Source organism: Rhamphochromis longiceps, linkage group LG8 (assembly GCF_057381845.1).
Source record: "Rhamphochromis longiceps isolate RC_006_pf linkage group LG8, R_longiceps_female_GT1.1, whole genome shotgun sequence".
Lineage (NCBI taxonomy): Eukaryota > Metazoa > Chordata > Actinopteri > Cichliformes > Cichlidae > Rhamphochromis > Rhamphochromis longiceps.
Window position 1 is genome coordinate 24473097 of NC_140564.1, and position 72089 is coordinate 24545185.

At 38.3% G+C, this 72089-nt stretch overlaps 2 protein-coding genes across 3 annotated transcripts; one reads left to right on the forward strand and one right to left on the reverse strand.

The window, feature by feature from the left end:
* Nucleotides 1–4182: 4182 nt before the first annotated feature.
* pax2b (paired box 2b) lies at nucleotides 4183–34340 on the reverse strand. Of its 2 annotated transcripts, none has more exons than XM_085416649.1 (10): nucleotides 33751–34340; nucleotides 32016–32181; nucleotides 31340–31537; nucleotides 28147–28226; nucleotides 27936–28055; nucleotides 19285–19460; nucleotides 16425–16539; nucleotides 9354–9455; nucleotides 7348–7434; nucleotides 4183–6042 (listed from the first exon to the last, which is right to left on the reverse strand). In XM_085416649.1, exons 1-10 carry the CDS (start codon nucleotides 33791–33793, stop codon nucleotides 5921–5923), a joined length of 1209 nt encoding a protein of 402 aa, XP_085272775.1. In that variant the 5' UTR covers nucleotides 33794–34340; the 3' UTR covers nucleotides 4183–5920. The 2 variants fall into 2 exon arrangements, with proteins under 2 accessions (XP_085272775.1, XP_085272776.1); XM_085416650.1 differs by having other exon boundaries at nucleotides 4183–6061.
* A 263-nt stretch (nucleotides 34341–34603) lies between these two features.
* LOC146663748 (uncharacterized) lies at nucleotides 34604–39508 on the forward strand. Its single transcript, XM_085415305.1, has 5 exons — nucleotides 34604–35323; nucleotides 35740–35814; nucleotides 36184–36265; nucleotides 36689–36986; nucleotides 38727–39508. The coding sequence occupies exons 1-5, from the start codon at nucleotides 35299–35301 to the stop codon at nucleotides 38760–38762; spliced, it is 516 nt and encodes a 171-aa protein (XP_085271431.1). The 5' UTR covers nucleotides 34604–35298; the 3' UTR covers nucleotides 38763–39508.
* Nucleotides 39509–72089: the final 32581 nt, after the last annotated feature.

Here is a 72089-nt window from a genome sequence, read left to right on the forward strand (position 1 = left end):
AAATATAAATTGGTATTTTGAGTTGGAGGCAAAAACAACTAATAATTTAAGCTTGAGATCTAAAACATTGAAATATATGCCACGTTCAAAACTCTCTCAAATTGTTAGATTCAGAAGAAATACAGAAGATAACCCTTTATAGACTGTTGACAGACAGACAGTATAATATTTTAATTCTTACCTAAATTAATGTGACTTATCAGCACAGTATGGCAGCTAAGCTATTAGCTGTAGTGTTTTGTTTGTCTAGTCTTTATAAGGTCAAAGGATTCATTCAATTTCCAAACATTCCCTAAGACGCTAACAGGTTTTTTTTATATAGCAATGTAAAGCTTTCTTGTATAGATATGTGTAATGTCAGATATTTATATAAGTCTTTTTATTTCTGTCCTCACAAACCACTCTTTAATTGTTTATCTGCCAGGTCATTAGGCTAGAATTTCTTGAAAAATATGTAATAAATACATAAAATGTCCTTACACATTAGATCTCATGTAAGTAAAGATCGGGACATCTAATAAAAAAGAATCAGTCACAAGAAAATATGCTATCCAGGCAAATTATCCAATATATAACAATGGTATTCTGAATTTCATGCCATCAGCCTGTTTAGAAAATTTGGGAAAGTGTTACCAAAGTGTTACATCCTCAATAATTAAAGATTGTTGATGTTGATTGAATCTTTATGTTGAACATGTTGAAAAAGTACAACAAAATAGAATTAAAAGAGACAAATGAACAAAGCAAAAATATCTTTATTATCCCCAAGGGACACCATTAAGAAAAATGAAATAAATAGACAATAAATATGCACAAGTAAACACAAAATGTAGTTTGTAAATTAATGTATTTGTTGCTAAGTGGAAAAGGGGGAAAAGGGTCCTATATAAAAACGAGATTGCCCCCTAAACTGAAAAACTTGTTGGGCCACCCTTAGCAACAAAAACTGCTAAGGGTGGCATTTGCAGTTACTGGCAATGAGTCTTTTGCAGTGTTGTGGAAGAATTTCAACCTACTCATCTTTGCAGAATTGTTGTAATTCAGTCACATTTGAGGGTTTCGAGCATGAACTGCCTTTTTAAAGTCATGTCACAGCATCTCAATCGGATTCAGGTTAGGACATTGATTAGGCCACTCTGAAGTCTTCATTTTGTTTTTCTTAAGCCAGTCAGAAGTGGACTTGCTGGTGTGTTTTGGATCATTGTCCTGTTGCAGAACCTAAGTGCAATTCAGTTTTATGGCCAGACTTTCTCCTTTAGGATGTTTTAGTAGACACCAGAATTCATGGTTTCACAAGTCTTCCAGGTCCCAAGGCAGCAAAATAGCCCCAGACCATTACACTACTGCCACCATATTTTATTATTTGTATGATGTTTCTTTTCTGAAATGCTGTGTTAGTTTTATTCCTGATTCCTCAAACCTTCTAAAAAGTTCAAGTTTTTGTCTTGTGAGTCTATAGAATATTTTTCCAGATGTCTTGGGGATCATCAGGCAAATGTGAGATGAACCTTTATGTTCATTTTGGTGGTTTTCTCCTTGTGCCCTCCCACGGATGCCATTTTTGCCCAGCCTCTTTCTTATTGTTGAATCGTGAACTCTGACCTTAAATGAGACATGTGATGCCTGCAGTTCTTTACTGTTTTCTGGGTTCTTCTGTGACCTCCTGGATGTGTCATTAATGTGCTCTTAAAGCACCTTTTGTAGGCTGGTCACTCCTGGAAAGGTTCACCACTGTTCCATGTTTTCCCCCTTTGTGTATGATGGCTCTGACTGTGGTTAACTGGAGTCCCAAGCCTTAAAATGTTTTTTTTTAACCCTTTCCCAACAGATAGATGTCAGTGACTTTATTTCTCAGGTGTTTCTTTAAATCATGGCATGATGTGTTGCTTTTTGAGATCTTTTAGCCCGCTTCTTTTGTCAGGCAGCTTCTATGTAAGTGATTTCTTGATTCAACAGGTCTGCCAGTAATCAGGCTTGAGTGTGTTTAGTGAAACTGAACTCAGCTTTCCAAAAAATGTGGTTAATCACAGTCAATTCATGATTTAACAAGAGGGACAATTACTTTTCACATAGGACCAGGTAAGTTTAGATAACTCCCCGAATCAATAAAATCATCATTTAAAAATGTCATTTTGTGTTTACTCGGGTTATCTTTGTCTAATATTGCATTTTTATGACGATCTGAAACATGTATGTGGGACAAATATGCAAAACAGGAAGGGGCAAAAACTTTTTCACAACACCGTTTAAAGCATATATGTGGCATAGAGTATCTGCAGGCAAATGGATGTAATTTAAACTCCTTTAATGAGTGTGGCTAGGATCAGCCAGAAAGGGCGGCACCTTCTTCAAAGTTCTCACTTGATACAGGTGAGTACAATCATTCAGGGTCACACAGATGGCCGCCCCTCCCTGACTTAAGAATATGGTGGTTTGTGTAATGGCTTTGGCATTATACAGCAAAATAATGCACCCCTGTGACCTTCCAGATAAAAACAATCCATCAGACTACATCAGAAGACATCAAGCCAGGATCAGTGTTGTGAATCCTCTCAAACCTTCCTGCTAAAATGTGAAGTTGGATACAAAAATGAATAAAAACAAGCTGCGCAAAAGTTTTTGCATCCTCTAAATGTGGGAAAAACATATTTGGTAATGTGCCTACTGTATTATCATAACTCCTCTGTTTAGCCACTGAGGGGACCAGTTGCTGCAGTTTTGAAAGCCAAATGTTTCCTCATTTTGCATCTCAAGGTTCTAGATGTCCGTGCTCTATATTTTGTCTCATAATGTGACAAATGTTTTTAATGGATGACTCGTTCAGATAGCAGGAAGACCAGTCATCCACCTTTCTGCCGAGCAGTCATGCTGTTGCACATGCAACATGCTTGGAATTGTTATCCTGAATTGAGAAAGGCTTTCTCTGACGAAAGTCCTTGTGTGTATAGAGCAGCACATGTTGGTCCTAAACCTGCATATATCATTCAGTATTATTGTGGATTTCTCATATATTCTGCACATTGTTTGTGTTCCTTTCCTTTCCTGTTAATCAAACATTCATGATTTAGATTTTTAAATATTTATTTGCCATATCATTCTGCCTGCATCCTAAATGATCTCATGCTCCTATATGTTTACTTCTTTGTGTGGTCAACTACAGACTTAAAATGAATTATTTTTTCGTAAGTAATAAAATTTCTCAATTTCAACTTTTGATATATTGTGATTTTGAATTTAATAAAGGGGTAAAATTAGCTGCAAATAAACACACTTTGACAGTGAGTCTGACAATACATAATGTTTAAACACTCATAAATATATTCAGTTTTCTTTTTCTTATTTCATGGCTTTTTTCAGTATTTCTATAAAAAACGTTGGAGTTTACCAACTTTGAATTCAACTTTACTTACTTAATATGTTTTGGGACACCTGTATATAATGGTAGATTAAATTTATCTATACATTCAGTCTCATAGACCTTTTTAATAATTCATCATATACATATATATTTACATATATATGTTATAATTTTAACAAAGAACTGCAATAGTATATAGAGCTTTAAGGATTCTTGTACAACTTATATTTTTGTAGATAGATAGTAATTAGGTATAGTCTATTTGATACTTCATATTTATTTTCACATCTGTATGCCTTATTCTTATAGCTTTCTATTTTATTTTATTTTATTTGTTATACTTTATTGTAGTTGCACACCAGGGGTCAGGGGTAATTTTGATTGTCATTTTGATCCTGTTTATGTACATGCAGAATTGACAATAAAGCTGACTTTGACTTTGACTTAGACGTTGACCATAATTTCACAAAATTTTTATGAATGGACTGAAATGCAGCCCTAAAATAATTAAGTAAAGAGAAGCTATACTTAATTGCTTACTTTTGAAATGTATCAAATAAATTTAAAATGATCTTGTCATTTTTCATTAAATTTAGCTTGTACAAATGAGGATTTTAATCACTTTGTTTTGTTCTAGTAAATGCACAAATATAAAAACAAACAGTGAAAAACTTTCAAACATGATTTTCTTTTTTGCGTGAAGTGATAAAAAATAGAAAAATATGAAATCCTCCCATTTAAGAAGATCTAACCAGTCAATTTTTTGTCTTTTGTCTTTATGTGTAAATGCAATGATTATACGAGACAACCCGCAGGTCCTTTTGCGTAAAAGATTTCAGACACTTTTATTATTGTACAAGTGATATCAGCATAATGAAAGTGATAATACCCATGAACATGAAAGACATTTTTTCTTACTGTATTTACAGAGAAGTGTCTTCACATCACACACAAAGAATGCTTCTACAAAATGAACAATTTGTAAATAACATAACATTAAATAAACTCCACCTACCTTTAGGTTTACAGCTGAATATGCATATGATGACCATCTCTGCACTGCATAGAATTTATACATATACTTTTCCTCATGAACAATGCGGGTTTTTTTCCTAATAATAATAACAATAATAACAATAATACTGCTCTCGTGATGCATATAGGCGGCCTGTAAATAAACATTAATGAGAACTAAGTCTTTGGCAAATGCAAATACATTCACTTGACAGATGAAGAAACCATCATTCCAGCTTGATTCAAACAAATGACTTGGCCTGAAACATGTTGGAGGGGGAGGAGGGGGCTAAAGTTAGGAAGGAGCATGTTTAAGGCATTTAGCTGAAAACGTCGCCCTGCTTTTTGATTTTATTGGAGTCATCAGAATCATCTTATCAGCGTGAATCTGAACGCTTCCGTTATCAGACTAGACAAATGATGATAGTGTTTTTACTTGGGATGGCTGTTATATCCTTTTTTTGTGGTTGAATGCCAAAGACTTAATCAACTTAAATAGAAATGTAAGCTGTGAGAACATAGTATAGTGCACGCCAAGGCAGTGACATGATGGGCCTTGAAATACAAGATTAACTGTAAGTGCCTTTTGGACTTACAGCCGGTTTTGTGAAATAAAGCAAAGATGCATGTCAGTTTTCTGCATAATAACGCTCCAGTGTTGCAAACCTCCAAAATAGTGCAAAATTAACAACAAAAAAAAAACCACAACAAAAGTTTTGCCTGATGACCTCTTGAATCCTGACAAATAAGACATAGTGAAACACTAGCCAAGCAGTCTGCAGTTGAGTCATTACGAATTATAAAAATGAAATAAAAAAATCATTTTAAGAATATATTTACTAGTTTCTCGAAGTCTTGCAAATAGCGGGCCATGGTGCTATATAGTCATGGCTCCATCTATTTTCAAACGGATGTTTCTTTATTTATTTCATTTTCATTTTTACATCTTGATTGTGTATCACAGAGAACATGTCCTAATCTTCTCATGGCATCAAAAGCGATCGATTTACTCATGCTGGATGTTCAGTCGGTGACTGTTCAAATGGATAAAATCAACATTAGGCTGCCACAGCCTGCACGTGTTGCTGCTAATCTCCTCTGATCTCTCTGCACTGCCGTTTGAATCGAGAGGGAGACAAATTGGAAAAGTGGGGAAAAAAGGCTGCTGCTACATTTTAAGCTCTGGACAGTGTCCCTGCTGAGAGCCATCAAGAAAAAGGAATGTACAGTATTGATCCATGATGGGATGAAACTGTGGTACTGCTAAAGGGGGAAAGAATTCTTGACTTTTCTTTTCTTTTTTAGAGTCTTTTTCCTTTTATTTTATTTGTTAAATCACTGCATTTAGCCACAAGTTTTATCATGTGTGTAGCAACTTTCCCTGTCCGTGATGATGTCTTGGAGATTAAGTTTGGCTTTGATGGTCCAACAAAGCTGTGATGAGAGAGGACTGAAGTTGTCACAAATCCCAAAAACCGTTTAGTTTCTTTTTGTGTGAGCCAGGAATATTTTATGCGCAGTTGCTCAGTGTCCAGTGGACCATGCCGCTCACACCGGGGCAATATGGAGGCTGAGGCCATGGTCCTGCAGGTTGATTTGGTTTCCATGGTAACTAGTGACGGTCATAGGCAGTGGCAGCAGTGGGAGGGGCGGAGCCTCTCGATGCGGCACTATAATAATAAGGGGAACCTGAAAGTTAACAGAAGAACGAACCATTTGAAACAACAAATACAGTTTTCACTGCCATTTACCAAATATGTTAATATTCATATTATAATGTGTAATAATAGGTTTCATCATTCAAGTCACATCACACTAACCATTTACTAAGACCTGTCCCCCACATTTATTGTTTTTACCACCTGCCAATGTTTCCATACTGAAACTTTTGCATCAATCCTTGATGTTAGACCAGCAAAATTAGGATTTTCCTTTAAAGTTTACTTAAATGTTGTTTACTTAACTAGCTATAAACAACTAAGAAAGGTTGCATCTTATGCATTTCACATTTTTTATGCTTTCTAAATTTTTAATTTGATTTAAATTTGAATCTGCAAATGCTGTAATCAAAAAAGAGACCCACTAAAGCTACATGTCACAGACAAAAGGTCACCTATTGGATGTAGAAGACATGACAGGAAGAATTTTTTTTGTTTTTAGTATAGCAATATCAGCAAAATGATTACTCAACTGTTGTCCTAACATAATTTTTCAAATATAACACTTTAACATTTAGGATCGTAGAAGGATGTTCAAGGGGACCTATTGTGCTCATTTCTAGCTCTTTAATTTCTATTATTGTACTCTACTAGAGTAGTTTTGCATGATTCTCTGTTCAAATTAGTCTTTATTTCTCTGCTACTGGGCCTTAATTCATCTACAGTCTGAAACAAGATTTTTAACTCCTGTCCCTTTAAGACCACCATCCCGATAAGACAGCTGTCTCCTGATTGGCTGCAACTTGCAAACAGAAGGTTTGAAGAGCAGGTGGGTGGGGCTCGTGTGTTGACAACCAGGGACAGGATCATCATATTAGGAATATCCTGGTTGTACATATCCAAAACTGCCTTAAACTCAGGATTTAGAGCAGTGTAGTCTGAGCTATTAAACATACTCTAACCTTGTTATTGGAAACATATAAGAATCCGTCATTGGAATAATGTAGAAATGACAGAAAATAGTAGGTCAGTTTTAAGGATTAGCTCAAGCTTTACTTGGGCAAGATAATACAAAATAACACTTGCAATACATATCTATTTTATTACAGGTGGTGCTTAAATAAAACACAAATCACCACCTCAAATGCACTAAAGCACTAAAAAGAAAGTATTGCTCTTGTTAGCGCTCCAGCTGTAATGCTTTGGGATGTATAAATATCCTAAGACTTCCATGTCTGCAAGGCTACAACTGGACTATCGCTGATCTAGTAAATGGTCAATTAATCATTCTCATCAAGTTTCTCACTCTCTACTCACTTAGTAATGCTGGGTTGCTGAATCGCCAGGCTTCATTGTAGGTTGTGTACTGTGGATGACTGTAGGGGTTCCCCGAAAACTCACTCCCTGCAAAACAAAAACAACAAATCAATTAGCATTTCAATGCATCAAACCATTACCCCCTTCACATGCAGTTATTTCTCGTCATTCAAAACAGGATGCAATTTGTGGGTGGAAATGATAGTCATCGATGTGAGACCAGTCAAGCAAGTAATTTATTTCTTTTTCATTTCACTTAAGTTATGCAACACTGAACAATACAGGATGTGACACTGAAGGCGGCTTTTCCCTGTCCCATTTATGGATATCAACCCATTCTTCTTCCTCCAGTATATTCCAAAGCAGTCTAATAAATACAGAGTGGTAATAAACAGTTTCATGCATACGTTTTTGATATGCTGCAATAAATCCTGCAGCCTTTCTTGGAGGAGTTTTAACATCTCCAGTCTCAAAGCCCTCTGGTCTAAACTCTGATGTTTCTTGCAACAGAAGTACCTTGGAGCATGTCAGTGAGCACTGCTGCTGGTTCAACACGTTTCTTTCTTTTACGAGATAATAAAGGCCAGATTTTATATGGAGCTGGTGAGAAATGGCTTTGCTTTAACAGTGTTTTGTGCCTGTCACTAAATCTTAGTGGTTGTGTATAGGATGAATCAGTTGTAACACAAAACCACAAGCCATGGGATTAAGGTCCTCATCTTTTGCTTGGTGCCACATAGGAACAAATGGAAAGTAAAAGTATGTTTGACTTGTCTCTTTTCCACCCACATGATTTAACAGTTTTATTAGCTGAAATCAAAAAAGTAAATCTGGGCTGCGCTATCGCCCAGGGCTCCCACATCACCCTTTGTTTTTACTGCTGCTTTGGCTATTATGGCATCAAGCTTTTGAAGAAGAATATGGAAAAATGTATACAATATATGTATTTTTATTGTCTCTATATTTTCAATATTTTCAAAAATAAACTACTATTTTAAAAATAATGTGCTAAATAATATAATAAATAATTTATAAATAAATAATAAATAATCTAGCAACATAGCATTACATGTAAGCCATTCAGTTCTAAGAATACCACAAACATTAAAGCAGGGCTAGATATGGATGATGCGATGTAATTTGGGTGTACCTACCCTTTAAGAAATACCCTTACCCTTTACAAAAGCATTTGTTTAGTGCTTTGAGGACTAAGTTACCACTAGGTTTTATGAAATGCTCCTTTTTAGTCTACCTTCAAATCACAAAACAACAACAAATGGAAAATAAATGCAACCTCCTTGGCTGAGAATATACTAAAAAATGTCATTTTATAATGGAAGAAAAAGGAACAGCCAGAGTCTGTGATGGGGTGCCTGATTGGTAAATGATATGCTAACACAATGCACACTTGACTGATTTCCTTGTCCATGTGGTTTAATCACGTCAAAGCAAAATGCTGGCTGTGCTTTGCTGAAAACGTGTGCCTCGATGCTGGAGCTGGAGAAGCGTATAAAGCCCTGCACCAAAACTGCATCTTTGCCCTGTTCCTGGCAGTGAAACACAAACCTGACCTCCTCAGAGAGACAATGATTTGAATATTTACCGGGCTCTCATGCCTCTGCCTTTTGACCCTTAACTGTTTGCTGTGAACCTGAACTGCAGGTTAAGTAGAGGAGAGTAAAGGATATGCTCTGGAGCTCAGAGGCTGGGGAGGGCTGCTGGTGCTGTTTATCGAGGCCGCTGAGAACGGCCACCAGAGGAGATGATGAGCCAACAGAACCGGGAAGATGAGAAGAAAGAGAGTTTGACCATGCTCTACCCTTTCTTTGATCACCTACTCAGCTTGTCTGATCCAATCATATGCACACATAATATAAGAATATGTGAATCCCTTATTCTACAGGTCAATATTCATTTAAATATTATACATCTTCTACAAATGTTTTGAGGGCAACGCCAACTGTTAAATAACCCCTAATGAAAATATAAAACACTTCATCTCTTACCAGGAACCATTCCAGCGAGTGTGGAGGTTGGGTAGCTGCCCTGGCCTGTAGGGGGAACGTGAGGGGGATACCCAGGTAAGGTTGTGTTGGCCATATCCCGACCTGCAGAGAGAAAACAAAACAAACAGAAAGAAAACTCAGGTGTGATCTAGAAAATCTTCTGTTTAAGATTGGTGACGCTGTAACTTACAAATGAATCCTTAACACTTGAGTGAAAAGAAACATTTCTATCTTTAAAGCAAGAAGCAAAGTATTCTTTTTTTAGGCTTGGAGAATTTAAAATCTGAACTTTTTTATATTCTGCTTGAGTTTCTGCTTTCAGAGTCTGATATTATCAAACAAAATATGTAGAATCTGAATCTGCTGAGCAAATAAGTAGCTGTTCCTGCAAAATAAAGGTTGGTAAAAGCAAACTCAAGTGCGGTTAGCCACTTTCACCTCTGCTTTCAGCCTCCCATCCTCAAAAATGCAAGTGTGCAATTACACAAAACAACCACTACCCCCTGTTTCTGTGGACGTCATGACTCACCACCATCACCACAAGTCAGTCAGTACAAAACTCCAAATTTCAGTTACCAGAAAGCATCAGCCTGCCTCTAATAGGTGAACTAAAAACAAACTAACAGCTGCTGCTTCCAATCAACCGAATCCTAGTCACGTATATATGTCTCCTCATTAAACAATTCAAACTTGTCTAAATATGGCAGCCTTTAGTAAACCCCAGAAGTCTCCTCTCTTTTCTGTAGTGGCTGTAAAGGCAGAGCACACAGGCCCCTCCGCAGAGCGTCACCCGTCTGGCTGCAGATATTCAGCTCTGTAATTGAGAGTGACGGTTGGGCTGTCCTCGTTGGCCACAGGGACATTCGGACTACGGCACGTAACTCCATTTACCACAGTGGCTGGGGTAAGAGAGGCCCCTGCTATATTGTCAACTGTGAGGGTCACTTAGACTCAAAGGGAAAAATCATTTCCCACTGGAGCTTTAATGAGGAAGTACAGGATAAAATGCACCGTAACACCAGAGGACAACAGTTGTTCGTGTTGTTGGTGTTACAAAAAAAAAAGAAAAGAAAATTATAGTCTGGCACCAGATTCAAATCCAAGTTTACTTTTTCATCTTATGAGGCAAAAAGTGTTTACTGGTAAATGCTGTTTTCCCTCAAACAATGTTTTTGACTCTGCAGCGCCGCTATGCATGATTTGTCTCACTTTTAATGTCTGTGACTCTGTACCTCTAACAAAATAAGAGGATATGCAAAGCAATAACTATATAATAGAATAAAACAACAACAACAACAACAACAAAGTACTGCCAGTAAGCATAAGACACAGAAAACATATATATACTGGATTAAAAGAATAATGGAACAAACACATTATTTGTTTATTTTGAGGATGTGGGAATGATACTTTTGGCTAATGATGTACCACTACTACAAGCTGGCAGCAATACTGGCTATGCCGAGGGATGTGGGGGCCAGGGACTGAAAAGGTTGGTGGTAAAACTGGCAGAAACATGGTGGCAGGCCCACAAGGCCAAGATCTGCCAGAGAGGACCAGGAGGACGAGGGTTAGGAGTAAAAGAAGCCATGGAAGCTTTGAATGGCTTCTATTTAACGCAAAGAGTGCATGGAGAGTTGAGGCTCTCTTTGTTTGTTTTTTGGTAAAATAGGAACCAATACAAAGGATTAACAGCAGCTGACACTGCTTTCATTGTTTTCTCACTCAACTACAGTGCTGCACTTGAATATGATGTATACAACAGTATTTATTCAGTGATTAAAATCATCTCCAGGCTGACCTGCTGGCCTGCTTTACTTAAAATATACTGTAACTCATATAATCCATGCTAACTCCCGAAAAAGACTCTTATGTATAATATTAATGTTATGATACATTTTTGTGTTGTTATTGTGAACACCAGTGGAAATTCTAACTGCAAAAAACAAACAAACAACAAAACCCCCAAAACAAAACAAAAATACCAATCTTAATCAAGGTTTTCAGCTCCATCATCAATTGAACCCTTAAAATGCGAATATTAATTTAAAAAAACCATTTTTTTTTGTCTGAAATTGTCACTCGATGACACAAATTTGCCACTCTGTTGTTCAGCAGAAAAAAGATTTATTCACAGGTTTGTTCAAAGGTACAATGTAAACCACAACGCTGTAAAATAGTACATGAAAGGCAAATAGCAACTTACTTGTGAAGCGAATTTGCTCTAAAAACACTTTCCCCCCCAAAAAAGAACTTTTTCATTTGTGATCACAAATTGTCTGATAAAGAAACGATTAAATCTTATGTCCAACAACTGTTCCCTATTGTTTGCAAATCTCCACACTGATCGTTGTATTGTACGAGGGTCTGCTGAGATTTATCTTCTGCTTAAAGCGCTGAAACTCAAGGGCTGCAGAGTTAAAGAGCTTTATAGAAAAGAGTGAGGTCATGCTGGACCTTTCATTTATAATAAGAATTAGTTAGCCACAAGCCAGTGCACATAAGTCAAAGGGAGCCGTGGGAGTACTGTAGGTGGGGGGTCCAGCAGGGTTGAGGCCATTGTGTATGTGTGTGTGTGCATGTGTGTGTGTAGACACTGGTAACTATTGTCTAGCTGTCTCCCTAAACAATGACACTATCTTTTCTTCATTATTATTGCAGCAGCTACAGCTTCCTCATATGTTTAATAAAAGTAAATACTCTAATCTCTCCATTAGCTTCTGAAAAATATAATCACCACAAGATCTGTTTTTGCTTGCAGTTTTAATTTATTTTCTTCAGAAATAATAGCATACTGCAGTTCAATTCGGCTTCTTTTATGCTGGATGAAGTCACGGCTGTACTGTAGTCATCGACGGGCACTTTATATTTTAAATAACCAAGCAAGACTAGATAACTCAGTTTTATGAAAGCTGATTTTACTAAAAGTTTGGATGAAGGAGTCATTATATTTTTCCTCGTGTGACGCTGCTTCCAATCTGGGATGTTATTGGTATATTTCTGAATTAAAAAAATGTGTCCAACTGAAACTGGAAATGAACATTATTGGGGTAGTAAATTTGCATGAAGTAAGTGTAACTACATCGAAAAAAATAAACAAAACAAAATCACTAAACAAATAAAAAAAAAAGGATTTGATTTTGTTTAGTCAATTCACCAATATTGGACCTAAAACTGATCAGGTCAATCAGATCAGTGAAACAATACTTTCAGCATAACCCTCATGGAAACTTCAGCCTTCATTTCCTCTCCAAAAAGTGTCAATTTTGCTAAGCGATTAGAATAAATGAATAAAAGAAGGACTTTAACATGCAAAACAGGAAAGGTTTACCCATTAAAAAACAGTTAATAAAGGTGTTTTAAAGGTATGTTTGCCAAGCTTCTGCGCTGATAACCGCCTGTGCCGAATCCTGCTTTTGTATATTCCAGGATGCAGTTGGCAGTGACTGCCAGAAGCTCTGTTACTGTTGCTTTATGTCCCCTTTAAAACCCTCTTTCAGTGAGGCACCGATTTGGAGAACTCTCTGTACAGCAATGATAACCTCATTAGCTGCTTCCTAGCCTTTGTTGTTTTTGCAACAGAGATGTGTGTCCAGATTCTCATTAAAAGATGGCTTTCTTTATATTGTCTGTTTCCTCTGACAGTCCCCTTAGATTGAACGCCAGCAAATCGAGCTATTTATTTTCCCCTGTCCTCTTTTTTTCCCCCTTTCTTTCGCTGCAAAAATCAATTCAAAGATTTTTTGGTTCGCTGTTACAAAAGCCTGTTGATTTCTGTCTTCATTTGAGAAGCAGCTCGAGCTGGGAATACTGTGTTATATTTCATAAACATAGCGGATTTCTTGTGAACATATTTGAACCCCCCAAAAAAGCAAACTTTGAAGTACACAGAGTGACTGAAAACATATATTATTATAGCAATAAAACCCGTGGGTTTTATCTGAACCCACAACCAGACACATTATGCACTAACAACTACTCAATTTCTTAAAACACAAAGGGAAAACCGGGGTGACCTTCTTGTTATTTGGCACAAGAACAAAGTCATTTGTGAATTACTCTTTTGCTTGCAAGAGTATTAAATTTACCATGACAGGGACACCTTCATGTTTGCTACAACAACAACCAAAAATCTTTGACCTCCATTTTCTAGGCTATATACAGAATGGGGCAATTTATCACGAGCCAAAAAATCTCAGCACCCTAATTAATTACAACTAAGTAAAGAATGTTTGGAGAGCCAAATTGCTTTAATTCCCCGAACACCGGCTGAAAGTCATTCATTATCAAATGTGTGCTCAAAGGTTAGTTTGCTTTTCTGAAGATGAAATAAGCATTAATTTCGGAGCCCGCATTTTCCCCTGTGGGAAGACACGGGAGCGATTTGTCACGAGGCCACACATCACTGATGGCAGGTTCACTGTCTGATCATTGCTCGCTGCTCACTGGACAACGGCAGGTCTTGACGCTTTCTGTGTAGTTCACCCTGAGAGCACTCGCTCAGCTAAAGTGTGGCTAACCTCTGGATGAGGTTTTGTTTAATAGCAGGAAGGTATAAAAGGGGTGTACAGAAGCAGCTGCTTGAGTAGGAGAGGTGTCATTGACACAGGGGGTTTAAGCCATTGGAGGCCTCCATTAACAGGCCCAGCAGGGAATATGTTTAAAGAGTCTTCAGTATGCGGCCAATGAGCAGAGATGTGTAAAACTCCCACTGAACGCTCATGGGAATTTTAAGAGGGCTCTTAAGTCTGAAGCAGCATCAAGAAAACAGGTGGGCTCTGGCTAATTTCAGGAAATACAGAAACGCTCTATAGAAATAGTGGACAATTGGCCGTATCAAGACCATCTCTCCATTTATTTCTCAAAATACACACAAAAAAAGTTCCGAACTCCTCCCTCCGCTATTCACAAATTCACCCACGGCTCACACTATTTGAATTTTAAGCAGTTCGACTGAAAAAGAATAAGAAGCACTTGAGATGAAATCCATCTCTCGAAGGGAATTCATCAAAGAAATTACTTCCCATATCAACAATAGAAATTACCTCACAATATGCAATTGTCCTATCCACATATTCATGGAACCCTTTGGTGTTTTTATGGGGTAAGAGGGACTATTTAGCAGGTAATACAGCATTAATGTGGAGGAAAGGGAGAAAAAAAAAGTGTTTTAATGGAAGTGGCTTCTTGCCTCTGAATTTCGATGATGTGCACAATGCCCTTAAATCCCTTTCTTATTTGAGCCTGCTTTGCAGGTACTTTTGAGCCTTAATAGGATAAGCAGAGGACACAAAAGATTTCTATCTCTGAAGTCTTTCAGTTCACTGAGAATCCTGATCTCTGGCAATGAGCACTTCATGAATCATTCATTTTTAATAGATTATGCAAATTCCAGGACATAAAATCAACAAGATCAATAACTGCAGGCATTTTAATTGGTGTTCAAAAACACATTTTTAAGCACGAACATAATCTGCAGTTCTTTCCCGCGTAAAGACACAATTAATTTGAAATTGGATCTCAGCCTAAATACTGCAGATAATTTGCCACTTTTTGCAAGGCTTAAAATTCCTCTGGTGAGCTTATCGCTGGCAAGTAAACTGTAATACTCAGCCATTAGAGAGACCACACACCTGAATATCACCTATTATCACACAGGCAGGCACTGGGGGGAAAACCAAGCAGAAGAGCCACTAACCAAATAGTAATTACCAAGTGGAAGTCAGAGCCATGTTTGTTCCATTAGTTTGACCTCTGTACGCTTTATTCCTGAGATCTTCCAACATGGAAGGGCGCAGAAAAAACTTATTTACTAATACAAAATCAAGTCGAGTCAGGTGCTTTCCACACACACACACACACACACACACACACACACACACACACACACACACACACACACACACACACACACACACACACACACACACACACACTGGAACACACAGCCATCCATACAATCCCATCTTTCTTCCTCTTAATGTCTCTTTGCACCTGTAAAGCAGTAAGGAGACCCTCTCTGCAGAGACCATCTAAAATATCCCAGGTGCCGCCTGTAGAGACAAGCCTGTTTCTATGGGGCCATCAGTGCACAAAGGACAAACACACACCTTTCTTCTCAGGAGGCCTGCCTTACAGGGGGAAATCTACCTCCCACATATTAATGAGAGAAGGGCCCTTTCTTTTCTCATAAGACTGCTTGGCTATCATTTGAGAAGGAGGGCTGCAGCAATTTTCAATCACCCTGTCTCCCCCCCCCCCGCGCAGAACTCGTTGCCTTTGATGGCTGCTGCATAATTATATGAATTTTAATAAAAGCTCTGTATATTAATCTCAGGCCCCCGACAGTCATCGTAAACTTTCAGTAAACTTAACCTTCTTCTTGGTAATAACACTGCAACAACAAAACAATATTTCAATTAACCAGACAGTCATTAACTGTGACAAGGAGAGGAGACAACTAGGAGGGAGAAGCAGAGAGAGAGAAAGAGAGAGAGGAGGGTGAAATAAATGATCGTAGTGTTAGAGTTAGGCGGCAGAAATGCCAGAGCGTATTTACCGAGGCACATTACTCGTGCTTTGAGACACACAAACTATCTCCTGGAGAACAAATTGCAGGAGCAACACAGCAGCAGCCAACAAGCAGTCAGTCCTGCATGGTGGCCTTTTTTTTCCCTCCCAGAGACCTTGCTCTGATACACAGTCATAGTTCTGATGTGCTGGCACCCAAAGGTCCTTGTCCAGTAGTGACTGAACAGCTCCCCTCCCCTCCCAGTCTCTCTTATCGCCCTGCTTGCTCAGCAAAAAAAAAAAAAAGGAAAAAAAAAAAACCAAGACGGAAGACTGCTGCTAAGCTTTTTATCGCATTTTCAGCTCAGAGTGAAACGGTAAAAAAGTCTTCACACTTAACTTTTTGCTTTGCCTTTATTGTCACATATTTCATTTTGCTCTTTGTCAGTTGCACAGGCATGTTTAGCTCTGACTTTCTTGTCCTTTTACATTGTTCAAAACCCCTCAGCTGAAGCTGTGGCTCAGCAGCATAAAGGCGTACTGTATGGCACTTGATCTTACCTACAGGGTAGCTTTGCGACACGCTGGGGCCCAGGTCTGGGTTGGCGCTAGAGGATAAACTGGGTTTGCCTTCGTCCAGGCTGGAATTCAGGGCAGGAAGCGAGTACTCATTAGCCTGGGAAAAGGACAGTTGAATCATTACACAACCAAACAATACCTATGGAAATCCTCCTTTCTCCTCCTCCATTAAGCGTTCCACACAGGCCTGTGTGAGTATAAATTTGTATGAGAGCATTGTGTGTGTGTGTGTGTGTGTTCATGCTGCAGGGTGGCAGTTCAAGCATATCATGAATGTATTTTGGTATTGTCTGAGAGGAAGTGGGATTTTGAGATGAGTGAAAAGCCAAGGTGTCAGCTGGCCCTTTGTGCTTGACTGCAGTGCTACTCCTGATCAGCCAAGGGAGAAAGCAGTTCTGCTTTGTTACAGACACACCATGTGGCCTCGTTTAAGGAACACTATTCAGGTTTTTTTTTTTTGAGTTTTTGTTGTTTTAATTTGGAGTCTAAACCACCTTTAAATTTCATTACCTCTTATCTCTGAATACAATCACTTGTACAGCTTGTGTGTTTTGCTATCGTAAAACTGTTGAGGCTTTTCTTTTTGTTTGGGCTCAGATGTTGGCTTAAAGGGCCAGTTCACCCAAATCACGCACGATACAAACCCTTAATCCTTCTGATATTTTGAAATGTAAACACATCTGGAGCCACCCTTTTAATAGAGACTGATGGAGATGTAACTTTTTTTTAAAGGAAAAATTTGTTAAAACACTGCGGTTTGCCATTAAAGATTTTCATTATTATTGCTAATCTATCAAATATTAAAAAAAAAATAGATTTCCTCATTTCTTTTTTCTTTTAAAAAATAATATTTTTTCAAAATAAACTTTCCTTTTAATTTTGAAAAAATTAAAATTAAAAAGACAAACAAAAAACCCCCACATGAAATAAAGTTTAAAATTGATAAAAAATAGATTATTTAAATAAAAAAGTAAAGTAAAAGTAAAATATCATTATAAATAAGTGAGGATTTTTGATGTAGAAAATATTTATTAATCATGACTTTTGATCAAAAACTCATGGCAACACGTCTTTTCTTTACTGTGTATTATTATAGCACTGAATTATCTGCAGAACTCACATATTTTATAGAAGCATTTTTATTGTCAGCGACTGACACCAAAGCCTGTACAGGCACTGTGCTACACAAAAGCCTCCCATTCACCTTCATTGCACTGGGATGGAATCAAAAAACAAACGAACAAAAAAAATGAACTCTAACTTGTAATTTGGGTGACCTGACTTTTTAATTAAATAAAAAACTTTCTCAATGTAAAAAAATACTCTTCCAGGTTCCCCATGGCAGATGTTAGCAGATTTTTTTTAATGAGATGAGACTTCCGGAGTCTGAGTGTTGACAATGTTTGTCCAAAGCGCAGTGTGCGAGGCTCAGTGGGCCGCGCTCCCACAGGAGGACGCCTGTGACCCCGCTCTTGTCTGCCACTATCACAGATAAACTCTAATTGTCTGCTACAACTGTTCACTGGCACAATGTCGGATGTTTTCCTCTATTCTCGCAGGCTTCAGACGCCAAACAGACGTTTTATCATGCAGATAAAGGGCAGGAGGGGGAAAACTGAAAAGATAGGTCTGAAAAGGATGACCAAATGGCTAGCAGAAGTGTGGGAGGGGTGAATCCATTGAGTTTTGCATCTCCAGAATGGCTTTTTAATGCCTCGCTACAGAACCCAGACACTGGCTAATAGGGACACATTTTCCAGAGGAAAAAAGAAAAAAAACCATGAGGCACCCATGAAAGGGAAAATACTCTGATTAATATTGCATTAAATTAAAGGTGATTTTTCTGGACTGTTCCTGGCCTCCTTTCTTTTTTCTTACTTACTCACCCCCTTTTCCTAGTCTAACCCTTTTCCCTCTGCCTTTTAATACTCTCCCTGACGCTCTTTGTGATTGCAAGTCATTTCCAATTCATTTTGGTATTGATCTTCCAGTAGAAATCAGTTTTGTAATTAGCTGCAAATTAGGCCCTCTTCTGGAGGTGAGGCCTGTCCCACTGATTTATCACCTGCGTAATTCGCCCCGATTGGAGAGAAATTAAAATGAACTCAATTAGGTGACTGCTTTTGCTTTATGGGTCCGACTTGTAGTTCGGTGGGAGAAATTAATAGTCTCTTGTTGTTTAATAGTATAATGAAAGTAAATAAAGGTTATCCATTGTAATAAGCCCAGAGCTTTTAATAAGCGGTGGGTTCTGGCTGTCATTTTGGCGTGGGGGGTGGCTGTTTCCCAAATGCCTCTTAATTTTTCGAAATGAGGATGGATGGCCAGAGTGGCTTTAATATCAGGACCAGGAAAAAGGTGGAGGCTAGTGTTTCATACAACTATTTCATGGGCATGTGTTACAATAAAGGCAGCTTTTTGAGGCCGCGTCAGTCGTTGCACATTAAGATATGTCATAGAATTGGAAAATAAACAACAAAGGCAAGAAACAACAGTTGAATAGTGTGGCAAAAATGAAGAAAAAAAATCTAGGTATTGATTAATTTCTGTTGCTTTACTGTTATTCTCAATTACAGGGAGTACACAGAATGTGTTTTTCATCACCAAATCAATAGTATGTGGGAGTTTTCCTACTGATACCTCCAGCATTATACATGCTGGGGCTGTAATCCCAGGCTTTGCCATCTCAGACATTTATTTAATTAGCTTTTATTTCCAGGAAAGGGTTTGGGAATATATGTGACAGAGGTGCTTTTTCTGTGTTTGACTCAGTACTAGCATGCTCGGTTTTCAGTGCTGCAAGAAAGGAAAAGCAAAGATGGAGAGTTTCGGTGCCACTAACCTGTTCTAGTTTGACATGTTCCGTCGTAGAGAAGACGTCAGGGTACGAGGGGCGTTCAAAGACCCGGTCCAACGCTTCCAGCTGCTGCTGTGTGAAGGCATCTGCCCTCAGGTGTTTCCGTAAACTCTCCACACTACCCTGAGAATCACTGTTTGGGCCAGAACCATCTGAACCATCTACAAGAAGAAAGAGCAACATTCGAGACACTGACCCCGGGAAGCTGGCCTTTACTTCAAGCTATGCACTTTATATTCTTCTCATGTTTTTTTCCTGTACCTTCTCTGTGGGGGATCTGAGAAATGGAGTGCAGGTTTTTCTGTACCTTAATGGCTGTGGTGAGCCACTGGCTACATTACACAGGCTTTTCCCTGCACCCCTCCACAGTATTAACACCATCATGATCTGAAAGCCCTCTGGTAATTGATGGATTACCGTCACTTGCAAATATATACATGTTGTGGCAAGCATGTGTACTAATGAAAGCAGCAGCAAGCCCATTATAGTGCCTTTTCATTTCAGCCAGTGCATTTTTCTTCCTTCTTTCCTACCCCCCCACCCAAAACCCTACCGATGTTACTGAAATCAAGAGCAGCCTTTTTTTTTAAAGCACAATTTCCCTTTCACAATTCAATACTACTTCCATTCTCAGTGAGCGGGTGGTTCCATTTGAAAGCAGCAGCAGAGGACAAGGGGCTGAATAAAATTGTACATTCTTGTTCAATCATCCTGCTCTCCAAACACGGGAATTTTCTCCCGACTCCTGACCTGATTACTCGTCTGTTGGGAGAAGGATGCCTCTCCCGTTGTTACTTGTGTGCAACGCTTTCAAACCTTCACAGACCATCCTTCCATAGCGCCCTCTCTTTTTCTCTTCTCCAGCCCTTCTTAACCACCCCCCGCACACCCCCTCAGCCACCTCTCCAGGCTGCAGTGACAGTGTCTGTAGGTCTTCTTCCCCGGATCCCAGAAAGCTTCAGCTCCCTTACAAATCTGTCATTCTAAATTTGCGGCAGATTATGTTCTCCCCTCAGTGGGAGAGTGGTGATATATGATATGCAAGGCCGCTATTGATTGCCTGTTCTGGTGGCAAGAGGGAGCTGAAATGAACTTGAAATGAACATCATGCCTCAACTCATTGTGCGTATAATACTCTACTTAATCCCACATTTTTCTCTGCCATGGAATTCAATTGATCAATCATGTCTGTGTGATAGTACCATTTGGGAGGGTTATTGCCGTTCTATTCTGCTGCTTGACCTTTTTTCACCGGCTGAGGCCAGAGGATGAACCCGACTCTCCAAAGAGGAGCTGATGGAGCTATAAACAAGACCATAGGTAGGTGTGCATAAGCCAAAATTGTGCTGGCTGCAAAAATGTAAAGAAATAAAGCGTTTTGCTAACAATATCTTATTAGCAAAACTTTCAGTCTCCAAAATAAATGCATTAAGGTTTATTTAAAAGTGCTGCAGAGATCTGACAGGCTGTATTGTTTTGTGACGGAAATATTGCCATGAGTTTCTTAGTCAGTGTCACGTTTGCATAAAAAGGCTTTTATAGAGCTGCATTGTGAGGAACTCTTATATTTTTGCTATGCGGAAGATCTGATTTGGGAGATAAACGGTTTCACTGATGCATCATTTACCTTTCAAAGAGGTAATATGAGGTAATGTGTAGAGGGTGTCTGCAAAGGAAGGACAGCAGCATCATTCATTTCAGCAACTGCCCTAAAATGAATTTATTTGTGTAATTAATTAAGTGACAAAGCAGCCCAGTAATTATAATGGTGCTGTGACAAAGGAGGAAACTGGGTAATGTATTACATAGTGTGCAAAGGAAGAAGTTTGAGGTGATTGAATTTGCTCTTTGTTTCCAGGTTTGAAACTGTGAATGTTGACATGACCACTCGATTTACATCAAGTTAGATGAGATAATCCATTTCAGCCCTAATTTGAGGTTTTATCTTACAGGACATAGGTTAGCAGTAGAAAGGCTGTATATAAAAGATGGATGCAGCTCTGAAAAGTGAAGTCTAATACAGCTGAAAAAAGATTAAGTGCATTTAAAAAAATGACCCTTTGGCTCCCTTGAGCAATGACCTCATTAAATACTTTCCTAATGAGTTTGTACTTTCAATTATTAGTGCAAAGTCCTATTTAATACAACGTGACATTCATTTTGTAAAGTATGGTCCCATAAAACAGGATGTATGAGCTTACAGTGTCCTTTGTTTCTTAGTCAGATCCACTCCTTGGTACCCATGTTTCATTTTAAAAATAAAAGATGCGATGGCCAAACCAGGAGTCAACAAACAAATATGTGATGTCATGCTCAGCACAATAGCATATGAAAATCCCCCCTTATTGCCCCTCATAGTGTCACTCTATACCAGCGGTCCCCAACCCCTGGGCCACGGACTGGTACCGGTCCGTGAGTCGTTTGGTACCGGGCTGCGAGAGTTGAGGCTTGGGTGTGAAATGTATGGTTTTCAGGGTTTTTATCGGTTTTTAGTGTTATTTTGTTCTTGTTTTTATCGTTAACTCGGTTTTCCTGGGTCTTTTCACGTGTGTTATGAATATATCTTCGTTTTTTTCGGTACCAGTACAAGTTTTATTTTGTTGTATTTATCTGCGACACCTTAAAGGCCGGTCCGTGAAAATATTGTGGGGCATAAACCGGTCCGTGGTGCAAAAAAGGTTGGGGACCGCTACTCTATACCCCCCTAGAGGGGCCTATCCCCACTGGTTTAACATGTGCAATACCCAGCAAATACAACGATACAGCTCTACTACTTGGTAAAAAGTTAAATTTATTACTTTAAGAGCATAACGCAATTCATACACAACAAAAACAAGGAAACACCTCCCCCCAAAAAACTGCTTTCTTGCCCCTGTAGTGGCACTTTGGTACATTCAGGTGGATAATCTCACCTGCTACAGCTGCACCAAGTCACTTTATCAAACCCAGTTGTCCTCTTTGCTACCAAAGCAAATAGAGTCATTAATTACTTTCCATCAGCGAGCCTGATCCACAACACCCTGATCAATACCCCCAACCATATTTGTCATTCACCAGTGTGGAATACACTTCCCACACACAAGACAAACCATCCTGGGTCAAGCTACACACTTTTCCTCCCACTCAGTCCAATCTGCCCTCCCTGCTACTGATTCTCTTCTGACAAATCAGCAGAGGTGGTGTTTTGGTGAAGAAGACGACTCTCTTAAGACCATTCAGGAAGCTATGTAATTATGATTCTTCAAGCATAGGTTTAAGTAGTTTGGAGAATGTTTCCCCCAAAAAAACACCAAAGCCCCAAAAGAACATATTGTTCTTAAGTGAATTATGACTCCTGTGCATTAGGATAAAAAAAAGAGTACAATTATGTCATTATAAGTGCCAACAAAACATCTTTAACACCAGACATTCCCGTTGCTGGTGAAAACTGGTTTTTTAAACCATGACTATGATTGTTCTCTCACCTTATTACCCCTGTTGCTATCATTAAAACCCATGACAAAGTTGCTTAACCACAGCAAGGTAGTTATTTTAAGTCAAACCTAGAAAGGCCTAACTGGAAAAGCTCTGGAGTGTGAGGTTTTTTATTTAGATTTACTTTTTTTCCATACTCAAGATTGAAAAAAAAAAAATAGTATCTAAATTAGTAATTTGATAATAATTTACATTTGACTGATTTCTGCCTCATTAGTTTAACCTCTTAATGCCCAGTTTATCACATTTAATATGTGATTTTTTGTGTTTTTGAGACTTCCACATGATCAGTGTGATCCCACCCTCAACATAAAAAATTTAATAAATTGCACAATACAGTTTTAAGCAATAAAGAAATAATAAACTGTCACAAACTAAACTCACAAATGCATATATATATTTTTTTTTTTTTAAAAAAGAAGAATTTTCTGCTACTTATTTCATGGTTCGAGGTTTAAAGAGTTAATGTGTTAGCGAGCTGAAGCCGCTGTCAATTAAATTTGACCAAGCCTGATCTACACTATATATCTACTATATTTAAATTTAGAAATGTTAACTTTAACATTTTGCTTATATAGCCATACATATTGTTAAATAAAAATGCATCAGCTTGCATAAGTGCTTCAAAATCTCTTCCGAAAGTCCGAACCATCATCTGGACATTTCTAAATCTGCCCATTACGCTGCAGTGATAATAATCTCTGACCACAGTGGCTTTGTTGTTGCTTGTCTCGCTCTGTGGTCACTTATTGATCACCGCTGGCACTGAAGATATTCATCTTGACATCGGTCTGTATTAACACTCTGGTAACAAGGGAGTAGCCTCCATCAGATCAGATAACCAGCTTTATGAAGCAGCCTCCTCTCTGCAGGATTGGCACCCAGAGGTCATGACCCCTAGCAGGAGACTTAAGCCAATGCAACTCCGAGTCTGAAGTCGGTCTGAGTGACTGGCTTCTCCGTCACAGTTGTTATTTTTGATAACAATTATCGCAAATGAAGTGTAGACTGAGTATGAATAGCAGCTTTTCTTAGAAGAAGAGAGGGGCTTCAGAATAGAAGTTTAAGGTCTTTCGTTTAATGAAAATTGAGTTTTGAAGTTTGTGTTTGAGGCACCTTGAGGTCAGGAAAGACTCCCTTAGACGAATGAGCTTTGCCCCCTCCCAACTGTACTCCCACCCGGTCTGCTTCGTGTTTAAATAACATGTCAACATGCATACGAGTTTGTTCCCTCAACACATTCACGTATTTCACAATAATATACCTGTATAATTTCCCGCCTGATTCAATTCTTGGCTAAATGAAATCAAATTAAAACTCGTTTGCATCAAATTGGATGAACTCAGCTTCATTTTGGCTTGCTAATTGATTATTCTGATTATGTAAACATAGATGAAATACTGTCTTCTGGATGTAATATGTTTTTTCTGTGTTACTGTAGGAACAACAAATTGTGTAGATCAGCAGAAATTAAATTTTGGTAATAAGAATTTGAGAACTTTAAACCCATTTTTTTTTTTTGCATTATTTCACATTTTATTAGCCAAACATAGCCTGATTGATTACTTGCAAAAAAATGTGATTACTCCTGAGAATTTGGGTACGTCGAATATCACCTAGTGGTGGCCATTAATTTGTTGTGATGTTGCCAAGCTTTTAAAGGCTTTATTAATCTAATTCGGAGGTTACACTTCGGTGCTGACATTTTGCTGCACTCCCAGTTCCTGTGTTGATTCTTCCTCTCTCCCAAAACAGATGCTGATACACAGAGCAGGGTGTGACGGCGGCCCGCTCCATCACTCATCTCCATCCACACGCCTCAGTTCAGTCCTCATGACGCTCAGAGATGAGAAATAATTAATTCAACAGCTACTGAAGCACAGAATCACATCCATTCTGACTGCCACTGGCTATTGTTGTTGGGTTTTGAAATATATGATGATCATCTTATCATGAAATTTCTCTCTTGGTATTTCTTTCATAAATCAAAAAAGAAAGCCAGACAAAAAGCAAGAAAAGCACACACAATGGCTGAAATTAAGAATCATCTACCGGTCTGATTGTGCAATTGGCGAGTTGCTTTGAAAGGACATATGATATCACTTTAAAGGACCGGACACACTTCATGGACACGGCCTGTTATCAACACACCTCCGAGTTGTCTGCTTAAGTCAATTCAGCTCTTACACACATTCACTAATAACATGAAAAAAAAATGAACAAACTCAAAAACAACACCGAAAGCAAATTTGTGCTCAAATATTTCGACTGTTTTTACTTCACTCGGGGAGAAGCAGCTTCTCCTTTGTCTTTTCTGAAGCCCACAGTGTCAGAAGCAGTGGGGGGTTTTCGAGCAGGGATGCAGGGGTGAGGCGGGTGGTGGGGTACTTGGATGTTAATCTGTGAGGTAATAGCTTTTCTCTGCAGAATTGCGAATTCTAATATATGTCAATTTGTAAAACGTGCAGACAGCCGTGGTCACCAAAGACACCATCTCCTGGGGTCTCGCTCGTGCTCCCTCCCTCTCTCTCCCACACCCTGTCCGTCTGCAACAATGGCTGCCAAGTGTAACATGCTACTTTTAATTTGTAATAACACGTGACAATAGCAGATTAATGGCTCTTATGACACCTGTGTCCCTGAAGCTCCTCTTGCCGAGACCCAGTGTACATAACGTGTGTCACACTACATTATCTCTACATCCCGCCTGTAATGGGGGAACCTTTTTTAAGGGCACTGCTGACTTGGAAACTTAGGAGCTGTCTGCCGGCTTGGCAGAGAGCCACGGCTACTGCCTAAAACAAATACTCTGGGCTACACGGCCAATCCATTTCACTGGGGCTTGTGTTGCACACCGCCTCCCCTCCCTAACCCTTCCCCTCCTTTCCTTCTCTCTCATTTTTGTTCATGTTTTCAACCCTTGATAATGACTGCTTGTGCCATAATAATCATGAGGCTTACCAAGTTAAATAGGGCTCAGGCAAGCTACTGTGCTGTGAGGAAATTTAATCCCAGCATTAACCCAGTATACACTACTGCCTACTGAGTGAAGGAAGATATGTCTGAACAGCAAACAAGGCATTGCTGAAACACAGAGAGAAAATCTGCTTTGAACCCAAAACAACAATGAAGCGCTCCGATAACAGCAATATCTTTCTAACATCTCCGAACATCTTTGCTTTCATTGGTATATAATATGAATATGCAAATGCTACAACCACCGCTTAAATGTGATGTCAGCGGAGTCCACATCATGCATAAATGCTTTACTTTCAAAAATACACCCCTAAAATATTGCTACATGGCAATATCGGTCTCCTAAACCACAAGAGAGGACGGATTGGAGTTGCAGCTCAAATGTCAGAACATTATTCACACAGTGAATCACATTTACTCAGCGGCTCAAATTTATTACTAAAGCAAAAATCTTTGCATTCCTCATCATGCAGAGAACATGGCATAACTGTAGCGAGAGCCCTCGTGCAATGGACAGTTTAACCTACCTGCAGCAAAATCTTTTTGTTTGGTAAAGTGCACTTTAAGGGAAGACAGCAACAGGACAATTGTGTCTACAGGGTAGCATCGTATGTAATATACTATTCTTACAAACTGTGGCTTGAGGCAAGACATTGCTTTTGCAGCTGTGTGTGGCCAAAGGCCCAAGGTTTTATGTTTTGGAGAGATGAAGTATCCATGACCCTGTAGTTTCAGGTAGGCACCAGCTGGCTTTTGCGAGAGTATATAAGAACCAAAGCTCCACCATCTCTGTCAGTACGAGCCCTACTCTGACTTAAACACGCACGCACACAGGCACACGCATCCACGCACACACATGCAGCTTTCGTCTCTTTCTATGTAATGCTGGACGAGCACCTAAATCACAGAAATGGCAGCACATCAGGGGAATCATTTGAGACTGAATAGCCATAGAAACATGGTGCTGTCACCTGGAAGACCTCCACAAAACAGGCCAGTTCTCCTTCTCTCTCTCTCTCTCTCTCTCTCTCTCTCTCTCTCTCTCTCTCAGACACACACACACACACACACACACACACACACACACACACACACACACACACACACACACACACACACACACACACCTTATTCCTCTCCATGCCCTTTAATACCTCTTTGCCCTTCAGTAGCAATCTGCATAGAAATGTGTGCATTCTATCATTCAGTGACTAGACATTACACCCTGGCTAATATGAGAGGTCCTCGAACGACTGAAAATGAACCCTTGAAAATACCAGACGTTTGCATTATGCCACTGCGATTGCATCTCTTACAGGGAAAGACTTGATTATGTCATTTGCCATGTCCACGTCATGCTGGTTTTTATATCTTTGCCAGGAAATCTACCTCTGACAGGTCATTAGTCATCCCTCCCTCCCTGCACGCACATAAAACATCAATTCCACTCAATATCCCGCAAACCCCTGTGCTTCTCAACAAACGCCAGAACAAAGAAGACGCTATGTAAACTGCTGCCGCGCTCTGATTAGCTCTCATTCCAGAGCACTGCAGAAATAAGGCACTCATTCCCCACCCTGTTTGAGATAACTGCCCCTTTTCAGCAGCGACATCATCCCTCCATACCCATACACGCCTTGTAACACGAGTGCATCTGTTTAGCTATTCTCATCAGCTTCTTATGTAGTGACATTAAGGAAGCCTATTGCTTACAGAACCAATAATCTTTATCGCCTCAGGCCCCCTTACATCCACTAACCTACGACTTCAGCTGCAAAACTAGAGCCACTTTTGCTCTAAAAAAACAAAACAAAAACCACAAGCCCTCCACAGAGCTATAGCCGCTTTCTTGACTGACCTGGGTGGTTGGCTACATCATCTTGACATGTAATTATCTAAAGCCCTTTAATCACTTCCATAAAGATTAATTGCAGGAGACAACAGCGGAGGTCGTGTCTTCAAATCAAAAGACTCCTTGGCAGGTTGACACAGCAGTGTAACAGAGTTCAGACTTAGGTGTTTTATAAGGGTCATCTACTGGAACTGAAGCAGGTTTGAATGCTGTAATTGCATGTTCAGCACAGAGGGTTTTATAGTACAAAGCTGTAACCTCGTTTTTAAAAAGACTTTTTTTTCCTCCTGATCTTATGTGTTCATTTTTTCTTAAAAGTAAAAATCTCACTTACCTTCATCTCTTTTCCTCTTTTCACCATTGGATCGTGGAATACCCAGAATTCCATTGATGGAATAGGATCCCGCAGGGTCGTTGGAGGCGCTAGTTACAGGTGGAGAGGCTGTGCTTGGTACTGAGAAAAAGACAGGAAAAAAAATCAGCAACTCCTATTTGATATACATGTATATATATATTTATAGCACACATGGGAGCTGTAATATTACCAATTGTGTGGCCTGGTGTCGACAGAGATGTCCCATCAGGAGATGGATGGAAAGGCTGCTGGACTTTTGTTCGGATGATCCTGAGCAACACCAGAAAAGCACATGTCACCTCACATATATGACACTTATCTATGCATAGAAATCAGTCATAGCAGTTACTGTGAATAAGCTATCAAATGTAACTCATACACAAGAGGGGATCTGGTCAGTGGTTCTACCTTAAAAGTGAGACTGAAGAAAAGTCTTCATTGCACTTTTGGTCTGAGTGATCTTGCAAACAAAGCATGAAATCACATCAATTCACCTCAATGATCAGCTTCACTGACTCTACCTGGCCCACACTAATCAGCACGCTCTCTCTCTCTGTCTCTCTCTCTCTCTCCCCCACTGTGAAGGGGGTTTCACTGGGCCGATCACAGCCCTATAGCAGCCCGCTTTGCCTCCCAGATCAAACATCTCCGCAGAACCACCAGCCCCCATGTGCCAGTGCGGATGAGGTTGTATTGATCGGGGCTTGGGGAGAAAAAGTTGGGGATTAGTCACACGGGCAAACAGATGCAAATAGAAAGCTATAAATTATATGTGACAGGAAAGCAATAGTTCCTTATTGCCTTGCACAAGCTTACGCCAGCATTAGATTCCTTTAATCTGAATGGCAACTGGGGAGAGAGGGAGCTGTCACAATAATTTGTAAACTTTAAAACTATTCATCACGTATGCCACGAGAGCCATTTAAAAGTACTAAAAAAAAAGAAGGCGGTGTGAGGACCGTAGAGCCTTTTGGATGGTGTTCTTATCGCTCATTTGTGACTATGTAGATTGGAACTCTGAATCAAAAATAGTATGGTTTTTATTTTGGTCATCCGATATCAATGTTATGTAGGTGCCAGAAGCCTTCAGAAAAATTAATCCCACACTGTCACGAATTAAAAACAAAAACAAAAACCAAGAAAACTCCCCTCGAAGGCAAAGCTACCTAACAACAAGCCTTTGCAGAAAGCGCATATTGATGTTTTAATTTTTTTCACTTCTCCCCATAACAGTTATTCGACCCCTTGACTTGTGTGTGCTACATAAATTCAAAGACTTTATTTGGTATCCATGTTCTTGATATTGAATAAGCAATTTGGGAGAATGAATTAATGACCTGGCTGTTGCTGAAAATCCCCTGAAGAGATATTAAAATTGCTTTACTCCTGAATCAATAATATTGAACGCCATTGAAGACCCTTTTTTTTATGTCTAGCACCCAAGGTAGCGTTACTGGTTGGTTGTGGTGGCCCTGACGAACAGTACAACACTATCTCTGTAGCATTTAATAATGCATGCACAGGGGAGAGGTGTTTAAATCAAGCATCCCCTTTGTCACAAGTCCTGAGGTCAAACTGTCTGCCACAGAAACCCACAACTGGCCCCACTCACTCACAACCATCCAGCTGGAAAAGACTCTGGCTATGGCCTTGTTTTTTCTTTTTTCTACATAACTACTTAACTGGGAAAACCCCTTTTTCAAGTGCAAACATTTCTTGAAATGGATTAAGCTATTATTATAGTGACTTTTAAGAACTGCTGCATCTAAGTTTGCAACTGACCGAATCACTGAGAATGTTTTCATTGTTAAAATTTCATTGTTATGTTAAAATATTTAGCCGTAGCTAAATCAAAGCAAATGCTCATAGAGTTTCATTTATATGTGTTTTTGGAGCAAGACACTGAACTCTTACATGAGTTCTATTGAAAAATATATTCAGCATTAAGCCATAATAGAAATTCAAAGTAGCTCTCATATTTGGCTGATAGAATTACACCGCTTTGTGTTCGCATTTTAATTTCCCACATAAACAAAGACACATAAGTCTCCCCCCTCTCACACACACAGCTTCCTTCCAAAATAGAAAGCTTTAATTGGAATTGAAAAACTTTATAGGGCTCTTTTAATGATATTAATGTACATTTTGAATTTATCACATACATGTGTCTGAGCCTCCTTAAATGGGGCTTTTTAAGCAGCCACGAAGCATGAAATGAATTTTCTTCAGCCTTTTCTCTATTTAAAAGATGTCTTGTGTGGAGCTGTCCATGCTCTCCCATCAGCTCATTAAAATGTAATGCTGATGCTGGCTCTATGGAACAGTGCCTCTTAACCAAAGTTCATCACCAGGGATCTCTGGTGGTGGTGGTGGTGGTGGGAGGGGGACAGGGTAAGGAAGGGTGAGGTGATAGTGGGGATGTCCTGGGTCTTGCTGTGACTGCCGTTTTCAAAATACAGGCTATAACTATATGCTGTTAAAAAATACTTTGAAGAGATGAAAGCAATTATAGGGACAATTGTGAATGAACTGAAAATGTGATAAGAAATGTGATAAAAAAAGATGTATATATATATATATATATATATATATATATATATATATATATATATCCCCATGGGGATCAATAAAGTATCCATTATATATATATATATATATATATATATATATATATATATATATATATATATATATATATATATATATATGTATACATATATATATATATATATATATATATATATATATATATATATATATATATATATATATATATATATATATATATATATATATATATATATATATATATATATATATATATATCTCCCCATGGGGATCAATAAAGTATCCATTATTATATATATATATATATATATATATATATATATATATATATATATATATATATATATATATATATATATATATTATCTTGCTGAAAAACCCGCGTTGCTTTCTCTGTGCAGTAGCTCCAGCACATTAGATGTGCTAAAGAAAATTGGCCTTCTTTATAGCGCCACGGGATCTGGTCACCGAATATTGATCGGTTTTCATCTCGACAGATTCACTCAGTCCTGGATGTACTGCTGATTGTTGAGGGAGTTTGGCCTGAAAGATTGAATTGCACCTCTGAGACCGCAGGCATCCTCGGCGTGCCGGGCAGCAAGAAGTTGGTCAAACAATATTCTGCAGTGGGTGGCGCGTTTAGCCCAGACATACAGTGATAAATGATTTTCAATTTGCGCCCTGCCGGCCCTCTTCATTAAAGTGTTTACATCCGGCAGCCCGTCGTTTACCTAAACTACATTCACAAAGGAAAAAAAAAAATCCAAATTGTGTATTTATTTTGAAGTCACTCTATAATTTCCATTTCCCCCTACCTGTTAATGGATGAGACGCTGGGAACAGTGTCATTGTCGCAGATGCCCTCTGCCAGAAGTCTGTCTCTGATCTCCCAGGCAAACATGGTTGGGTTTTGTCTCTTGTAGTCTGCTATTTTTTCCACAACCTTTGGCGTGGCTACTTTGGGTTTAGACCCACCAATTACCCCTGGTTTGATGCTACCAGTCTCGTAGTATCTGCAAAACAAAAACCTGCAATAATTAAATCAATACGAGCAATAAACGGACTGTTAACCTTAAGAGTGGGCAAATCCAGTTATGTTTTGTTTAACACGAAAGTGTGAAACATTTAACTTCTTTAAAAAAGAAAAAAGAAAAAACCCCAATCAGTTTTAATCGTTACCTTTAAATAAAATTAAAATAATAATTACTAGCAGGAAACCGCACGCTGTGCAAACATATAGTTCTGTTGTCAAATCCTTTTAGTGGACACTAAACTAACAAGTCATCTGACCCCTCCCAAACTAACAGACTGCTAATTATAACGGTTACTCAAAGGCAGTTTTCATTTATATTTCAAGATTATTAAAAGCAGAGCTGAGTTTAGTAGGCTATGTTCAATTCTCTCTTCCCACATTATTTTACATCTGCGTTACTTACTCTCCTGCTAGGAAAACCTGCCTGGCTGAATGCAGGGCTGAGAGTTTTCACCTACCTGCCCAGGATCTTGCTGACGCAGCCGTGGCTGACCCGCAGCTGCCTGGAGATGTCGCAGGGCCGGACGCCCTGGTGGGCCAGCTCCACTATCCGCTGTCTCACCACGTCCGGGAGGGGTCTGCCGTTCACAAACACCCCGCCGAGCTGGTTCACACCTCCGTGCCCTACGTGGGATACAACAGCAACACCACAAACAGACGTAACATTACATAAGGTCGTAATAGACAGGAAGGTCCAGGCAGGTAAGTATTTAAAAAAAATTATATCAGGCAGAAAAAAATCACGGAGCAAAGGCGTGTGTAATATAAGTGAGTAGGCTGACCTACATGCATTTATTATTATCGAGAACCCTCTAATGGTGTAATTTAAAATATATATTTTTTTCATTAAAAAAGTATGTAGCTTCTATTTTAATTTTATGAAATTACAATACCATATTTCTCTTTGTTTCTCAAACAGCTTCACCAAAGCGACTAAATAATAATATGTTTTCAGAATAATCGCAAAAATTGTATGATTGTTTCAGCTGCTGGAGATTTAAAAGTGGACATAGTGACAGCAGCGCAAAGCAATATGTAAGATATTAAATATTTATTTAATTTGGTCACATATTTTCACAAAATAAAAACTGACTAAAATAATTTTTATTATTATTTTGATGAATGTTGCTTGATGTATTTTTTTTATATGTATACATATTTTATTCAAATTAAGTTACAAAAATCAATCTCAAACATCGTGAATTAAAATACTTTCAATAAATAAATAAATATCGATGTGACACTCACCTACTCAACCACAAAATTATTTAGAATATGCATGTGTTTATTTCTAATATTTTAAATATTATTGTAAATAATCTCTCTTATTGTGACATCTTCCTCCTTAAATTGGACCTGTAAGCCTCCTCCACAACGGAAATGCATGTCCCGAAATGAATTTAAAAAATAATATAAATATATTTTTGACACTCCATGAAAGTTTCACACAGTCGAAACAAAGACTTGATATTTTCTTAGCACCTCACGGCTCCTGTTGGCTATTAAGTTACGAGCTCCTTCATTCCCTTCATGCAAATTTAAATAATTGAACAAGCCTTGATTACTCACATTACATATTATTTTAGTAAACGGAGAGATTATCAATAATTCACACACATTCGCCAAATTACGAGTAAAGCACACTGTGCGTTGACTACAAAGTGCTGCACACAGAGCTTGTTGTTAGCTGGATAATTTGAGTAATAGATGTGTAATGTGTCCTGACTTATTAGGCCTACACACACGCGCGCGCTGCGCGGGAAGCTACGTGGGGATGCACGTGTAAATTACAAAGTACCTGCCAACGCATGTTCTTTGTTTACTAGTGGTTAAAAAGTTGAATTTGTGCACATTGCTGCTGTGAGCGGAGCAGCTTGGCTGTGACAATTTCAGAACATTTCGCGAGGTTCAAATTCGCGCACACGAAAGATATAAGGTCTGAAATTCGTATTAAATATAATATTTATTCCACTGCCAGTCTTATGATTCCTTTTGAGGCTCTGTTCGTCCGTTTATCAGATGGTAATTTTGTCTTTTTAAATGCACGAAGATGCCGGTTACGTCCCAAATTGCTATACAGGCTGCTGCGAGCCGCCTTTGTGCTGTGCAGAAATATTATATATTCCCGTTATTATTTTATCCGCATGCATGCAAAAGCTGCAGTGGCAAAGAAACTCGGGTTGTGCTACTTACGGTGCATCGCTGTAAAGGGGTCTGCTTTGCAGTGAATATCCATTGGATAGCAAAGGAAAGACAGATAATCAACTGAAGTCGCCGTTTCGCCTTCCTATCAAGAATGAAAATGTGAAGAAGAAAAAAAGGTGATTCTACTCGATGGAGGGACTAAGTTTGCCCCTCCACCCCCGCTTCAGCAACCGATCTAATGGCAACTTCTTCCCCCTCAAAGTTGCCCTTCTTTTCTTTAACAGTCCCGTCCTGCAGCGGAGGTCTGGCAGGTGCAAAGCATGACCGAAGGATTGTTTCAGAAACACGACCTGTGCTCAGTTTATCGGTATTTTTTCAAAGCCTGGAGTGACCAGAGGTAATTCTCACAGCATGCCAGCGAGCAAACTGGGTCTCTTTTACAGAAACGAAACGTTCAGGTTCCAGTGTGCAGGGCCCGGTATCTCCTTTAGTCCTGGTGGCTTTGAGTCACACGTCAAAACGGCGAAGGGAACCTGCGCGTACGCACACACACACAAGCACACACACGTCGGGGTTTCTCTTTCGCGCTGGATGCGTTAGGCTGGATCTTTGGGTTGGAAATGAAGCCTCTCTCTGTGTCTGTGGTTCTAAAAGCTGCAACCCTCCCCTCCCTCCCTCCCCCTCTCCTCTGCAGACCCCCCTTTTGCTTATATGGATGACTTGTCAGACAAAGGCAATAGATGCCAACACTTTGTGATTCGCCAACGCAAAAAACCGGGGGTCCAAATGAGGAGGTCTCTGGGTCTGTCACACCGGCAGGAAGGGGAGGGAGATAAATAAGGAGTTCCGAGTTACAAATATCAGACTTTATTAGACATTATAACGGCAGTGAAGTATATGATCGCATATTGGAAGTTTTAAATCAATGAATTAGAGCTATACATATATATATATTTTAAATGTGTGTTTTCGTCTGATTTTTTTCCTCCCTAAAATAAACGGACTAACAAGCGTATTTCTGGGAATATACCGGACATCCATCCATTCTTCAAAGCTATGAAGTAGCTCTCCTATTTATTAAGCTTTTTTTTTCTTTTCTTTAAAAAAATATTAATATTATAATAGTATTGATCTTGCCGCCAGCCCTGGGCCCACTTTAGGCCCATTTTGTTTTTGCCTTTATCCTATTTCTCCCTTTAATCCGATGTAGGAAATGTTGAAACTGGCTATGTAAATGCACATGTATTCACTTTACTACATTCTGCTGATTGTGATGATGATTGCGGTGGTTCAAACTGAACCGGGGTGATGGTTGGAGGTGAAAGTTGCTACGCACGCAGCAGTGCCGCCTAGCTTCTGTAGATGGCGCTGTATAGTTTCTCAAATTTAAAGGTGGCTGTCAAAGTGGTCCAAAAAAAAAAAAAAAAGTTAAACTTGGGGTGCACTTGAGTGCTTGCAACCTGAGGAGTGAAAAACAGTATTCGAGTAAAATATCTGTCAGTTGTAGACCTGTAGACTCCTGCAAAGGGTTGCAAAGTTATTAATTATTAACTGATAACTTCGCCATCCGAAACTGGAGAATCTTGGACTTCAACAATGATGATGAAGACAAGTGAAGAAGGTGCGTTTTATTTAATCTTACTAGCATCCTGTTTTACACAGTTAGAATATGTCAATATATATATATATATATATATATATATATACATATATATATATATATATATATATATATATATATATATATATATATATATATATATATATATATACACATTATTTTATAAGGCTCTAAATACAATACGAACATTAATTATTAACAAAGACCAAAAAAATAACACTTAGATTTTTTTCACATATAAAAGAGAATATAATTACCAAAATAAAAGTCTAGTATTTCTATGCACCTAAAGCAATAATAATAATAATAATAATAATAATAATAATAATAATAATAATAATAATAATAATAATAATAATAACGCATTTTTGAGCACAATTCATATATATATTATACATATACATATGTATCTCCAGGGTCGCTGGTCGCTGATGGGCGGGGTCGTACTGGGGGGGCAGACGGCCACATCTCGCGCTCTGCCTCCTGGTCAGGTTAGAGGATGATTTCTCTTTTTGTTACTGTTTTTGGAGAGAGCTTCTGGTACAATATGTAGCACTATAGGCTGTAATTTCACACCCGGCTGCACATTTCCCTTAAAGCTACATTCTTTTTTTCTCTCTCTCCCCCCTCCTATAAGACCCCCACCATCACTAACACCACCGCCACCATCACCATCGTCATCCCCCTCCCTCAGTTTTCTACTCACCTTCTCTCACTCTCTCTCGTGGCCTTTTGCACCCCACAGTTGATCCTCCCCATACAAGAATTAGGCAGGAGGTGAAATTATTATTAATAATTTAGAGCAAATGATATCAGTGTGTTTGTCTGTTTACTTTGTTTGGCTCCTATTTGGACCGCAGGTGTGCTACTTTTTGGAGGAGGGGACCGCTCCATTCAGCAGTTACAGCCTGGGATCAGAGAGCTCATAAAAAGTCATTCAGGGTAAAAAATTTATATATATATATATATATATATATATATATATATATATATATATATATATATATATATATATATATATATATATATATATATATATATATATATATATATCAAAAAGGAGAACTGACATATATAAATACACATATTTACACATAATTAATCCCTGGTACTTTTCATCAAGTGAGCACCAAAACCAGAAACCTGAAACGAGTTGTTTAAAAAATAAAATAAATTAAAGTTTCAAGAAATTAAATCACTGTCTCGTCTCCGCTCTGACATGCAGCAGCGGCATTTAAGACGATGCGACTGCTTGTCAAGAGTTTGGAAAATGTTTTTGGAGCCTGTGTGCACCCATTAGGAGAGGTGTAATGTATTGACAGAGAGCAATTTATCTTTTGCCCCGCTTCCTAATGGCCTGTGCAGAGGAGAGAGGAAAGGTGGCATGGAGGAGGAGGAGGAGAAGGAGGTGGAGAGGGAAGAAGGAGCACCGACGGTCCAGCAGCTCCACCCGCCGAACATCAACTCACACTTTCAGGCAACTGTGGGGAGGATGATCGAGGCGTCTGAGTGGTGGTTAAGAAGTTTTATTTCTGTAGAGGTGTCATATCAGTTTTCCCCCCTTTTTTCTTCCTGTGCAGGCTGCTGGCTGGCTCCCTCGCGTTATTCCAACGTCACCAATCGATCTGAGTTTCCCTGCAGAGGGGAGCTGACACCACTCGTTGTAAGTTGAATATTAATCCTTTTAGATTTAAGGGAGGGGTTCGTCATCAGATTTAAGTTGATTTAGATGAATTTGCTGCAGAATGGAGGCTCATTTAGGCTCTTTTTGCACATTGTGTAAACCTAATATTAATGTCCACATTTTTATTTGGAAAAGATGCTCTGTACGATTGAATAAAAATAGTAATAGTAATAACAGCCTTGTTATTTTGATATAGGTTTCACAAAAAAACCCCCAAAAAACAAAAAAAAAAACAAAAAAAAAACAACCCACTCTTAAATATGTACAAAGACGTAATGTCGTTGTTTTATAAGCAGGGGATCTGAGAAGTTCAGGTCAGCCTCTCCACGGTCTCCCACTTACATATAATACAGTAAAACTTACAAAATAGCTCTCCACACCGTACTGTATATTAGATTTCGTCACTCTGCCCTGTGCTCCTGCAACCAGGCTACCATACTCTGGGCTACAAATCCTGTGAACAGATGGCGCATCAATTTGATTCCATCTTCTACACCGTGAAAGATTGATTTTGCACTTGCTTTTAATTTTGCCCATAATTAATTGGATCATTACAACTGTTTTCCATTGATCCCCTAGTTGAAACGTAAAATTAAAACGCGATCTCTGTTTCGTTTCTCTGATTTTATTTCAATATATTTATGCATTTGCTCTGCTGAAGAGCATCCTACATTGTTTCTGGCGCTGTCAGCTGAGAGTCTGTTCCCTCAAAGATGCAGCAGATTAATATTTCAGAGTTATATAGTCATTATAAGCTCAGAGTGTGGCCTCATTGAATAACAACACAGACATGGAAACACACGTCCGGTCCTCTCTGTCTCTTATCGAAAAAAAAAATAGTTTTATTTTTTTTAATGTTTTATTTTATGACAGTGGCATTATAATAGCTCCCATGGTGCTCACGTGATGTTATAGTATATCAATAATTAAATAATTCTAATCTAAACAATCAGTTCTTAAGCTCTTGTTAATGCAACCGATCAGTTTTAAAAATATATTTAACATGTTAATATAGTAAGTGCAAGTTAAAAAACGAACCTTTTGCAATATGTAACTTTGCAGATATTAAATCCACACTGCACATAACAATAAGAATAAACAGTAATAATTAAGCAATCTAAAGAGGCTTTTACCTCGATTTTTACGGATGTCAGCAATTTAGTCCATTCACACTTAACTGGAATCAATTACTCTTTAATAATATCGTTTATCCACTTAGGAATAAGGTTGAACTTGATATCTGAGCGTCTTCTGAATAGATTTACAGGTAAGTAAATTAAGCCATTGCACATTTTTGTCATTAACATTTGTTAAAGAATAATCTGTCAGCCTTTGATCGACATTTTGACGCCACTCTGTAGGCCCCACACATCAGATTTTAGTTGTTGCTTTGTGTGCGCACTTAGAGTGAGTGCGTCAGTTCACTTCAGCCAATTTAACCGCTTACTGTCTTTGATGGCAAATCATGAAAAATTAAGAATAGGCGTAAAAGTCAATGCCATAGTTTACAGCTGCCAGGGTCATATTTCAGAAGATAAAACCCACACAGGAAGAACTTTATCTGCTCTGAGGATCCGTACTGTAACTGTAAATGTCCTTACAGCGACCTTAAAAAACAAAACAAAGAAAACAAAACAGCGTAAAAACAAAAAACTGTTACCTTCATCCGTTTTGTTGTTAACTGCAATTAAAGCCTTTCCATGTCTGCTGTGTTTTCAGGTTGGCTGTTCATCTGATGATCTGTCCCGTCATTAGTCCGCAACAGCAGCCCTCCACCCCCTCAACGCACGCACACACACACACACACACACACATAATGAGTGGTTCCAGTCATTTTGTATTGTATTAAAGATCCAAATGCAAGTGAGATCAGGTTACATTACTTTGATTAGAAAATACTTTGTTAAATTACTTTTCATAGCCTGAGCACAAAGGCAGTCAGACAGTCGAGTTTCTGAGCTTTTCCATGCCTCAGGTAGAGCAAATCATTAAGAAAAATTAACATCTCATTTGCATTTAAACATGAAAGAAAAAAATTGCATTATTATTATTATTATTATTATTATTATTATTATTATTATTATTATTATTATTATTATTATTGTTTAGCAGGGTTATATGTTATAGCTATCATTCTTTGAGACCCTAAATTGGGGAATAAAGATAAAGAACTGGCTCTTCATTCATTATGCAGATTTGGAAGTTACTGTTAAATATGCCCTGCAGTGTCGGATTAAAAATAGGACTGTATCTTGTCATTTTCAAAAGTATTCTCCATGTTGCATTTATTGCACTGGGAACAAGGGCTAAATCCTTCCTCTTCCCCATCAAACTTTCCACATGAATAGTTAAATGTGTGCCCCTCTGGTTTTAACTTCACAAAGACTGGCGAGGCTTTGCAGCAAAGCTGGTAAGGGCATCAGGAATGAAAGTCAGGAGTGTTCTGGATAACTGTAAAGGAAATCATATGTATCTTTACTGTTTGTTCAATAAAAGTTAATTGCCACTAATGTCCAGCTATGATCATTTCCCAAGCATTCTCTTTTATCATTTTACATGAATGAAAATAAAAGTATCCTCATCATCATCAACCACCACTAACAGTGACTATCAGAGCTGCACACAAGCATGTCTTTCAGTGGATAAAGGCAGCACACATTAGCCAGCCTCCCATAAGGCCCAGGGTTCATCACTATGGGAGAAGCAGGAGCTCGTCTCTCTCTATCTTTTCCTCTCTCTTTTCCTCTATGTGTGTGTGTGTGTGTGTGTGTGTGTGTGTGTGTGTGTGTGTGTGTGTGTGTGTGTGCGTGTGTGTGTGTGTGTGTGTACAACAGAGATCAGCCCGAGGCGGCTCGGAGGTGTCCCGCCAGCTGCCTCTGTCCCATCCAGACAGCCAACAGCTTCCAATCACATGTCAGCAATATGGGAAACAGAGCTTCTGTCCAGTGGGCCGCTGACATGTGTTAGCCTATGGCATGTGAATGCATAATATAGCAGTCACCTCCTGGTGGCAGACTTAAAACTCAAAAGGTTGTATTTTTTGTCCAGCTCAGACAATTTGATTTTCTTAATTTTTCACACATTGTCTTGTTGTTTCTGTTCCTTCTCTGTCTTTGTCCTCGCTAGTTATCTTCAGCGTAATAATCATGATTATATGAACAATGATAGCTGCGCCCGTGTGACTTGCTGATTAGTTTGTGTGTCTGTGGGTGCAGGAGAAGCTGTGTATACACATATATTCCTCTCCCCAGAAATCTACGGATGAGCAGCTCCCACATAAGCTCCTGATCACTTCTGTAAATGCTTCCTGTCACCTTCAGTGGTGTAATGATCATGAAAATTGTGACCTTGATCTATGGAAAGCCATAATGTGACTGAATGGCCTCCTCCCACATACTTTCTCACCGGCTCTGAGCTCAGAGGTACGCTAAAGGACGGCTCTGAGGAAGATTGTTTAGCGGTAATAAAAAGCCAGTAGTTTGGCTTGTAATGGTTCGGGCATTCCTCCTCTTCACAGCCATTTGGCTAAATCTTCAGTGATGGAGGCCTGTGTGAATTTAGATGAGAATCTGGGAGATGTTGACGCTTGTCCTCAGGCACCGAAGAGATTTTATTGTCTGCTGGTCCAACATGATCAAGCACACAACTGTGTTTAGGGGACAAAAGAGTGCAGCAATGATGTTGTGTCCTGTAGTTATCATTTAGGGGTCTGATTTTAAAATCTTTTTGTAATGTAATCATGCACAAAATGTTGTTGGCTACTGTCGTCTTTTGGCTTATTATTATTGTTTACTTGTAGACTGAAAGATGAGAGCTGCAATCTGTGACTATGACTATAAAAACATTTCTAAAATGTATTTTCTGTGGTTTAAATAAAGTAGGAGTTTACATGAATTTTAATGGGCGACAGTCGGATGTGTTAGGCACGAGGACAACTTTTCCTGCGTTTGTTTTTCATTATTGTTTTGCTCCAAGTGAAGACAGAAAAAGAAAAAGAAAAACCTCTGGCGTGATGCTGCTCGAATTCTCATTTAGTCTGGAAAATCTGGTTTGCGCAACATTGTTTATGATCACACCCTTGCCAGCTTTTCATATTTAAACGAGCAAAGGTTTAATTACCAAATGATGACAGTGTCATATGGTGCCATGATGGCACAGGGTGTCTAATGAATGCAGAGGAGCCAGGGATGCGTATGCGACACTGAGTGACAGTGGGATGCACAGATCAAAACAGGAAAAAAAGAAGGGGGAGAGACAGTAAAACATCTGTAATTTGCAATTCACTAATGTTCAATGGTTGCTCATGGATTAAGAATTTTAAACTATTGTCTGCCAGATGGAAGAGAAGAGGGAGGGAGGGATAGGGGAGGAGGGTGCTTCTAAGCAGCATATTTACATCTGTATATCAACCCTAGATTTAGTAATCAGACAGAGGAAAAACCAACTGCCTCCAAAAACACTCTCGGGGCATCACATCTATTACCTATTTTCCAGCAGCGTAAACATTAGAGAATGATTCTACCATTTTTTCAGAGGTGTATTTAAATTTGCCAGGACAGCTTGCAGACTGTGGGGAGTTTTGTGCACAACTTGCTCTATCTATCTCGATATAATCACGAGACAGTTTGTAGTGCTGGACTCGGGTCTGCTCACACATCAGAGTTAATTTCACTGGGATGTTGATGTGCTCTGAAATATTGCACTGAAGTAATATCAGTTAGTGGGCCGCCAAAAGATGTACATGCTTAACCAGGCATGAAACCTTGCTGAATTACATCGTATTTATACTTATCTCAGATCAACGCTTTTGTCATTAAAATTTGGTCTGGTTGCCCGTGTGGTTTATGGATCTGTTTAATGATGCACTGTGTAATAGTGTTACAATGTATAGCCGCATGATGTACTGGCACATTTCACTCAGAGGCTTCAATAAATAACCACAGCAACCTTCAAGTTTCATCTCGCTTCAGAGGCTTCCTCTTTTTCCACAATCCTCGTTGTTGCTGTGGAGTCTGTTTACATCACTGTGCTCTTATACGTCATCTGGGGTATAGAGGAAGTACTCAGATTCTTTACTTAAAGTTATCAATTTTGCAAGTTAAGGTCATTATATTTAATTCATTACAGAAAATTGGTTAAAATGCAGTAAATCATACCATATCTCTGCAATCATGCAGAATTATTCCATACTTTTATGTATACATTACTGTGCAAAAGTCTTGAATCACCCTGCATTTCTTTATATTTTCCTTCCAAGCAACCTGACTCTTTTTCAACTTTTTAAAGTGGTTTTGAGCAGTAGTTCTCAAGGCTTTCTGAAGGTCTTTCAACGTTTTTTGGGGGCACTGCCTGCTTTTCCACCAATCTTCAGTCCAGTTCTTACAAAAGAATTTTTTTTTTAAATTTTTTAAGGCCTGTCAGTAAACACATTCATTTGTCTTGCCAAAGATAACACGCAATTCTACAGGATCTCAGAGAACTGGTCTTTCAGCTGATCCATCGGTTGTTCCCTGAAGCCTCCTCAGAAATTGTCTCAGTGGAAGGATAGACGTTAGGAAGCCATTCTTAAGGAGGGAGAGAGAACAAGCTGAGGGGTGTCATATTACACAAGAAGTAGATAACGAATCAGTGACAACAGATCTAATGGAGTGATGAATCCGAGCTAGAAGTTTTTGGTTCAAATCCATGTCAATAAACATGGTAGAGATACAACAGTGATCCATCTGTAAAACACGGTGGAGGCATTGTCATGGTTTGGGGCTGCATTTCAGCCAGTGGTGCTGGTGGTCTTGTCAAAATTGATAGGATATTGTCAGATTTGGATCCACCATATAATAAAAGCACATGACTGACAAGGGCTTAGTTTTTCAGCACGACAATGATCCCAAATACACTGCCAATGCAGGAAAAGCATACACAGTGAAAAACTATCAGTTATGGATTGGCTTCCTCAAAGACTGGCTGAAGGATCACCTTGAGAGAGAATTGACAAAGAGAAGGCAGGTAGTGAAGAATAAAGGTGGTCGGAGTGACTCAAAACTTGTGTACAGTGCTGTATTTTAAAATTGTTGAAACATGTGAACATTTACATTATGTTGCTGGTTTGTAAGTAAGTAAGTAAGTAAGTAAGTAAAATTTATTTATATAGCACATTTCACAGATAAAAATCACAAAGTGCTTTACAGTAAGATCAGACATACAAGTTAAAATTAATTAAATTAGTTAAAAGCCCGTTTGTATAAAAAAGTCTTCAGCTGCTTTTTAAAGGAGTCAGTAGAGTCTAGACAGCGTAAAGACAACGGCAGAGAGTTCCACAGCCTAGGTGCCAGTGCCTGAAAAGCACTGGCACCTAGTGCTTTTGAAAGTGTAAAACTTTATATGCAAGCTTTGCAACCCACTTCTGTGTTTTGTACATTTATTAAAGTAAAAAGCAGACTACTTACATGTTAAATGTAGAGGTTAATAGTAAAAATGACACAATACAATAGAATACCTCAAAATGAAACCTATGAACAGTGCTTAATCAACTTGCTGCCACTGCACTTCACAGTACTGCTGATCCAGATGGAGATTTCCAAACCATGCAGAATGGATGCCTTTTAAGTCCAATATAGTTTGCGATTGATTTCAAATCATTTCCAAATCTCTTGTGATCAATCAGCCTGCTTTTTAATCCCTCACTGTATTATATTTGATTTGACAGAGTTCAGAGTGATGAATTACAATACTCATGCAAGCGTCAGTAGTCTGCCAATTGATTTTTATGCCATACAGAAATTAATGGAAACCAATCGCTGCCTTCAGCAATGGGTCCCAGTATAGAGCCAGGCTCTTCAAAGTGGCCACAATCACGGCCTGTATATAAAAGGAGGCTGTAGTCTCTAATCTCATCAGTCACAAATATGCATCCTTTCTTATGGAAAACGACCTGGTTCCTAATTTGACCAAATTTGACCAATTTCCTAATGAACTTGCTTGTTTTAAGCCTTTAAACCAGTTGATAAAGAAGGATTTGCTTGTCATGTCACAATGGGCATGCAGGGTCATTGGTTTCTCAGTCAGATCCAGCTTCCTCTTTTTTAGGATTCAGTTATACTCAAAGACACACTAAAGTGTCAGCTGTTTAGTTTTCAGTAAACCTTTCAAATCTGTAGCATGTTTATCTTGTTTCATGTAAAAGCACATTGTCAACCAAATTGCAGCTTAGTCATACTAAAGTGATAATAAGAAGGTAACCCACTTGGGACTAGGAAAGATTGGTCTTAATTGGTTGAATTTTTTGCATTCAGTGACTGCTAGTTTTTGCAGTGACCAACTAATTGCCCTGAGACTCAGGATGCAATTCCAGCAATTTCTAAGAAACCACTTTCAATCACAAGACAATTGCTCATGTTGCCTAATGGGAACCAACCTGTTCGCAAACAGTAACCATTTCATCTTGATGCATCAAAGCCACACTGAAGATAGCAACTGACTACAAGTGGTCACAAACCTGGCTTCTGTCGTGGAAGGAACAAATTCAAAGGATCTAGCCTGCAAGGTCATTGTGCTCGTGTGACTGCAGCAATAACTAGCTAGTTTTAGGTGATTAGCTTGATAATCTTCTCAAATATGGCCATGTCCAATTCCAAAGGACCAAGGTGGTACCTAACTTTTCCGACAAACCAGTGTGTGACATCATGGTGGCTACATCCCACTTTATGCACAGTCTGTGTTCTCAACATTAGTCTGAGTGGTCACAGCATGGCTAACATGGTGGAAAAACAGAAAAAAACAGCTATACTAAATTAGCAAGTGTTTCAAATAAAAAATGGCTTTAATCAAGCTGACTCCTTGTTTTCAGTGCATGCTGAATGTACACTGATGCAGACACATGTTGTAGCAGTTGTTGCCAGCGATATATCCTGGCCCTCTGACTGTACAGGTCTCCCATGGCTCTCTCCCCAGGACTGTGAGAACATCTGTCACAGCGCCTGCCATTTTCCTCTGTGGTCAGAGCGTCAGGTGAAGGTGCTGCCTGCTAGCCTCATGACATGGTACACATGGGTACCTCCAACAACAGTGCTCATTAACAGGCAAATGGAGCAGGAGCCCCAGCAAATTGAGCAGCGTTTCGCCAGGATTGGCCCTGCCAGATTGTTCAGATAGCCAAAGTGACATCACCAAGTGCCAGCCCCGTTTGCCCCCACCCCCTCCAAAAAAATTAACATCCCTAATCATCTGCCAGGCTAAACATTATTCTTCATGATTCAGATCAGCCATGCTTGCCCTCCACTCACAGAGTATCTCTCCTCTCTCTGGGCCAAAAGCAGCCAGCCTTGGACTGATTGCTCAGCCTTTTGTGCTTTTCGTTTGTGAGAATGGCAAATCGATTCAAAAATCATCATCCATGAGCAGCTCTCATGCAGAGCTGGGAGTGTGTCACAGATATGAAATGGAAATAAGGAAAACAGAAAGTTGGGCCCTTGGTTTTGAAATGGGTGTCACTGAGAAATAAGCTCGCAAATAAGGTATATTGCTTAAAAATTAGACGATTCTTCAGTGTTAAAGAGGTAATCAGTGATGCAACCAAAGTTTCAGCAAACTTCAGCAAAAAAAAAAAAGTTAAAATATTTGCCATTACCATTAAAATGATTAAACAGGGTCTTAATGGATGAATTACTTAATATAAAAACATGTGTTTACGCTTTCTGGTGTTATTAAAGGTTAGGATCAGGTCAGTTATGTTGAAATAATAATTTTAATTCAATTATGATGTTGGTTTGAACTTAAACGTCTGGCACTTTCCAAATTTTGAATTTGTAAATCCATTGTTTAATCACTTTCAAGTAAAATTTGTGTGATATCAATATACTGGAGATGTTTTAGAGCCCCTTGTGTTATCGCAGTATGTTTTGACTGTATTAGCAAAGCTCCCAATCACAATAAGAAGACTAAACAGTCTTTTGTGAGGACTGACATGTCCACCTACTTCAACTCCTAACCAGAGTTAATGCCTAAAAACTGAACAACAGAAAGAAAGATAATCACGAACAGAGAGGAAGCTTGGCATATTTAATTAATTACCCCACATTAGAACGTTTGTTTACAGAAATGAAGTGCTACAAGAGGTCTGATGCTAATTAATTCTAAGTGTACTTCCCCCCTCACTCAACATAATGTGTTGATGACTGCTGCTGAGGTACTTTCATGGCAGGTAAACCTATGTCTCATTGCATTTCCATCAATGGCTCTGAGGTGTGTACGGAACAAAAGCTTGCCACAAAGATTAGGGAGAATGTTAACATGATTGCTGATTAATAAAGCCAATTAGAATTCACAGCAAGGCAACAAGAGAGCGGATCAGCACGATCATGATGAAGAGAATGAAGACCGTCTCAGTCTTGTGTAAACCAGTGTGGCAGTAGCAGTTATCACATTTCAGCTTTGAAAGCAGACAAACTTAAACAATGTCTTAACTGCTTTGCTATTCTCTGACCTCCAGCTATATTTATAGTTTTTGCACAGCGGGGAAAAGTAGTAAAAAAAAAGTGCTTATCCATCTGTCCTGTTGACTTTTTTTGCTGCCACTTCATCAGTGTGTCTGGGAGTAAAGCTCAGGGCTGCACACACAGTATAACCAGAGTCTCAGGAGGTCCCTCTCTGGACAATGATGTATTTAAGCCCCTACAGAGGTCAGATGGACTCTGTCCAGAGCATCACCTGCAATCAATAGTGTTGGTAAACCAGGCACAACTGAGCAGACATGGAGGGTCCTCTTCTAAACACACTGTGAGGAAACCGCATGGGCCATTGAACTGCTAAAACTGGGAGAAGAATGGCTTGACGCGCTGGTAGTTAAGCTCAGGCGACTGAGGGAGTATTTATTTATGTTTGGACCCACTACTTACACTTTTGTAACACCTCCCTGGGCTCCTGGAGTTTTACTTATCCCAGTAAAAGAAAAACAGACAGTCCTTTTGTCCTTTCTACTCAGTTACTCTCAGAGTTGTTATTATAGACAGGTGCCCCAATGTAAATACAAATGAAAAAGGTAGGACTGTTTTAAAGCCAAAGACTTAACAATTATCTGTAAAAATCTGACTTCTCTGCATGCAGCTTTGAATCTTAAAGACATAATTATTTAATAAAAAAGTCTTTGCAAAATAAAGAAGAAGAAGAAGAAAAAGAAGAAAGCAAGGGGAAAAATGCAATTAAGAAAACAAATTATCCACTTTTCCATGTAAGAGCATAGAAACATTTAAATTAGCTATAAATAAAAACACAACCTCATGAACAAATATAATGGTTTTCAGTGTTGTAACAATGTCTTTTTCATAGTCCACTATTTTTAAAAGTTCATATAGTTTAGCAAGATTATTTTAGTATCTGTTTTTGTATTATTACCAGTAATTCTGATATTTTCATTTCATTTCATTTCAAAATATATCCTACAAGCTGTAAATTAGATTCTGTCATATTGTCTTATTGAATTAAAAAAATCCTCCCTAATCTCACAGCAGTAATGGTGTCTGAACTTGTTCATTGCTCGTATATTTCTTGCACTTTTCCAAATTTCTTTTTAGTCCCCATTCATTGTTTTTATGGTTCCTTTTTCTGATCTTTTGCAATGTCAGAGTTCAGTTAAGTAACAAATGTGACTGCCAAGTGTCAAAGTCTTTACTGTGAGCAAGTCTTTCCAAAGTGGGCTGGATTCAGTCATGTGTCTCTGAACTTGAGCCCCCCAAAAACAATGAATGCATAGGCACCTGGTGTCAACTGCAAGTGGGTTTTGAAGAATTGGCATAGTCATTTAGGCAGCACCTCACATCCTTCACAAACAAATGAAGCCCCCAGTGCTTCAAAGTGAGATTGATCTCCTTTTGAGACTCGGCACTGAGCACTGAGATTCTGAATATTGAGAAAGGTGTCTCACTCCATGGAAACCCAGTGAAACCTGCCCTTCCCCCCATCCCATCCTCCACTGGAGTGATGTAGGAACAGAGACCCGGTGGAGTTTTTCAACTTCATCAATATTCACTCATTCATCGTGAATCCTGGCAGCAAATTCTCGACTGTATTACTGGATGGATGTTCTCCTTTGTCACTGTGAGGAGTGTCTGAAATGGAATTTTAAATTAGAATAGAACAATTCCCAATTTTTATGGACTTCGGTCACAGCTATATATATCACCTAATGATGGAAAACTTTTCAATTTTCTTGTGTAGGTCTTTGGCACTATTCAGCCATTAAATAGGTCAGGGATGAATGTGCATAGTTTACTTTCAATTCTATAGAAGAGACTGAGAGAAATCCTGCGTTATGTTGATAAAAAAAGAAAAAAGCTTATTTGAAGAAAAACATAATCAATAAGAAAAAAAGGATTACCTCATTGAATTTCCTGTTTAGTAGTTTATTTTTTTTGGAAACTCCTCTCCAAATCAAATACCCTTTTATAGATCTAGTAAAATATAAATCAGCGGTTGATAAAGAGGTTTAAAAATCAGTGAACCCAGTAAGTGAAAAGATCATAGCTGGCCACCCTCACTCTCAGTGACCCATGTGAACATGGGTCACAACATCTGCAAAAGCCTGTGACAGAGAACCAGCAAAACTCTTTTACAGTTGTCAATACATGTTGAAATTTGTTAATTGCATGATTAGCACAGCACACACTGTAATTGGATTAATGTTCACATGATTGTTTCCGTATCTGTAGGGTTGTAACTATTCAAAAATATTTTATTTTAAGAAAATATGAAAGAAAACCTTTTTTTTTTGGAAAACACTATATCATTCATGTTTAACCCTTAAAAATGGCCACGAAAGTGACCATCAAAAGGCTAACATGGGGGGCTTTCTTGGTAAGTATTCCTTGGTGTAATCAGCCCCTTTAAATCCAGATTAAATGTCCTTTTAATCACTCAGCTTGAAACCTGAATTAATTACAAATCTGCTACAAAAAAAAAAAAGAAAAGAGAAAGGAATTTTGTCATAAAAATGTTAATTAGCAGAGGGTACTGACCTCCCTTTTGGCATTGTGTATCCCCAGCTGAGGACGGAACGTTTGTCCACTGTCGTCACTTAATGATGGTAATATTAAACACTCACAGAATGTTGTCACGCTTTTGTCTTCATTCATATCAAAATGAAGTTCTTGGAGGCCCGCATTTATCAATCACGGCAGGGCTCCAGCTGTTCACAAGTCTTTGGCCTGGCTTCAACAGCCGGGCTTACAAATTGTCTCTGAATAGCGTTGAGCAAGGCCCCTTCAACCCCCTTTTGTCACTGTCTCCTGACAAATGCTCCTCGGCTGCCTCTCCCAGACACATGCCTCCTTCGTACCTTCTGCTCTGTGCTATCAGATGGCCTGCTTTGCATTCTCGTTTGCCTCACTATTAGCAGCTTTATCTGCACGGCAGCCAAAAGCCCGGCATCAGACAGGGTTATATCAAACACTGTTATAATGTGCGCCTAAAATGCGGAATGCTTTTTCTATCTTTTGCAATATCATTCCAACACTTCCGACTTTTTTTTCTCAGTTGAATATCTATTACAGTATGTATGGGTGGCATGCACATCATTTTTTGTTTTTACATCAACATGCTGTTGAGCAAATATAGTTTTATCTGAGCCTTCTGTGCACAGGCAAAGCCCACCCGATTCATCCACCCTTTCATGGTCTTTATGGTATCTTCTATTTGTTTTGTACTTAGAATTGCAATTTCTGATTTTCAGAATTTAGATGAATTTATATTCTAAAAATATCAATGTAAAAGAGCTGAAAACTTCAGATTGGTTTAGTGTTTGATCTGCTTCCAAAAGAAACCTGAAAAAAATCTGATCTAATAACAATAACTTAGTCATTTAATTTAATTTTCATAATTTGAAGGCCTATCCAGGAAGCATGTCATCAGTTCAGAAGACTTGTTTGTACTTTAGTGTCCCTATTAGGACTGTCACAACACAAGTTTTATTATTTAAATGTTTTTTTGTTGATTTATTTTATTTATTATTTACTGTTATTGTAAAGTCTAAAAATGGGATTAACTTTAAATTAAATAAATTACTAATTCTGGATTCCTTTTGATATTATGGCACACAGTTAATACCATTTTATTAGTCCTGATATTATTATGCAGTCCTGATAAAGATGACCTAGTGACATTCAAACCAAGAATGGAGAAGAAAGGTGATTTAGCGACATGGTATATGGGGTGGCTGGTTTGGTATTTCAAAAGAAGTTTAAAAAAATTAAAAATCACCTGGTCTGATGAGTGTTAATTTCTGCTGCAACATTCAGATGCGAGGATCATGAAAGCATGGATCCATCTAGGCATGTATCAACAGTCCAAGAGGTGGTGTAAAGATGTGAGGGAAATCTGGTAGTATATTTTTGGATCTTTAGCACCAGTTGAGGGTCATTTAAATGTGCTTACCTGAGTATTGTTGCTGACCGATTTCACAAAGCTCAAATCATCTCAAGAATCATCCTGACTATCTCAATAAGTTCACTGTACTCATATGGCCTCCACAGTCACCAGATCTTAATTGAAAGAGCGCCTTTGAGATACACTGGTAGCAAGTTTGTACATTAGATTTAGGCATATAGATATGTTCATGATGTCCTGTAGAAGTTCAAACCAAAAATTAGGAGGAAAAAAAGGCGATTTAAATAATTCTGAATGTGGTGGATCTGGAGATTTGCTCCAACCTAGTACTACCAAGGCCTAGGAAGAAAAAATGCAAAGGACAAGAAGCCCAAACAAGAAAATTAGCTGAGTACTAATGAAGTCTAACTCATACAAGATTCCCCTGAAAAAAATGCATCTAATCCAACTCATGAAATACTCCTGTTTGCTTATAGTTTTACTCTGCTAAAGCGCACTTAAATTAATGTGTGATGAATATAAATAATCAAACTGTTGAGCAAAATAGATGGGTCCTACTGAAATAATGATAACAAACAAATATTTTTCTATCCGCTGAGCGCAAATTGGCAGCTTCCAGAAAATCTAATTGAAAGTGTCAAAAACATTGTTACAAACACAGTTCTTGGGGAGAAAATCAGAGTATCAAGAGCAGCTTGATCACATGGACCTAAATAATAGGATTACAACTGTGAGGAAAACAAACAAGCTGACAGATCAAATGTCAAACCAAGAGGTACAATATGTTGTTACTGGTATCCCAAAAACTAACAGATAATCACCTGCTGTATGTCCAATAAGATGGACAAATGAGGGAACATATTGCACAAATCATTTATACTTGCCAAAGAAAAGCTTTGTTCCCTTTATTTTAACAGCAACATTTCATGCTGCCCTCGACTGATTGACAGCTATCGCTGAACCTACATGTTGAATCATCTGTCAGATGCTTAAAAACTTCCACTGATGAAAAATCAAATGAGACTGACAAGCTACAAGTGCTTCCAAATGCTGCTCACCAGCACTGTGTAGCTGACAGCAGACAGTTTCACTCCTGAGTGGTTTAGCGTTGAAGGACAGTTGGTATTGCCCCAGTAAAGTTAAACGCAGGACATCACATTCATCCATCGTAAAAGTCTAAAAATAAAGTAAAAATGATCAGTCTAGCAAGGTGTTGATAGAGACGATGGAACAATAAAGTAACAATAAAGTAGACTGAGAAAATATATCCAGATTTCTTGTACTGAGTTAGTAACAACAAAAACTTTAAAATTACTTGGAAAATATTCAGCCTGATTGTTAAATTAAGGGGATGTTGAAAAGGCAGCATGCTCATGCTCAGACCAATCAAAACATGGACATGGGACCTCTTGGGGTAGCTTGTGTTTTGGGTCATGTGAGATGTGGCCTCAGTGAATGGAAAGTTTTCTCATGGATGCTCAACAATTAGAATCAGGGCAGTTGGGAGACTAGGCTGCTGTGAGGCCGCTGTCATCAGTAACTGCTGTTGCTATTGATATGTTTCAAAGTAGCGTCCACATGACCCAAGTTTTTTCCCAGGAGAACCTTGAGTCATAACAAGCTGGTCAGTGTTTTTCCTTCTGTTATCAGAAGTTTTAATAATGTGGCTCAGTGTTATGTTTCTGCAGGAATGAAAAAGTAAATCTCTGTTGATTTGCCAGCATTATAACCGGTTAGACTAATTGCCTAAAGTCTAATACTGCCTTTGAAAACATGATAGACATGACAGAAAGACGTCTGTAGATTTTTCCAAGCAAAGAAATTTACTTAAGGGTAAATGTACCAACGTTCATTGTGCTTCTTGGTTCTAGCATGAAGTTTCAATAAACCATTTAATCTCCACTGGTGTAGCCTTTATCGGCCACTCCTTTGAATTCATGACAAAGAAATGCTACATCATATAAGAAAAATGGAGGCATTACGAACACATAAAAAATGAAATTGTCATGTGAGAACTGATGAAATGTTCAGGTTGCCTTTTGTATCCATTTCAGAGGAAATAATTAAGATGGATGGGCAGATGAATTAGCTGTCTTCCAAGGTCAAATGCTGGTTGCCTTATTACTCTATTATTTCACTCTGGTGGTGGAACTGCCATTGATACTTTCATGATAGTGTGTACAGCCACACCAAACGACAATGAGATACAAATTTATTGTTTGGCGACCAGATCAGTCATAGTCGTGTTCGGTGGATGGATTAATGGGTTTGATGGCTGCTGCAGGTTAGAGCAGAGAAACTGGCTGAAGACAAGAGAGACTGTTCAGAACCCCAGGGAGCTGAAAAGATGTGTGACTCGCATGTGAGGATACTTGGTTTTGTTTTAGAGGGAGGGGCTGGTGAAAAATGCGTGTAGTGGAGTTTGATGCAACCTCAGAATGCGCTTCTGTTCCTTTGCTGTTACAAGTGAATGAATACCACACTTCCCTATTGTGTGATAAGCAGCTTCCCTGCTCTTATACTAAAGATGTCAGCTTTAATAATATTTTTGCAGTGCCTTTATGAAGTCTGGGGTCATTTATGATGTTAGAACTCTATAAACGCTAAAAAGTTTTCACATGAATATGGCTGACTTGCCGGGGATAGATATGAGCTTGTACCTCACAAGAACAAAATACGTCTCTCAATCTATTTTTTTTTTTTTTTTTTAAATATTAAGGGTTTTAATAAACCAATTAAAGACTGATTTAAGGCCTGAGCTCCCCAATCTTACAAATTAAGGCATTAAATTGAGGCATTAAATTTTGACAGTTCAGAAAACCCAGGTTAAAAATAAGAAACTTGCGTATAATTTTGTATAATTTCTTTTTAAAAAGGTCATTGTCTGCTTGTAATCACTGTTTTTATTCCCTATTATTAAGTATCTGTCTTAATCTGCACTGAAAACATGTAAGATTTTGCTTCATAATTTAAACATTAGATATTTAAAATATCTCTGTATGTTTCTGTTGCTAGAAAATCTATAATTTTCAAAAGGTAAGAGTCCAAATCAGATCACAAACCAGTGACTTCATGCCTTGTTTGACTTTACAGAAATTGTGGAAACCTGCCCAGGATGACAGTCCCCAGAATCCAAAACACATAAACAAAACTAATGAAGCACAATTTTAAATGAATATTTTTTTTTTTACTCAAATATTTAATTATATTCTTTAGAGAAATTCCAGAAAATTCAAAGAAAATGTATATCAAAGCATCAGGGAATCAAATTGCATGGCTTTACCACTTATCCACTATCTTTTTTCCACTTTCTGTTCTCATAGGCATTTATAGTTAATCTTCTTAAAGAATCCCTGAATCTTGTGAAATTAATCAACTCCAGCCTGTAATTCCAAATATTTGTTGCAAGCACTTGATTGGGGTCAATGCCTCAATACTGTATCAAGGGAACAAGAAGTCCCATAATGATTTATTACCAGCCCAGCTGCACATTTTATTATGAAATGAGTTTATTAGTTTTAAAGCTACCGGTAATGTGCTTTTGCTTTAGGGGAGCAGGCATGGGTGACGAGAGCCTGCATTAACCACTTGATGTGAGGACTTCATTGTACAACATGTATCCCTAATTTGCTTCAGTACCGTGAGATCATGCACATCGCAACACAATTCAGCTGTGGTATAAGTTTCATGTATTTAATTATTATGAATCTCACGTCGTTTCCTGCGATGATTTCAACTGTTTTCATGTATTTTTGAAACAATATTTTTTTTAATGTCTTTTAAAGGTTTACAAGATTTGTGCGGGTCTATCATAAGAAGGGAAAGTTTTTCAATAGAGAAGTGCAGCATGTGGCCCCTCACTTCTTGTTTTCATAGTCACAGGAGAATAATAACTAAACAAGAATGCTGTTGCTCTGTAATGGGAGTGAGACAAAATGGTTTCTCTCACCATTATCAACTCCATTTCTTTCTTCCATTCCTTCTGATGATCAATTAGATCTTAATGGATAGCCTGCTGTGCTGTGAGATGATGACCAACATGTTTTTGTGTTGAACTAAGTAAATGACAGAACTGCACACAGAAGCACAGAACAGAACCTCCAATTCAAATCAGTCTGTGCACGTTTCAGTCATTGATTACATCATTTTAAATGCATTGTCACTGGATTTGCTTTGGTATTTTCAAATAATTTATATCTGTTGCTGGTGTTTAAAATGAACATTAACTTTTAGAGCCTTAATGAACATTTCTATACTAGTTAATCCTCTATGGCTTTAAGGGTTTTTGTATTTGTTCAAAGGAGAAAAGTGAATTATTCTCTTTGTCCAAACCACATGATATTTTTAGTTTTCCAAAATAATTTTTTTCTGAATCTCGGTATACTGTACGCTGACTAATGTCTTATTCACACTAGAGTAAAAATCTGATGGCAACCTCATTGCAACTATAGGAAAAATTGATGGTTGCCCAATGATTGCATTGAGGTTGTGTTGAGCAATTGCTTGCAAAGTAACTGGACAGATTGCTTGGATGGGAGGCAACCTGCCTCCAAAAAATCATGGTTAAACTTGGACTGACTCCAATCGCTTTGACTGGTGAAGGATTGCAAATAATTGCTGTCTAATTTATAAAAGCAGACTCTTTGTGACGTAGACTCGCCGCAATCTGATTGCCGTTTGGTTGTATTCTAGTTATATTGCAATTTAAAAGTAAGATTGTTAAGTGTGTTTCATTTTGCAGTTGAATCACCATCGTAAAGCAACTACGTCACTATTTATGAAGGAATTTCTGAATGTCTGTTTCAGACCTTTGAGGATCTCGCCTTTTGGGGGCATAGCTTTTGGAGCTAACAGTAGTAGCACACTTTGTCTTTGGTAAATATCAAATGTCAAAAACAGTTATGTGATACACAAATCTTCACTACGCAAAGGATTGTTATCTTTGATTTCTGTGGATTCAAAATGTTAACAGAAAAGACACCAGCAGTCAATCTCAGAGTGACCAGAATAGAGCTATGTGCTTTGGTGAAACAGATAATATTAGCTAAGTAAACACTGCTTGGCTAGCTAAGGCTAGTGGGCTAGAACAATATCCAGGGGCTGCAATGGTTAGAATAAATGATTTCAATTGACATTGGAACTGCTGTCACATATACCGTACATTGTACTTTTAAAAAGAAGGAAGGCATCCTTTTTTGTATACATTTTATATTTATTTTTTTCTGTATTTTTTTTTCTTTTTTAATTTTACCATTTATGGAAACATCTGTAAAAGAAAAATATTTTTTTGGCAGTGTTTTGACTCCCTTCTGTGGTTAGGCTTATGTATAACAAATGCTAACAGGCTCGTCTTAAGTCACTATGACTGATATTTATAATATTAACTAGATCATGCTTGTCCTTAAGAGAGTTGAGCCTTGATTATACTTTGTTGGACACAGTTGGAGACATGATGGCAGAGTAGTCATTCTGGTTCTTTGAAGTCCGGTGCTTGCGGTGGATGTGCAGCTGGAAAGGCAAAGTCTCCACAGACGAGTTTATATGGACACCAAAAAGTAGACTTGCAAACAAGAAAGTATCAAGACCTTGGATACACATTTGAACATTTTCCAGTTGTGTTCAACAATTCCTCATATTTTTCTTTTAAAATTGCTTTTACTGTCATGTTAGCTGTAAGCTTACATAAATGTGTTTTCTAGGAGAACTCCTCTGCAAACATTACTCATGCAAGTAGCAGATTCTTACCAATAACTGTTTCTCTTTTATGGGGCTAATTGAAATAACAGCAACAGAGTCACAGAGGCTTAGTGTTAGCTAACTTCTCCTCAGATATGTATGCTGAACCAAGCAAAGTCCAGTAATGACATTATCAGACACAATATAGTTGTTTTTAATAACGATGTCCAGCTTAATGAAGGCTTTCTTTTTTACAATTTAATTCTTCAGGTAAAAAATTACGTTGTACATTTAAGTTGTTCTTATTTTATAAACATGGTAGCATCAAGCTCTAGGATCTAATTTCTTTTATTTTATTGTAGAGTACTTTGATTTTAAATGTGCTTCATAAATAAAAATGTACTTACTTCCTTATATAAATCTAAATATGAACATCTGAAAACAAATGAGCAAAAAGAAACAACTTGCCTTTTGAGACTGAAGTGGACACATTACTGGATGTTAACATCTGTCTTCATAATAGAGTGAAACAGTATAACACCGTGTTTCAGTCCTATTCTCATTTTAGCACAAATGGCAACTCCCAATTTCAAATGACAGCACCATTAGTAGGATAAATATTCTGAGTGAAAGCAGCTGAAATCACCAATATTCACCTGCTAACTGAGCACGCATTAACAGCTCTGCGTCTCTTACAGTGCTAAGTCCTCTGACACAAAAGCCTGATCAACATCCAAGGCTGCTGCCTGTCAGTGGAGGAATATATAAAGATAAATGGTATTATGTTAAATTCCACTTAATGGCAAATTTTTAATTTTCTGAACATGGTCATTTTCTGGCTAGTGAATCAACTGTAAGAAGCTAATTACGTGAGGATCTGAGCAAAAATAACTCCTCATTTTCAGGGATAATGGAAGAGAAATGTTGTAGATTAATGGCACTATTTATCTTTTTTAAATTTCGATCTTTCTCTGGTGATGGCTGTGCTCCCCAAGGAAAATATTCATAAAATGAAATTGAAGTCGTAACTTAATAGGTTATTAAAATTTTTGAGTGCATATCACTTCTCTTTTTGCAGCGCTGTAAATTTAAATTGAAGTTTGTGGCATTCAGAGTCACCAGTGGAGTTTTTTCCCTCTTTTTTTATGATGGCACAATAGAGGAGGAGCATGCATCTTTGTCAGGAGGTATTTGCTATTCTAATTTTATGGCAGGCCAGATTATCAAAAAGGAATATCACTGTGTTGGCTGCTGACAACACCTCAGCCTTCAGCCATGTGTTTCTATTAAGAGCCTTGGGCTATCCGGGGGTTTGTTCCCCACATTATTTTCTATTTCAGTCTTTTATCTTGATTTAAAGTGAGCCATGCTGAATATTCTCCCCCCCTGCCATTCTATTCCCCTTTCAGGAAGTGAGAAATGCTGTAGCGCGTAAGGTTTCACAAGAGGGACTTGTATTCTCAGGGGAGGTGATGTAGAGCGGTTCAAGGTGGAATAACTATCTTTAGCCATGCAGTATGTTTGGAAATGCAGAGAGGAGGGACAGAGTACCTAGAAGGAACAGAAAGTGTGTTTCAGTCAAGGTCATGGGGCAGATCGTTTGATCTCAGCCAAGTTCATGATAAGTTACTGACTGCACTGTGCTTACTTTGTTTTCAATGGCAGAGTACTGTATCTTTGCCTGATAATAGTCTACCTTGTGTCTATAGTATCCAATGTGATACTGGCTTCACTTCTTCTGCTTTTTAATCATATTCAGATTTCAGTATAATTTATATAATTCAGTATAATTTCAAAGTAAATTCCCCCATATATATATATATATATATATATATATATATATATATATATATATATATATATATATATATATATATATATATATATATATATATACCAGTATTGCCCGCAGGGAGAAAAACAGTGGCCTGCGGTATATTTCATAATTTGCACATTTTATGAGCTGTTAAACAGGGCTCATAGTCTCCAGATCTTAAAACAAATCATTTTGGTTAAATAATATACCAACTGTCTACAATCATTGATACAATGCAGGAAAAAATGATTAATGACCCAGTAGAAATTAAAGGTCTATTCTCTAAGATTGTTTCCAATTATCTGGTCAATTCATTTAACACCAACTGAATAAAATAACTATAATGAACACAGAAACTACTGAAATCTAGAGCCTCTTCTGAAAGTGTCAGAATAAAATGTTTCCACTTTGTCTAATTATCCTAATCCCTATTTCTTAAAGTGTGAATGCAGGTCAGTTTTCAAACACTATTAGTTTTGTGAAGTCAGAGCCCATTTAGAGGGCAAGAACTAAGGCTTATTATATCACTTGACAGCTCCAAGACAAACTGGATCGTAGGGATGCTCCAAAACACTCAGCCCATACAAAAAGCCGGACTGGAGCGCCTGTCAGTCAATCATCCGCCCCAGGAGAGTCATATTACTTACAGCCTGAGAAATTGTGATACGGAGGTCTCCACTTGGTTTGAAATTAATAACATTTTGTTCCCTGGTTTCAGAAACGGACACAGTGCAAATTTATCTTTCTCAGGCAAGAAGGTCTGTAGCATCCCCTTAAGGATCGTGCCTTTTTTTTTCTTTTCCTTTTTTCAATTTCTATTTAGAAATTCTGTGAGCTCAAAACCTTAAACTATAACATATAGAAATGCTCATACAATCCTGACCTGTTTATGCGGTATAAAGTTGATAGGTTGTCAGGCCCCAAGCGAAAAGGCCCGAATGAAGCGAGCTATCCTTTAAATTGCCGGGGTGATATTTGCAGATAATAAAAGAGATAAATCAGACAATGTGGCTGAATATTTCATTTGTTATCCATATTCCTTATGGGCAAAAAATGGTACAGAAATGTAAAAACAGCAATTCCACTTTACCCCCTCTGGAATTGTAACACTTGAGATGCTGTTTTCATGTCTGAAGACAAAGTGCATGCTTTTCCTCAGCCTGCAACAGATAAATCTAATAGGCAGCCAGAATTACTGGCTGTAATGTTGTGTAGTCTTAACCTAGTCTGCACTTTCACTATTTTTATTTCTGTCAATCTCTCAAAGTAATAGATACTCTGGAGAAATACCCGTGGACTGCTTTCTATTTATAGATTTATAGAATGTAGTACAAGGCCAAAAAGAGGTTATAGAAATAAAACTAATAATGTTCCTGCAAGGCACATGATGAAGATGGGCATATGTTTCTTTCCAATTAAAGTGTTAAATAGGTGCTTTTTTTAAAATCCATCTATTCTACTACATTTATTGAATTTGGAGATCCATCGTTCGGTTATCCTCATTATTTTATTAATGTGATGCTTCTCACCTATATAGCCCCACAGTGAGAAACACAATGTCCTGCTGCTACCGCTGCATGATGGGTCTTTTGCAACACAAGGCCCAGAGCATATCGCTCATCACCAAAGCCGTTGGACATTATGTTTCCGAGATGACACCTCAGACCTCCCACAACCCCTGGGTGAGATTTCCTTCCCTCTGCAGAGGCGTTTTAATCTTTATTTCATCATGTCCGTCCTCCCTGGACTTCTAATATACTGTCTCATTTCTTTTTTCGCCCATTTTCTGCTAATTCACCGCCATCTGCCTTAGCATCTGTTTGAGGGGAGAAACGGGGAAAAAAAAACCTTCACATTGAGGGAAAAGTCTGTTCTTTCTTCTTCCTCCTCCTCCTCTTCTTCTTCTCTTTCTTCCAAGTTTCTCTCTTGCTCACTGTGTCTCCCGCTGTCTTCCTAAGGGCCAAAGCCTCCGTCCATCTCTGTATTCCTCTTTCACATAAGCTGCCTCAAACCCCTTTAAAGTCTAATGCTACATGTAAACCTCAAACCTGCTTCCTCTCTTGTTCATGGAGGCCCCCCAAAGTCGAAAAACAGAGGGAGGCAGGGAGGGTACGGGTGGGGGTCATATCCTTTCCATGTCCAACCGTTTAGTCAATAACCACTGTCAACAGGACTGGACAAAAGATCAGAAAAGTGCAATTGTAACTTTTGGACAATAGCAGGGAGCTTTCATAAGGCCAGGCTGAGAAAGGACACCACCTCCCCAGTGCCTCACTGCCTCCCCCTCCTCTCTGGCTTCCTCCCTCTCCTCTTTGAGCGTTACTGACAATAGGGAAGCCTGCTGCATTGCCAGAGAGAGCCACGGGATCACCTCAGTCAGTCTGAGGATTACAGACATTCTTTGGCAGGACCAGTGTTGCTGGGGAGAGCCTGGGTCCTCGTAGGCCTTCAGAGGCTACTGGACTGCCTCGGGCCCCCTCCTCTTCCCACCTCCTTTCCTTTTTTGTATTGTGTTCACATGTTTGACAGACACAGACCCCATAATAATCTCTTTCCCGCAGGGACCTGCGCCATTTGTTTTGCAGACCCTACAAACAGTTTCAATCCCCTTTCTCCCTGCCTTGTCTTCACCGCCGTAGCCCATCGCTGTCATCTAATTAATGCAGCCTCCCTTTTCATCTGCACTTCCTGTTCATTGTTTGTTCCTTCCCCCCTCCTCTCTTAAGTCCCAGATTTAAAAGTCACCACCTGTGCTGGTTATCATACCATATTTGAGTGGCTGGGGATTAAAAAGGTGTCTCTTCTGTGGATTAAGACTTTCTTAAATATTCATTGTTTTACCATTACTTCAGCTAATATCCCCAGAAATGCAGTTAAACAGGTCAAGAAGGTTTCATTTTGACAGAGTAAAAGGATTAACCAGTTCATGCTCGCCTGTTATTTGAATCTGCTTCGTGTGATTTAATTTGCAGCTAATTGTGTGCTTTCACATTGTTCATAAAATTAGCATTTTAATTAGGATGTCCCACGAGGCATAGTTATATTCTGGGAATATATGCTTGAAATAGAGTAGATAGCTGTTACATAAGATAAATTCAGAGTGATTACAAAGACAACAAGCGACTTAAATGGGAATGTTAAAGGAAAACTGCACACAAAAGGTCAGAGCCAAAGGGAGAATTGAAATTTGGACCTTATGACTTCGAATTAACTTTTAACTTAATGTTCTCAAGGAAGTTTCTACTAGAATTAGGATCAGCTTTATTGGCCAAGTATGAACACAAAAACAAGGAATCGTATTGTTTTTTCTTTGTTTGCTCTCAGTGTAAACGAAATAGACAGACTGATGGGCTAGGTTTTAGATTTGTTTAATTTTCCAGGAATGCCAAACACACACCTATAGAGCTTCATAATAACCAGCTGCAACCATAAGAACAAGTTCTGAAAAACCAGACAAAGACCTGAGCGAGTACTGATCATTTACACTGAGACGAAATTCCAGGACTATGGCGCAATCTCGAAGATGCATGAACCAGCCTCCTTAACAGTGTACATCAAAGAGCTCTGTGAAAGTGTACTGAGGATAAATTATGCTATTTGTGGTCACTCTTTGTAAGTTTTATGTATGACAATAACTGATCATGTTATATATTTCTGTAGCATTTAAGGTATTTAAGACAATTACCTTTGCACTGTAAAGTTTATTCTGAATCGGGCTAATATGCTCAATAACATTTGGTAACTTGGACTATATTTTGATACTAATAAAAATTTAAATGGCAGTGCAGTAACACCATAATTCGACAGTGTTGCTTGTTTTACTTAAATCAAATGTTCCAGTACTTCAATTCTCTTTAGCAAACAAGTACACTGAGCAAAATTTGTATTTTATTCTTTTATACTTGCAGTGACAAAACGTTTCCTTCGCGCATAAGTGTTTGCTCTTCTATTTAGAACTTTGTTAGCAATTTGTTCACCCTTTTAGCTTTTTACTGTACTCACCAAAAGTATAGCACATGTTCTCAGTTTAAGGGTGGCTGTTACCTTTAATGATACAGATAGGCTACAGTCTCCATATGGAGAGATATACAGCAAGTGTACACAGCTATATCAATCTATTTATGACCTCTCCCTCTGAGAAAGAGAGATTTGAGGAGCTATAATTGGTTCTCCTCACATGTATTCTCCTCAGTGTGTGCCCTGCTCTCTCCACAGGGAGCACTTTGATGATAACTTGCTGCATTACACGCTAACTTTTCGACAATGGCTACACGCTCTGTCTTTATTGCCCTGACTCCTAATGGCTATCTTGAAGTGCTGCCTCTGGCAATCCAGTTGCAAATAAATAGAAGCTGACACAGTAATTTACTCAAATCTTCTCTACAGTTTTGCCCCATTCTCCCTCCAGAGATTACCCCTGTAACAACAATTATTTCAAATGTCATTGATTCCTGCCTGCAGGGCACAGAGAAAATGAACATAAACTCTTTTCACATGGTCAGAATTAAAATATTTAGGGGTTTCATGAACAGAAAGGGTCTCATGAGGAGGACAATAAATGTATAGCCGTCTTTAGCTGTGTTTGTGTTCTGGATCAAACATAAAATCAGCTGTTTTCTTCCGCAAATGACTATTAACCTTTGTCTAATAGGGGCAATGGCTCTCATTTGGAGAGACGACCCAGTGGAGGACATATAATTCCCTTCCAGTGGAGTCTTGTCACCTCAGTGCACTAAACAAGATGAACACATGGCCACCATGCTGTTATCTAGTCGAACAATCAAGCCAGCTGAAAACATGAAATCATATTTCCAACTAACTTGTCACAATATTTAAAATCCCTCAAAATGAAAACACAGTCTAGCTGATACTTGTATGATAATAACTTCATATTTATAGTTTTGAAATTACTGTTACCCGTCTGTTCAGATCTGTGGGTTGCTTCTGCATATGACTGTAAACCTTTAAGTAGTTGTGGGGAGGAGGGGGTGGTCAGGAAAATGTTTGTGGCTCATTTCCTTGTTTCATGTTGTTGTGCAAGGCACAGTTCAGTGGAGGGGATCTTAACATGTCACAGTGTCATGCAAGTGTCTCTGTCTGGTTCTACATGACCGCTTTCACCCTCTCCTCTACTCTCCGAGGACTCTGCTTGGCCAGACACACCAGATAATGTGATAAAGATATTTCTGCTCCAATAGGAAATAAAGAAGGTGTTCTCGTGTGACCAGCTGGTATTGAACGGTACTCTGTTATGGTCCTGAGCTGACCCACTGAGCATAAGACTGTAAGATAGAAAGGTACAGTACGATGGATATATATATAAAAAAAAAATTCATGAAAACACTCATAGAGTAAATCTATCCACTACAACTACACATCTGTAATACTATAATAAGAAACATTTAATTATCATTAAATCTGCATCTCAATTTAAATAATGACAATTATGATAGTAGTCATTATGTCAGGAAATGCGAGTATTATTAAAAAATAACTGTTGAAAATTATCAAGTTAAATTTTAATTGGCTGTTGTTACATAGAGTTGGAAAAAAGACTTTTTGAAAAATATTACCGGGTTTTTATTTTGTTAAGAATTCAATTCAGTTCAGTTTTATTTATATAGAACCAAATCGCAACAACAGTTACCTCAAGGTGCTTTATATTGGAATTTAAAGACCCAACAATAATGCAGAGAAAACAGAGAAAACCCCAGCAGTCAGGTGACTCCTATGGGCAAGCGCTTTGGCGACGCTGGGAAGGAAAAACTCCTTTTCAACAGGAAGAAACTGGTTGGAGGTAAGAGGAGGAAGACAGGACACACTAAGGATTATTACAGAACGGATATAGCTGCTTCCAAATGCACTTGGTCCATTTATTTTCTATGATTTTTGAGGCTTGTTAGGTCAAAACTGATAACAGTGTTTGAAAGAGCAAACTTTGAAAGAGCGAAGGTGCACTCTAATTGCCATTAGAGTTCATTTTATCACCCTGATGCAAGTAAAAAATAGTTGTTATTTTACCTTACAGTATTTACAGCCGCCAATTGTTTAAACTTGGCTACTTCTAAATAAAAAAATAAATAAACTGGTTTAGTTTTACATGTAAACCCCCCAAAGAATTATTGGGTTTTTACTATTATAAGAAGATCCTTCTGCATGCTACAAGGATGAGTAATATTATAACAAGGTTAGGTGATAAAGCTTTCAATACAAATTTGCAATGGACAGTGAGATAAGGTAAGATAATATAATGAAATATTTTCCATATAACTACTTAATTTGTCTGCTTAACTATTCAGATGCACAGTTTATTTAAGTGGGACTCCATGTCTTGTTTTTTCTACATTAGTTGAAACATCAGTTGTCTTAACATTTCCATTAAATGTGGACTCTCCACTTTCAGCTTTGCTTTAAGTATGTGTTTAGGTTTTCTTTTATTAATTAATTAGACGTCTTTTAGTAGCACAAAATACATCCACTGTAATGTTTATATACTTTTCCATTTTGTATTTCTGTCAGTAGTATTCATCCCGACTGAGGTTTGGGGTTTTATTATTTTTGTGTTTTCACAATTTATATGATGAATCGAAAGTGCAGTGGAGAAAAAACTCCTTTTGGCCAACAAGCATGTGAAATCAATCAATGTTGGCCAGTTAAATCAATTTATAAATAATACTTTTTAAAATTAAATTACACTGTTTTGGAAATTCCTGGCTAAAATCTGGTTCTAGGATCAGAGTCAATGATTTTTGTGGAGATGCACATGAATAAAAACATCACACATAAAACAGCATTTGTCCCCTTATCACCATCATCATCACCATCTCTATGTTTATTCTACATTATAGCTGTTTTCCATCAAACACTGACTGCATCCCTAGATTTGGCTGTGATGAGCCCTAAAGCACACCGACAACTGTCCCAGATTGCTCAATATTCAGCTTCTGGCCCAGTTTGTTGATTAGTTAGCCTCTTTCACGTAAATACTCACTCACACAGACAGACACACAAATGAGAATTGCACCCATGGGACACAATGAGTCTATCATACTTTAGCTAAACATAGACTGGGAATTAGTTGACTGGATAATCAATCTGACAGAGTGCTTCAGCAATAAGTGAGTGAAATGCACAAACAGTGCATGTTGGATAATCTTGTGTAAGTCCAACATTTGTCATCCAGATCACATTCGTAATCTACATGTAGAAAGAGCCACGGAAGTCTTTATTCCCCACATTAAAAACAAACCTTGCCTAGAAGAGAGAAAAGAGAAAAGATCACATGAGTTTTCCTGAAGTCCATCATGACGACTTGTTTTTTAAGTTTGCGTTGTGAACATATTTAATTGTAAAATAGTCATTAACTAATTTAATAAAGTTTTTCATGGGAAAATGTAGGTGGTGTTGCGACACTTCGTGGTAGTCCTTACATGCTTTGCAGATATTTTTTTGGAAGAAAGAAGCTCTGTGGGCACAAAGTCAGCATTTTAACTGAAAAATAGATAAGCACTAAACACCTCTAAAAGTCAATGACTTCTGAATAATTACTATTTATAACCTCTGCTCTCAAGGGAGTAATTCAGTGAGCCCAGATGGCCACCAAAATAGGATTTAGTTGCCAAATTGACAACATTAGTCATAAAGTGATTATCAATTACCTAAATATCAATTGTAGTGTAGCCTGCTCTTGCTGAATATGGACTTTTGTCTTGCAGTCATTGACTGCAAGACAAAAGTCTTTGACAGTGTTGAATGAAAACTACTTTTCTACAGAGGCCACACACATTTTTTGTCAATTGTGTCTTTGTTGCATTCTCATAATTGGAGGAACAGAAAGGGTATAGTGAAAATGTCTTTGGGTAGAAGGTTTTTCAGAATTCATCTGCAAAACATACAAAAAAAATGAAACTTTAATGACATAAGATGGACCTGCAAGGACTGGCATGCAAAACTTTTCTACGTAATGGAGGCTGTCCATATTACAAGTCCTTTATTAAAGGCTGCCACTGAACGCTCCATAAATACTCTTGTCCTTATTTCAGTACCGCAGAACTTAGAACTATGTAGTACGGTGTTATTATGAAACATAGGCCAAAATCCAGTAATAATATAAATGCTTTTCAGTTCATTGGACTAAGACCAAAAAAGAGCAATGATTAGTTGTAGCTGGACCACTAAATGAACTGTGGCCATATTTTTCTGATAGCAAAATCACAATGTGGTGTTTGAACCTGACAGACAGGTGTGAGGAAGTCCTGCCTAAAAACTGGATGAAGCTGCCTTCCTGCTGTCTAATCCACCCAAAGCAAGTGTGCATGGCCATTGGGGTAAATAATTAAGATAATGCCTGAGGAGGTGTCCATTAACACCAACTAATGGATAATATGGAAGCCAGAACCATCAAGGTCTCTGAAGATTTTTATGTTTAAAGTTGCAAAAAGCTTGTTTTTAGAAAATACCAACAACACCAACATTTGAAACTAGTGCCTAAATATGGTGACAATTTTGGTATTCGTTTTGAAAAAAGAGTACAAAATGACAGCCTCCTCTGCAAATGTACCAACAGCACTGGTATTCAGACTACGTGAGGACATAGTCCTAAAAGAGCAGTGTCGGCAAATGGATGATTTTGATTGTGACAGGATTAGGCAAGATATATGAGACATGCTTGCATCATGAAGGTGAGACATCTGACCAACGCTTCCCTATAAGATATGTCATATATCTAAAATATCCTGTTGTTTAGGTTCAGAAAGACAACCCCATCCACACCCCAGAGATTGGTAGTAAATAAATTCAGTGCAGTTAGTGCAAACCCATGCAACCCAAACATCCCAAGAGAGGTTTGAGTCACTGCAGACAGCACATGGAAGACAGGCTATTGACATGACAACACTGATGTAAACTGTATGTATAATCTCATTTACATTTTTAATTTGATTGCACATATTGGTATAACTGATACAGCAAAAACAAAGAATTGATAATATAATGCAAAGATTAGATTATCAGATGCTTGCAAAATAAGAACAAAAAGCAGAGAAACTAAATGGGGTTCCACTCTGTAAGGCAATCGTTTCTCTGTGAAGTTTAAAATATATATTTTTTGTGAGGACAGTGTTGATCCAACTCTGTAGTCATTTTGGAGACCATCGGTTTGTGATGATGATACATTATGATACATCCCACCTAGTCTGTATATATCCGCAATGCACGAAGACATCAATATAAGCATGTCTCAGTATTAACTTCACACCTTATTCAATCATCCACAGAGTGCAAGAGTACTGGAAACTGAAAGATGAACTTAACTGAGAGATGAGCCTTACTTCTTATAAATAATTTATTAAATTGCTAACGAGCCGTGGGTGTACTTTTTCGATCCTTTTATGACTTCCAGCCACTAGATCGGTTTTAGTTGGCGGGTTTTGTATGCAGCCTTTCACCTTACATGCAATTCATTTTCCATCAGATTTGTAAAGTTTGGGTGCATGTAATTAAGAAGTCAGGCAATGTAAACGAAACGTTTCAGTAAGTTTTTATGACAGTGATATATACGACATAGATCATCTTCACTTATTTTGACTTGCTAATTAATCAACATTATTTATTCAGGAAAAAAAAGCTAACTTTGTAATTAGCAACTGGCTTGATCTGTTAGAGCAGACTCAGCAAGAATTAGGAACTTTGAATTTGATCTGGTAGTCTAAATAACTCATTAGCATCACGATTTACTGAATGTTACATGAAGTCAGTGCTGCTTATGCTTGACATGTAGATGATTATATCAGTCGGTAAATTAGAACACAAATAAATCTCCGGGAATTTATGAATTGGTATATATCAGCACCGGCTTCCCTGTTACTCCGTTTTTGTGACTTTTTGCTATCCGAGTGATGAAAAAGAACAGCTATATACAATCATATAAATGGTTTTTCCCGACAAAAACAGGTTTAGATGATGCTCAAGATAGAAACTTGGTCTAGTTTTCAAGCTGGAATAGCAGGCAGTGAGTGAGCACATTAATCTAATGCATCAGCAGGTCCACATTTGTTTTAATGCAAACTGAAGAGAAGAAACGCACTGCATCTCAAGGGAGAAGAAGCTTAAAATTTCAGTCTAATGATAATAGATGATAATGTTAATGAGTTGTCCAAACATAACAAATGGAATGAATTACTGCCTTAGAACGAAGTCTGTTTCATTAAAATACAATAAAAAGGAAAGATTAGTTTTATATGGGGAAATAACTTTCCTCTTTTGTGTTATTGATGAGAGTAAGGGGGACATATCAAGGTTGGCTTGAGCCTCTGGTCAGTATTGATAAAATATTGCTACTGTATAGTTTAGCCATTTTTCTTGGACGCTTATGTGACATTAAGCTAAATTAAATTATTACCATGACTGGTGACCCCTCAATGGGCCGTATGAGTCAACGCAGGCCGAAGCATTAGTCGCTGGTTCTTTTTAGGTGGCGAGATCACCAAAAATAAGAACACATGCCTATTTAAAACTAAGAGGAAAATAATATATTGCAGAACATTTTTTGGGTCAAAACCATAAGCTTCAATCTGTGTCGATGATCTCATTTCCCAAATAATGTTCTTCCACCTTAATCAATTTTGTGGCCGGCCTGTGTTCATAGTAGCCAGGAACACTGGGATTATGTGCTGAGGCTACTCTCTCTCTCTGAGACGACCTTGTCGGTGTAACATTACTGTTAGCCCTCGGCCTCGGGCGGTCAAACACACACTCAATCACCCCTGTAACCCTTGCAGTCAACAGCACACTGTCACAGCCCGTTGCTACAATCTCAATTTGTATTTCGTCGCAGACTGAGATGACTTGACAGAGAAAAATAAGAGGATTTGTCTTGATCTTCAACTCTATCCCTCGAGGAAACTAGTCTGCACCTTGAAGTTTAGCAACCACATGGTCACTTACTTTGGGTCAAAGTGTACTTTTGTTAGTGACGAGGGAGGTTCTCTAGTGTCATGTACACACACAAAGTTTTGTGAAATGTCAGTTTTTTTCAGCTGAAAACTTTAATATAGTGAGCTTGATTTTCAAGATGTTTTTTGGCATTTAATTTTCCCTTCTACTGTACATTACTTTGAAACCAAAAGTCTTTAATATGCATGCAATATACACAGTTTTGCTGCTTGTGTCTGGAAACATATTTTAAAAAGTTATGCTATTTATTTATTTAAGATTCAGTTTACAAGATGCAGTAGAGAAAGACATTAAATTAATCATAAATATGAAGATTAACTAAATGACAAACAATTTTAACACTACTTTCATTTGTTTTCCCTGTGACTCTATCATGTGTAAAAATGACTGCACTGCACTTTAAACTCTACCAAAGATCATAGCAGCATCCCTAAATTGGTAGAACAGACTTGTGCCAAGCCTGCATCAGTAAACAAAGCAAGCCTCTAACGGTGATGCACAGTAATGGTTCAGGCATGAGCCTGGCCAGAGCGTCGCATGAGGTGCTAAACAGCAAACGGCTATAAATATAAGTAGCGAACACTGCCAGTTGCACTCTTGCGGCTGAAATGAGCCCGCTGATGGGAGCTTGAGAAAGAAAGGGGATATCAGTGGTCGCTAAATCATTCTGTAATCAGCCCTCTATGCAGGCTCATCCATGCATGTTCAACACCCTATTCTGGAGGGCTCCAGGAACAGAATACTCCAGCTGACCCCATCTGTACCCCATCTCGTTTTGCATTATTCCTAAACCATAAAAGTTCCATGCAGCACAAAAGAGTTAATGATTCTCTTTGTTTTGTTGCGGGGAACACAACCAAAGAAAATGACAACAACAAATCCATCAAACTTAGCAGTACTGAGCAGATCAGCAGTTTTTGCCAGCCCACCCGAGGCCTAAAATGCACATATTGCACGCTGGCCCCCCAAGCAGCAGGCGGCCCAGGGACTCGCCAGCCCCTTGGTGGCCAGAGAGGACTTGATAAATGACTTGAGCAAACTTCTCTGTCACCAGTGAGGGAGGAGTCCCCCACAGTAAGCTACATCATCCTAACAGCATTATTCTTTTCATGCCCGTTGTCGATACGGCGTCCTGTGATTGGCGTCACGCTTTGCACAGGTTAATTGGAATTCTGAACTGGAAAACAGCAGGGGAAAAGTGCAAATATTGTCACCCAGAGATTCACCATATGAAGACTGTGAATATGTGTGTCAATTCCAATCCTTGGCAAAGACATGAAATGTTAACAATGTTGAAGCACAGACTTTAGGCGCTGTTAAATAGGACTCTTTTCAAATTACTTAGCAAGATAAAGTTGGGTTACCTAATATTTTATTAGCTTTTTTCCCTAATGTTAATTGACAACATATGATACAGGACTCATATTTGAATATGTTTTAGAAACAGTGTAGCCAGAGCTAGAGAAATAGCTTAATAGTGAGATCTAGATTTACAAGTTGGTGCCTTATACATGCAGTTCTTTTTCTAAATATACTGTTAACTCTCATGCATTTAGGTATTAAAAATAAAATGGAAACTGAGTTAGCCTTCCTCATCAGGGCAGATAGGAGACAGTGTCAGATGGCCTTATTGATAAGTTAATGAGGCAAAAAACACTTCCTAGAAAACCTGTCCACTACCCACCCCACAACCATCTACTCAAATTATTGATTTACACATTATTCACATTGTATTGTTTACATTGCAGAAATAGTCTGGCTAATTAAAGGTTGCATCCTCGTGAACTAAACCTAACTCAGCCATTTCTTTTAATCTTGATCCAGAATTACTCTACAAGGTCTGGCTGACATATGATTTCTGTATTGTGTCATTTGATTCTGTCGACGGGTGAACTGCAGGGAAATCCCTAATGAGACTCTGAAATACTTGTTTCATGTTTGAGCAGTAATGAAAATTACTTTTCTTTTGGAACCAGTACACAAGAATCACAAGAATCACCAAGACAGCAGATCAAGAGTAAAATGAAGTATGCAAATGTAATCATATTTATCAGAGAATGCTTATGGCAGAAAGCTATTAATTTCGCCTGTGCTTCTTGACACTTTAACATATGCATCACCTGCTTCGTGCAAATGATTATTTTTGTGTTTTCCATCTCCGTTGACAGAGTATTATTTTCTTTTCCATTGCGTCTTGTTATTTTTCTAAACTTTCTCTGTCTGAGGAGTGTAATGGCCTTTGATTGAAATTTCATTCAGAAAAACTAAGTGAAATACATGTTGTGTATTTAATGGGGAAAATAATTGCACGTCAGGTGAAACAAAGCATGACGCATAGTAACCAGGAAGACTGACTGAAAACACAAGTCAGCAAAGAGGTCAGGCTGTTCACTCTTTCATTTGTTGCAAACACCCGCTATACTCGTGCATATTCCCATTATGTCACTCTCACTCCACTCTTTTATTGCTCGCACACTCACTTACTCACTTACTGATATAGGTTGTGATAAAATTACTGTGAGAAATGTCAATGAAACGGTTGACAATAGGGAAACATTTCTGTATTGTTAGATTAAGAATTCAGTTTTTTTGTTTGGGGACAGGAACTTTAAAAAACCTTTAAAAAACAATTGTTTTCATGTATTGGGAAATGATAAATTGCCATATTTTTGTTATAGAAAGATACAATACAATTACGTTATCTGACTAATCATCCAAGGAATGAAAACCTTGAATGTAGCTCTTAAATATCCATCTTTAATGTCTATTTCTGGCCCTGTGACTCTGGCATCCTTTGACCCTCTTCTAAGTGCAATGATCTTAAAGGTTGCCAAGCAACAGTTTTATTTTTCAAAAAAGAAACTTTGTGCTGTGGTAAAGGAAATTTTTCCAATGTTGGAGCAGGATAGGTCTATAACTTAATCAAATTTTTTTAGACAGACAGAGTAGAAAAGTTAATTTTTGTAGAAACCACTTTTGGAGATAGTTATGCCTGTAGATTGTGTTGTGTTTATACTAACCTTTAAATGCAGCTTATATAGCTTTTCATGCATAGAATATCTTTGCATAGCTCCAAACAGCAAAGGTCACATCAAAGGCAAAAGACTATAGACGTATTTTTCTCCAGAAAACACTATTCTTGAATTACTCTTTCTTCCGTTACTTATACAGTGTGTGACATCTTGTAATGGATTTGCATAATGCCTGCTTAGCGGCTAGTCTGCCTTACTGTCACTGGCTTTAGATACTTCTTTTAGCTATAACTG

What these genes read in the sequence shown, in the direction of transcription:
- LOC146663748 (XM_085415305.1), top strand. Translation starts at nt 35,299, where the DNA reads ATGATGATGAAGACAAGTGAAGAAG. An exon ending in GCGCTCTGCCTCCTGGTCAG is followed by an intron (nt 35,815 to 36,183) that starts GTTAGAGGATGA and finishes TTTGGACCGCAG; the next exon opens with GTGTGCTACTTTTTGGAGGA. An exon ending in CTCATAAAAAGTCATTCAGG is followed by an intron (nt 36,266 to 36,688) that starts GTAAAAAATTTA and finishes TGGCCTGTGCAG; the next exon opens with AGGAGAGAGGAAAGGTGGCA.
- pax2b (XM_085416649.1), bottom strand. Translation starts at nt 33,793, where the DNA reads ATGGATATTCACTGCAAAGCAGACCCCTTTACAGCGATGCACC. An exon ending in GACACCAGGCCACACAATTG is followed by an intron (nt 28,056 to 28,146) that starts GTAATATTACAG and finishes TCTTTTTCTCAG; the next exon opens with TACCAAGCACAGCCTCTCCA. An exon ending in AAAGAGGAAAAGAGATGAAG is followed by an intron (nt 19,461 to 27,935) that starts GTAAGTGAGATT and finishes TTCTTCTTGTAG; the next exon opens with ATGGTTCAGATGGTTCTGGC.